General features: G+C 38.1%; 1 long non-coding RNA gene across 6 annotated transcripts; it reads left to right on the forward strand.

Moving 5' to 3' along the window:
* Positions 1-27,858: 27,858 nt before the first annotated feature.
* On the forward strand, positions 27,859-48,536 carry LOC143647882 (uncharacterized). 6 transcript variants are annotated; one of them, XR_013158240.1, is made up of 5 exons: positions 27,859-28,220; positions 33,486-33,521; positions 33,992-34,142; positions 35,721-35,796; positions 38,817-39,108. It is a non-coding gene; the product is annotated as an uncharacterized LOC143647882 (long non-coding RNA). The 6 variants fall into 6 exon arrangements; XR_013158245.1 differs by having other exon boundaries at positions 34,099-34,142; XR_013158239.1 differs by lacking the exon at positions 35,721-35,796.
* Positions 48,537-72,089: the final 23,553 nt, after the last annotated feature.

The following is a 72,089-nucleotide window of genomic DNA, read 5'->3' on the forward strand; positions in this document are numbered from 1 at the left end:
AACTTGACAACATAAATGTTGATCTAGTAAAGAAAAACTAAGAATCCACTGTTTATAATATTTGCCAGGCCAAAGGCATGGATAGGTGAAACAGAGAGAATGTGAAGGGTGGAATAGTATTGAAAATCTCTGCCTTTCCTGAAGTAGACTTAGCAGTTACACTGAAAGGCACTTTGCTTTCTTAGAGGGCAAACAGCATGGGGGATGTGGGGGGAGGGTGGGGGGGAGGGGAGTGCTGCTGTCTTTAGAAAGTTCCAGACAGTTTCTTTGTAATTTCCAGGTTGTTTACAGTAATTACAAGTACTAGCACCCTGGTGCCAACAGGGTTTACTGGGACTAATTATTTAGCTACTGTTTTAGCTTGGGAGAATTTCCTTCGTTAGTTTTTTTCCCCCCTTTTAAATAGTTTTGCCTACCCAGATTTCTGTGTGACCTTCACCAGCAGTCCTGTACATTAATTGGTAAAGGTCTAAGTAACTAGGCTCATAAGTCTGAATTGATAAGGTTGAATTTTTTGCAAAACCCACTGAGGCTTCACTAGCATTTGGAAAATCTTATCATTATAGAAGGGGAGGTAAGCTAAGCCAGAGCATAGGAAGGGGGGAAAAAGGAGAAGTTCAAACAGCACTAACAGCTCAGCTTCCCCAATATCTGGGGCTCAACTCCATCTTCCTTCTTGCTCACTGATTAGAGGTCTGTTCCCAGAACTGGGTTTTCCCTCTAACTAGGACCTGGAGTGCTGGCTGGAGCAAAGGGGATCCTGATCATCAAGTTTCTAAACAAAACGGATCTAGGTGGCCATTTAGGATTGGTGGGAAGGACCCGGACCCTGTCAGGGCTGCAGTAGCTCAGGCAGGCATCCCAAAACCATTTGTCCCATGTGGGTCACCAAATACTGACCAGGGGCTTTCTGCCCTACATGCACAGAAGTCAGTGCCATGCATCTGGATTTTTTGAAAGAAGAAAGAGTTTTAATGCAAGGTCAAGTGGCAAGGAGATGGAAGCCACCAGCTCCAATTTCTCTCCCCAAGGCAAAAGGATTAGGATTTTCATAGGGTTTAAACCAAGGGAGGTGGGGATAGCCACGTTATTTAATTTGGAATATACTGATTGGTTATGTTTGGTTATAGTAAATAGGGAGTGTGCAAGCATGGCCTTGAAAACTGACAAAAGCCAACAGGGAAAAGCATTTGGTTACAGGTTACAACAGAGTTATAAATCACTCAATTAACATAAGATAACAAGTAAGGGAATGGAAATAAGCTAAACAAACTGGCTGTAAGTGAGGGGCAAGGAAAGCATCTGGTTATAGCAATGTTATAAATTGCTCAGTTAGCATAAGAAAATAAGCAATGGGGTAGAAATAGGCTAAAATAACATTTACAATTACAAGTAAAACAGCTGTAGTCAGTGTTTACATTTGTAGCATCCACTGAACAGTTTTATACTTTTAAGGAGTATAAGTAGTTCTATTACAATAAAATATGTATTCTCAATGGTATCTATTTGTTACAGGTATGCACATGTTCGGTTTTACCAGATATTTCTAAATTGATATACAATCTCAATTTCCCCTAGCATATATGAGATTAGCTCTCTTCTCACACATTTTTGCTGAAATTTGGTATTATAATACTTTAAATTTTGTAGTACAATGGACAGGAAATTGTGTCTCAGTTTTTTTGCACTGTATTCCTTGATTACCAGTAAAACTGTTGTATTAGTTTGCTAAAGCTGCCAGAATGCAATATACCAAAAATGGAATGACTTTTATAAAGGGAATTTATTTATCTTACAAGTTTTTACAGTTCTAAGGCCAGAAAAAATGTCCAAACTAAGGCATCCATGAAAAGATATCCTGACTCAAGAAAGGCTGATGTCTGTCACTTGGGAAGGCACATGGCTGGCATCTGTTGGTCCTTCTTCCTGCTTCCATTGCTTCCAGCTTCTGATGCCAGTGGTTTCTTCTCTAAGCACCTGTGGGCTTTATTGAGCTCCTCCGGGACACAACTTTGGGTTCTATCTTGCTGAGCATTTCATGGGAAGGCACATGGCAATGTCTGCTGGGTTCTGCCCATGTCTTGGTGTCTGCTTTCTCTGTCAGCATTCCAAGCATCTCCAAACATCAGTGTCTGTCAGCTCTGAAACAACTGTTCTCCAAGTGTCTGCATCTGAGGCTTCTCCAATATGTTTCTCTTTTTAAAGGACTCTAGTAAACTAATCAAGACCCACCTGGAATGGGTAGAGTCATATCTCAATCTAATCAAAAGGCCACAGCCACAATTGGAAGTGTCACATCTCCATGGAGACAATCCAATCAAAGTTTATCATCCTCAACAATAGGTTTAGCCCCACAAGATTGAATCAGGATTAAAACATGGCTTTCCTGGGTCCATAATAGTTTCAACTTAGCACACCTACATATCTTTATATATATATGTATTTATTACCACTTGGGCTTCCTTTTCTAAATATTATTTGTTAATTTCCATGGCCAATCTTGCCAATGGGTTATTTATCTTTTCCTTGTTGGATTTTCAGGCATTCTTTGTGTCAATTATATACAATGTAATATTTATGTAGGTTTTGGCTTTTTTCACATAGTTTGTAGATTCATACGTCCTCCACACATTTTCATTTTACATGAAATTTACATACATGTTATTACTTATTATTTGAATTTTTGTCTCTTGTTTAATAAACTTTCCCTATTGTCCTAGTTTCCTGGCTGCTAAAATGAATACTATACAATGAGTTGGCTTAAACAGCAGTAATTTATTGCTTCTGGTTTTGAGGCTTGTAGAAGTTCAAAACTGAAGTGTTAGCAAGGTGATACAATCTCCTTGAAGGCTGCAGCATTCTGGGGCTGGTTGCCTGCTATCCTTGTATGGAGCTACTTGCTACAAAGGTTCATCATAAGAATACAGGTTCAGGGCACAACAGAAGCTTTCAGCAAGTGGTCCCTTTATTGTATGGAATAAAGAATCCAACAAGGGTGAATTTTCTTCTCACTTTCATAGTACAAAAATTCTCAATGAGTAGGGGAACATGTCCTATGACATCTGGTTTCTCAGAGTGGTCAAAAATTGCTCCAGGTTGGGGTTGATATATAGCAGCTCTGCATGCCTCACTTTGCACCAGAGAAGAGAGACAATGTGTACTGTTTGAGTGGGGTATTTATCTACTTGGAGAAGGAGAACATGCCACTGGGACTCCCTGTTCTGATAAGCATCTGGGGCTGCTTGTTCCTGGTTTCTGGATTTGTGGTCTGGCAGGGACTTTTCATTAGACTTAACATCTCCCTGAGGTGGTGGAATGACATACAATAGAAAAGGAGGTGGGAGTAGCAGAAGTTTAGAGAGGATGGCCACTTAGTGTGTGTTTATGACTTCCCCAGAGAAGGAGGTGGGGTTAGGTGAGGTCTGGGTGATGACCCCTTAACAGGGGTCTTTGACTTCCATAATACCTTGGTCCTTGGCATTTCCATCACATGGCAATGCACACGGTGATAGCTTTCTATTTCTCTTCCAGGCTGTGTTGACTTCTGGCTACATCCTGTGGCTTTCTCTTTATCTCTGAATTTCATACGACTCCAGTAATCTGGATTAGCCCAACTTGATTCAATCAGGCCACACCGTAACTGAAGTAACGTCTTCAAGTGATCCTATTTGCAGTGAGTCCACACCTACCACCCCTATCTTAGTCTAATAACTATATTCCCCTATACAATTTTTCTAGAATTTTGCTTTTTTTTGCATATCCACATTTATCCTACAAATTTTTGTGTGTACATGCTGTGAGGTATGAATATTAATTTTTATTCCACAGATGGCTAACCTATCCAAACTACATTTGTTTGATTGTATGTCCTTTACTAACTAAATTCAATGTCATCAAGATTCCACATAAGCATGGGACTATTTTTGGGCTTTCCATTATGTCCTACCAGTGACAGTCTATTGTACTGCTTGTTTACTTAAGTGTATTAAATGTGCTTGGCTTCTGTTTCTATACAACCCTTGTCCCACAACTCTTGTCCTCTTCATAATAAATAAAAATGAGCTCTGAGAATTTCTGGAAGCATTTCTAAATCTGATATTAGATTTCTTTCTTTAACCAAATAGAGTTTTCATTTGGAGCAGGCATCAGTTAATAATATAGTGAATACATGCTAAAAAACCAAGCACTGTGCTAAGTACTTTTGTGTATTATTTAATACTTCATATAAAATGTTTTATTGGATTGAAGATATTTCAAAATATTAAAGGACTGAAATAGAGGAAAATTTCATCTGATTATAACTAATATTTTCTTAAGTTGTGTTGGTGACATTAAGTACTGATATTAAAAGGCATTGTCTATTAATTCCCCAAGAATCTGAGACTTTTTCCTCCCTTCTGTGGCTAATTTAGGATTAGTCACAAATATATCACCAAACAACCTTCTTTTCTCCTCATTAAATAATAAGTGAGTTTATTTTCCTCTCTTCTTGTATCACAAGTGAAGATTATGGATAAATGGATATTTAAAAATGCAAACAGAGAAACAAAATTACTGACCTGTTTATATACTGGAATTCTTAAATTATATACAATTCAAATCATTATAGGAGCCTTAGGGATAATCACAAATCAAGGGAGTGAAGAATTAAAGCTGGGCCATTTTTCTTCCTCATTCATTATCCCCTCCCTTATGACTTTAATGTTCAGCCAGATTGGATTGGAGGCCCTGGCACTAATTTTGTAGTCCCAGAATGGTTTTTCATTGCACTATGAGTATTAACTGGGACCTCTTTCAAATCCTTGCCACCAAAGCTAACAAACTGTCTGTGTCTCCATCTGTTTCCCCCCTTTTTTCATTTCTTCCAATTCCCCCTCTTCAAAGTTTCATAACAAATTCACTATTTTTTTTTACCTGCAAACACTTCCACTCTACTAGCTCTTCCCATCACATTTCAAAGAGCTCAAATCTCTCCATTTTAAAGACTCTCTCTCCTGACCTTCATATTCTTTCCAATTACCACCTCCTTTTTTTACATTTAGTCACAAACTTCCTATCAGAATTTCTACAATTACCATTCCCCCTTATTAATCACTCAAGAGACTGCAATTTCACCATCCTTTCTCCGAAGAACACTTCTCTTTCAAAAGCCATCAAGGAATTCTATATTGTGAAATGATGCATTAGTTTCCCATCATTTCTAAAACAAATCACCACAAATTTAGTGGCTAATGCAATTTATTATTTTACTGTCATGGAGGTGAGAAGCCTGAATGGATTGGTAGGCTTGTGTTCATTCTGGAGACTTTAGAGGATAATTTGTTTCCTTGCCTTTTCCAACTTCTAGAGGCTACCTTCACTTTTGGTTCATGGATTGATCCATCATAGCACCTTCAAGTTTCTCTCTCTTTAACCTCTGCTTTTGTTGTCTCAGATCCTTATCCAACTGACCCTGTGCCTCCCTTTTATGAGGACACTTAAGATTACAACAGCCCTGTCTTGATAATCTAGGATAATCGTATATTTTGGGATATTTAACTTATTCGTATCTACAAAATCCCTTTTGCCATGTAAGGTAAGTTATTCATAGATTTTGGGGATTTGAATATGGACATCTTTTGGGGATTATTTTGTCTTGGATTCCATGACACTTTACCATCCTGTTTTTATTTCTTAAATTATCTGGCTATGTTGTCTAAATTTCCCTTTCAGGATGTTATTCTCTAATCTCCCCTTTATTATTGGGCTCCTGGGGCTCTCTTTTGTCCCTTTCCTCCTCCTGAGAAATCCGGATCATTCCAAGCAAATCCTTCAACACTTCTATTATATTTCTAGTTCTGATATGGATTTCCACACGGATGACCTAAAGACATCTCAAAAACAGGATGTCCCAAACTGAAATTATTTTGCACCATCGCTACAAGCCTCTTCTGTCTTTTTGCCAGTCACTTTCATGCACCCTTTGCTTGAGCCAAAGAGAAGTTATCCTCCATCACTCTCAATTACCCAAATCACTGAATTCATATATCACATTAAATTTAATTCGTCTATCATTTTCTCTCCATATGCACAGCCATTCTCCAGTTAGGCCACTTTTGCGTTTCCCTAGATTTTGGCGACAGACTCCCAAATGGTCTTGTGCTCAGGATTGCTCCCTTGTGATTCATTCTCCATATTGCAGCCAAACTAATAGTCACACAAGCAGCTGTAGTCCTCCTTTCTAAACCACAATTCTAACCATGCCACATTCTTATTTAAAACCCTACAGAGACTTTGTATTGATGTTAGGGTAAAGACCAAACTGTTCTGTGTGGTGAGAAAGCTCCTATTTGTTGACGCCCCAGGTTTCCTCTCTAGCCTCTTCTCTCATTAGATTCTTTCTCTTCATCAAATGCTCTAATCTTCCTCTCCCTCTCCTCATGACACTACTATATGCTGTTTATGCTATTCCTTCTGCCCATCAGATATTTTCCTTACCTTGTCACGTGGCTGACTGCTATCCTTTTCAGATTTCCAATTCCTCCAGGAAGGCTTTTCTTCTTGAAGGCTACTGTAACACTTACATGCTCTGTCTCAAATAACCCTCCTGGCTTTTATAATTTCCATCATAACACTAGATACTAAAATTACTGTGAGGGCAGGCATAGTGTTTTTTTTTTTTTTTTTTTTTTTTTTTTTTTTTTTTTAAAGGAAAGACAGAGAGAAGGAAGGAAGGATAGAAGGAAGAAAGGGAAACATTTTTAAACATTTTCTTGTTTTATTGTATTCTGTTTCTCCGTTTTTGTTACATGGGCTGGGGCCGGGAATCGAACCGAGGTCCTCCGGCATAGCAGGCAAGCACTTTGCCCGCTGAGCCACCGCGGCCCGCCCCATAGTGTTTTTATAATAGGTGTTCATTAATTATCTGATGAAAGAAGAAAGAAGAAATATTATGAAATAAAAATTTGGTCTGAAGAATTGTAGATTTTATTTTCTTTGAAAAATAGCAAAATTCTTTGGAGGGAGGAACTCATTTTCTTAAGAAGAAAGAATTCAGATCATCTCTAATATCTATTAATGGTGTGTGTCAATGTATACTTTATTTTTTCTTAATAGTGTAGTGATTTTTGAATGGTTCACTCTCTTTTTTAAGAATCTCCCATAAAACTGATTAAGTAAACACATAAAACTTCACATTGTTTTTAGGTTTGACAAACATCATTTGAATTGCTGACCATGTCATTATGACTATATATAAATTGCTGATTAACTTAATATTTTTTTTATTAATTAATGGAAAAAAAGAAATTAACCCAACATTTAGAAATCATACCATTCTACATATGCAATCAGTAATTCTTAACATCATCACATAGATGCATGATCATCGTTTCTTAGTACATTTGCATCGGTTTAGAAGAACTAGCAACACAACCAAAAAAGATATAGAATGTTAATATAGAGAAAAAAAATAAAAGTAATAATAGTAAGAACAAAACAAAACAAAACAAAACAAAAACCTATAGCTCGGATGAACCTTCATTCAGTGTTTTAACATGATTACTTTACAATTAGGTATTATTGTGCTGTCCATTTTTGAGTTTTTGTATCTAGTCCTGTTGCACAGTTTGTATCCCATCAGCTCCAATTACCCATTATCTTACCCTGTTTCTAACTCCTGCTGAACTCTGTTACCAATGACATATTCCAAGTTTATTCTCAAATGTCAATTCACATCATTGGGACCATACAGTATTTGTCTTTTAGTTTTTGGCTAGACTCACTCAGCATAATGTTCTCTAGGTCCATCCATGTTATTACATGCTTCATAATTTTATCCTGTCTTAAAGCTGCATGATATTCCATCGTATGTATATACCACAGTTTGTTTAGTCACTCGTCTGTTGATGGACATTTTGGCTGTTTCCATCTCTTTGCAATTGTAAATAACGCTGATATAAACATTGGTGTGCAAATGTCCGTTTGAGTTTTTGCCCTTAATTCCTTTGAGTAGATTCCCAGCAATGGTATTGCTGGGTCGTATGGCAATTCTATATTCAGCTTTTTGAGGAACCGCCAAACTGCCTTCCACAGTGGTTGCACCATTTGACATTCCCACCAACAGTGGATAAGTGTGCCTCTTTCACCGCATCCTCTCCAGCACTTGTCATTTTCTGTTTTGTTGATAATGGCCATTCTGGTGGGTATGAGATGATATCTCATTGTGGTTTTGATTTGCATTTCTCTAATGGCCAGGGACATTGAGCATCTCTTCATGTGCCTTTTGGCCATTTGTATTTCCTCCTCTGAGAGGTGTCTATTCAAGTCTTTTTCCCATTTTGTAATTGGGTTGGCTGTCTTTTTGTTGTTGAGTTGAACAATCTCTTTATAAATTCTGGATACTAGACCTTTATCTGATATGTCGTTTCCAAATATTGTTTCCCATTGTGTAGGCTGTCTTTCTACTTTCTTGATGAAGTTCTTTGATGCACAAAAGTGTTTAATTTTGAGGGTTCCCATTTATTTATTTCCTTCTTCAGTGCTCTTGCTTTAGGTTTAAGGTCCATAAAACTGCCTCCAATTGTAAGATTCATAAGATATCTCCCTACATTTTCCTCTAACTGTTTTATGGTCTTAGACCTAATGTTTAGATCTTTGATCCATTTTGAGTTAACTTTTGTGTAGGGTGTGAGATATGGGTCTTCTTTCATTCTTTTGCATATGGATATCCAGTTCTCTAGGCACCATTTATTGAAGAGACTGTTCTGTCCCAGGTGAGTTGGCTTGACTGCCTTATCAAAGATCAAATGTCCATAGATGAGAGGGTCTATATCTGAGCACTCTATTTGATTCCATTGGTCGATATATCTATCTTTATGCCAATACCATGCTGTTTTGACCACTGTGGCTTCATAATATGCCTTAAAGTCAGGCAGTGCAAGACCTCCAGCTTCATTTTTTTTCCTCAAGATGTTTTTAGCAATTCGGGGCACACTGCCCTTCCAGATAAATTTGCTTATTGGTTTTTCTATTTCTGAAAAATAAGTTGTTGGGATTTTGATTGGTATTGCATTGAATCTGTAAATCAATTTAGGTAGGATTGACATCTTAACTCTATTTAGTCTTCCAATCCATGAACACGGTATGCCCTTCCATCTATTTAGGTCTTCTGTGATTTCTTTTAGCAGTTTTTTGTAGTTTTCTTTATATAGGTTTTTTGTCTCTTTAGTTAAATTTATTCCTAGGTATTTTATTCTTTTAGTTGCAATTGTAAATGGGATTCGTTTCTTGATTTCCCCCTCCGCTTGTTCATTGCTAGTGTATAGAAATGCTACAGATTTTTGAATGTTGATCTTGTAACCTGCTACTTTGCTGTACTCATTTATTAGCTCTAGTAGTTTTGTTGTGGATTTTTCTGGGTTTTTGACGTATAGTATCATATCATCTGCAAACAGTGATAGTTTTACTTCTTCCTTTCCAATTTTGATGCCTTGTATTTCTTTTTCTTGTCTAATTGCTCTGGCTAGAACCTCCAACACAATGTTGAATAATAGTGGTGATAGTGGACATCCTTGTCTTGTTCCTGATCTTAGGGGGAAAGTTTTCAATTTTTCCCCATTGAGGATGATATTAGCTGTGGGTTTTTCATATATTCCCTCTATCATTTTAAGGAAGTTCCCTTGTATTCCTATCCTTTGAAGTGTTTTCAACAGGAAAGGATGTTGCAGAGCTGGTCTCGTGGTCACAAATTCTCTCAGTGACTTTTTGTCTGAGAATGTTTTAATTTCTCCCTCATTTTTGAAGGATAATTTTGCTGGATATAGGAGTCTTGGTTGGCAATTTTTCTCTTTTAGTAATTTAAATATATCATCCCACTGTCTTCTAGCTTCCATGGTTTCTGCTGAGAAATCTACACATAGTCTTATTGAGTTTCCCTTGTATGTGATGGATTGTTTTTCCCTTGCTGCTTTCAAGATCCTCTCTTTCTCTTTGACCTCTGACATTCTAACTAGTAAGTGTCTTGGAGAATGCCTATTTGGGTCTAATCTCTTTGGGGTGCGCTGCACTTCTTGGATCTGTAATTTTAGGTCTTTCATAAGAGTTGGGAAATTTTCAGTGATAATTTCTTCCATTAGTTTTTCTCCTCCTTTTCCCTTCTCTTCTCCTTCTGGGACACCCACTACACGTATATTTGTGCGGTTCATATTGTCCTTGAGTTCCCTGATACCCTGTTCAAATTTTTCCATTCTTTTCCCGATAGTTTCTGTTTCTTTTTGGAATTCAGATGTTCCATCCTCCAAATCACTAATTCTATCTTCTGTCTCTTTAAATCTATCATTGTAGGTATCCATTGTTTTTTCTATCTTTTCTACTTTATCCTTCACTTCCATAAGTTCTGTGATTTGTTTTTTCAGTTTTTCTATTTCTTCTTTATGTTCAGCCCATGTCTTCTTCATGTCCTCCCTCAATTTATCAATTTCATTTTTGAAGAGGTTTTCCATTTCTGTTTGTATATTCAGCATTAGTTGTCTCAGCTCTTGTATCTCATTTGAACTATTGGTTTGTTCCTTTGACTGGGCCATATTCTCAATCTTCTGAGCGTGGACCGTTATCTTCTGCTGCTGGCATCTGGGCATTTAGTCAGATTTCCCTGGGTGTCGGACCCAACAAGGTTGAAAGATTTTTCTGTGAAATCTCTGGGTTCTGTTTTTCTTATCCTGCCCAGTAGGTGGCGCTCATGGCACACGTTTGTCTCACGTGTTTGGAAGAGATCCCCCTGGTCACTGATCTCCACAGCCTGGGGATTTCCGATCCAATTCTCTCCATTGGTTCGGGGGGCCGCGCATTGTGGGGTCGTCAGCCGCCGTGGGTTGAGGGGACCCTGTGGCTGGTCGCCAGCCGCAGCGGGCCCGGGGAATTCACCACCGGACCAGGAAGTCACCTGCGGGGGAGGGGCATCGGTCACCGGCCGCCGCGGCCTGTGGAATTCCCCACCGGACCAGGAAGCCGCCCGCGGGGGAGGGTCACTGCAGCTTGGGTAGCCCTCTGATCTGAGACTCGTAGCAGGACCAGGAAGCCGCCCGCAAAAGAGGGGCACCGGCTGCCTCGGCTTGGGAAACTTGCCTCTCCGAGACTCTCAGCCGGCCCGGGAAGGAGGGAGGGAGGAGCTCCGGCCGCCACAGCTGCCACTGCTCGGGAAATCGCGCGCCGCTCGGGGATTTCACCGCAGCCGAGTCTCGCAGTCAGACTAGCCAGTCCAGACTGGGGTACGCTGTGTGTCCATTCCCTGTCGTGGCCCTGGGAGCTGTTTTGCACTGTTTCAGTTCACCTAGTAGTTGCTTTGGAGGAGGAACTAAGATGCACATACCTTACTAAGCCGCCATCTTGGCCTGATTAACTTAATCTTGATCAAGTCCCATAGAATATGGCCCATTAAAACAAAATATCATTAAATTTTTAATGACGATAATTAGAAAGGGTTTATGTTGAGATTTTGTATCTTCATTTCAATAGTATCCTTCTTCTATAGGTCTTAAATGCATCTTAAATTGAACTTTAAGTTTTATGAGCTAAATACAAGAGTACTAAATTGTCTGAAAATCATCTGTACATTCCAACTGAATGTACATCTGTGTCTTTTTGTGCCCTAGTTCCTTTTATTTGGACTATAGAGGGAAAATATTAAGTTCTTAACTCAAAACAAGAAACTACAAGAAATATGCTCCAATATAAAAACTGTTTAAAGATAGTAATCATTCTTGAAACTCCAACAAAAACTGTTTTACAGATGATTTATTCACTTGCTTTATCTAATCACAGATTTATTTTTTCTACACTGCTTTAGAGTAACACTGTTTCCTGAAGGGAAAAAGAAATGCAGAGGGCCTGATAAACCAAAGGAGAAATTGCCTTATGGAAAAGGACTACAGTAAATACTCAGACCTTCTTCCTGTTATGAGAACCTTTAAAAGTTCAAATGATATAAAAAGGCCAGAAGTGGTTTGAGTCACTGGCTTTTGGCCGTGTAATTTAAAATTCGATCTTTTATTACCTTATCATTAGAAAGATGATCCATAAATGTCAAAGGAGTGTTCTTAATAATAATACTCTACTTTTGATGAGGATTAGCCAACCTTAAAATTTGATTTATAAATATGTAACTCAGAGTTGTTGAATTTTGAAGAATTCAAGAATAATATGTAGTAACTAAAAGTGGGGGCGGGCCGCGGTGGCTCAGCGGGCAAGAGTGCTTGCCTGCCGTGCCGGAGGACCCCGGTTCGATTCCCGGCCCCAGCCCATGTAAAAAACAAACAAACAAACAAAATATAATAAAAACAAGAAAATGTTTAAAAATGTTTCCCTTTCTTCCTTCCATCCTTCCTTCCTTCTCTGTCTTTCCTTCCCTTCCTCCCTAAAAAATAAAAATAAAAATAAAAAAATAAAAGTAAAAGCAAGAAGGAGCTCTAAAGAGGAATCTAAGATGCCAAGGGAGCTTTAAAATGAAAGAGATTATGAAGAACAGCTTAGTGATAAAGAGGAAAAAAAATTTCCTTTTAATCAATATTTTGTGTTATTAATCTTAGACAAGTAGCTTCCATTTCTAAAAGTCAGTTTACTCATCTGTAAAAATATGATGCCCTATAAGTTAGTGATGATGACAATTGCCTGTTTCAGCGACAATTACATTTTTCTGACATATTCTGAATCAAAATATCAAGGCAAGAAGGAATGGGGGTGAGGTGAAGATTTCTCTGTTAGAAGCAGTAAACATTTTCTATATCCCAGTAGTGAGACTTGGGGACATAAGTTCTCAAATGTTTGTTCCTAACACCTGTGAAAAAGCAATGGAATTAGTGTTATCCCATTTATACACATCTAAATGTATAAACCCAAGTCTATCTGTAGCCCAAATTCAAAATTGAGAATACCCCTGCCCCCCCGTCTATGATTTTTGTGCACATAAAGAGTTGTTGGAATGGAAAAAAAATATTAAGAACTACTAATTTAGAGGGATAGGAAATAGAAAATAAGTGCTCAGCGGTGCTTTAGAAATGAAAAGTAGTCAATGATAAGAATATTAAAACAGGCCCCATTTGATGATATTTTAGTTAAGTATCAGAGATTTTCCATAGTTTAAAATCTTGAGGACAAATTTCTTTAAAATGTCACAGATGACAGCTTTGTAAAATGTTGGGAACCCATCATCCTCCAAAATGTTAAACAGTGATAATTTAAAGTAAGTAAATGCAATTCTCTAAGACTTAATAGGAAAATTTCAGTAGGAAATTTTTGATGCCTTAATGGAAGGCATCACTATGTAGATGTCAAAAATCCTTAAAGGGAAAGGAAATAAAAGTTATGCCACTGTACCTCTGAAAAAAGCATTAATCAATTGTCTAAAAGAGATGTAAAAATGGGTGAATGAAGAGTTAGATGCAGTTCTACAATTAAGTAATCAGAAATATTGGGAAGATGAATGAGGATCAGCCAAAAATGGATAGGTGTTGATGTTGAAAACCTCTCAGATTGTGTATTACCATTATGAAACGTGAGCAATTATGGGATCACTAGTCCAGCAGCCATGAAACCAAAAGATTTTTTAAATCTAAGAGCATAGAAGAACTAGAAAAAATTCAGATTTTTATCTTTATAATTGGGTTACTGCAGGTCAGTTTTTCTGGGTTTTTCCTACTTTTCTAATTGTGTTGGTTGCCTTTGATTTTGGACTGTGAAACATATGAAAAATTTCAATAGCCTTTTTTCTCATCTTTCTTTTCTAGAATAATATTGGATATGTTTTCCAATCACATAAATCAACTATATTGAGTAAAATCTATGTCACATCTCTTTTCTCTTGCCCTACGTCTTTGACTGCTTCTATCCAATTGAAAAAATACATGGTGTTTTTATTTTTCATTATTGCTTTTCCAGTATAACTTTTCAAGACATTGAACTAATTGTCTCTGTTTTACTGAAACGTATTTCCCACGTTCTTTCTCTTTCTCAGTTATTAAACAAACATCCCAGAGTCAATCCATTGTTTGCGGAGTGTTGATCTTAATTTGAAATATAATCTTATGAAAATGGTGAAAATCCTAAACATTTTAGGAGATGTGGAAAAAAGACTCTAATCTTGAAGGATATTGAGTTTTTCAGGGATATAACAATTTCTAACTTGTAAATATAATGTAGTTAATTAAATCATCAACTAGACATATCCTGTTTGTTACTCTTTTGGATTAAAATAAATTAAAGTAGGAAGGAAACACACTTAATTAGCCTCAAATAAGTTGTTACACGGTTACTACAACAATTCTCTTGGAATTTAGTAATCATAATTATGCAAATCTTAATTAGACAATTATTGTTGGGCAGTTTTTCTCGACTTAAGGGAGGAAATTTGTTGGAACCAGCAACTATATCATGCTGCGTCAGAAACTTTAAATCAGAAAATTTCTTAGAATAAGTTACAGAGTGCTTTATTATTTACTAGAGTACAATTCCCTAAGCAACTACAGAATTGCTAGTTCTTTTTCATTTACAGAGAAAAAGTCTGAAAATGCTCTCTGGACCAAAATTTATTCTCCTTTGTAGTTGCCCAAGTGTTGCTCTGATTTGTCAGAATAAGACTGATGGAGGGAAGACAAGTCATCATACATGGGTGATCTTTCAGCAGACACTGGAGAAAAGAGGCTCATGGATTCTTGGTTCTTTCAGTTTAGAATAAACTTATGACCTACTTTTGTTATAAAAGATCATAGAAGGAGGAGAAGCTAAGCGTTTCTATTCTAAACCTTTTATGCATTCCTGAAAATTAGCACATGGTACAAAATGCACAAGTTTGCATTTTGAGAAAAATGGAAATAAGTAAAATAAAATGTTTGTAACCAAAGTACAAACAAAAACAATAGTAGGTATTTCAGGAGATAACTTGAATAAGCCAGAAAGGCAGGCCAGCATGGCTTAAGGCTGCCTCAGGAGACAGATCAAGTAGAATGGTTTGTGCCATGTGGACCGGGCAGATGGAAGTGGAGCCCTAAGCCAGCACAGCTTTTACAACATAGGCACAGGGGAAGGACAACCTGCTCTGAGCTTAGATTCTTGCAAAAGTGGAAGGCACCACTCTTGGGAGGAAGATTTGGATTTAGGCACTCAGTTTTAGTTTACAAAAAATAGAGTTGAGGAACCAGCTGTACATTCCTCCTGGCTTCCTCTTTAATGAGTTAGATAAACTTTTCACAAGTTCATTCTAATTCACATTTTTACAAACTTTTCACAAGTTCATTCTAATTCACATTTTTACTTTTTGAAATTTGAACTTTGATAGCTTTGGAGGATCCAGCAAGATGTCCAAGTATGCCCTTTCCAGACCCTATTAGTCTGTGTAGCCTGAGAAGTAAACATCTCTTCTTGTTCCTACAGGATGTCCTAAGTGGCAATAGAGCTTTACCTTCGCTGACTATTGGTTTCTCTCTTTGACCCCTGATCCTGTGCTTTTGTTTTTGTTTCTGGTTCTAGTTTTCATATACCCCATGTTATTTGTCCATGTGTCAGCAATGATTGTGAATTTGGTTTAATGGTTTGACTTTTTAATGATCCTTTTAAGATAGAGACCTAGTCTGTTAGGTGAGAGATGACAGAGAATTTTGTTGGTTGTTTTGTTTGTTTGTTCAAGAATATGTTTGCCTTCCTCAGGAAAGAGCAGCCTTTTGAGCTCTGCTCTTGCGAGTTTTTGTTTTCTGTGTTTGTATTAATCCATGGCTAAGGTGATAGATCTAAGCTGTAAATCGTGGGCCTATGTGCCTATAATTGAAAAAAAACCTTTACCTCTCATTTGTGAGTTTGAAATATCATCCTACAATGAAGAAATACATAAATTAGATATGAAAATCTCTTAAAATAAGGAGTACTGTTTTGATTGGTTTAGAAGGTAATAAAGGTTACATAAATCTAATATAAGGTAAAACAAGAATTCCCAGAAAATAAAGAATCATCTAATACTTTTAATATGGAATCTTTACTTTTTTTTCACTGAAAATGCCAACTTACATGCAATTTTTAACATAAAAATCACAGCTTCCACAATCAAAGTGAATCCTTGGACAATTCAAAGTGGTTTGACAATTCCAGTTAAAAAACAGTTTTATGTCTTTTCCATGATTTTATCTGTGTCAGTTTTATTTAAATGTAATGAACATCTTATACTGACGTATGGCCAAAAAAGTAATACTGTTCTCATGTAACACTCAAGGTATTAAAAAAACAATAAAATGTGTTCTACTAAATTGAATAATTCTGACTTTTTTAGCTCAACTAATTATCTTCTGGGTGTGAAAGCTGAAAATATAATTTTCAGAATCTTCAATTAGTTTTAAGATCTTGCACTTCCACTAAATATGGAATTCGTGAATACTTTTTGGAAATTTGGATAATTTCAAGCAAGATAGAATATTGAAACATTGGTCACTCTGCATGGTTTTAGTACACGTACAACTTTGCTTCACATTTTTACACGGTACGGAGTTGCTATAACTTTATGTGATGGATGTTATGATCCTCCTGTAAGACTAAAGTATTTACTCCTTCAGGAACTGAGAGCACTGCTGAAGGAAGGCTCTCTTCTCTTGCTGGTTCAGGAATTGCCTCAGCTGAGGGAATCTGACTCATCCGCAGTCACACCTCCTTCCCGAGGAAGCTTGTATCCAATGACTAATCAATGTGGCCATGTGAGGGCCCCTTGTACCAACTTGGGATCACTCTGAAGGGGCATTCCAGCCCAAGGATGTGTGGTCCTCTGGGCCTACGTTGGTCCCTCATGCCAGCTCTATCATCCCCCTGTCCAATAGAGCTTCCTCTCCTTCCTTCCACAGGTCTTGATCTTAAAAGCACTCCTTGATTATTCTCCTTTATGCTCATCTCCATGTCAAAGTCTGCATCCTGGGGAACCCAACCTGCAGCATTTATATTAGGTTCATTTTTTTGCCCTTTAAGAAAGTACAAAAAGATGTGTCCATTATGTGTATTTACGAAATTTCAGATATGCTAAATAGTTGTAAATGTCAGGTAGCTCTCAATTACGTATCCTCTATTTCTCTGAAATAAAAGTTAGTTACTTCGTTAAGAGTTATAATGTGTATGGGTGATTGCAGCTCTACAAGGCGCGATAGTGGCAAAGAAATTTAACTGTATGAGAGTTAAAAAATAAAAATGAAAAATAACTGTCTATTTTTGTGTATCAAGGGGCAATATGAGCTAATTGGTATTATAGAAATGTGGACTGATGAAGAATTGTCTGTACCCTCATAAATCTTAAGTATATAATAGAAGTTTCTTGAGACACTGTAATCGGTAATGTGAGTGATACTTGGAAGAAAGTTCTGAAAACACGGTTTAGTTAGAATTCTTTAGCACTTAATCAACCATGCAGAAGACATGCCTGCTGTTACAACTAAACAAATCTTTCTTATTTCCCAGTCTCTTGTCAGTGGACGCCTACTTGAGCAGTATTTATTTTTCAAAAGACAGAAAATAAATAAAGTTGGCCAAGGTCACACAACTCCGATTTGTCCATTATCCTTTTTATGTTTCCTGCAAATCCAGAAACTTATGATTATCACTGTCTTTGTTGGAGCCATTACCAAAAGTTTTACAAGTTCCATTAACCTAGTTTCTTCATGACCTGACTACTGCTTATTATTCCTGCCTCATCTCTGCATACTTCTTCCTACGCGACCCCTGCCACCCACCCCTGCAGCTCCTACTGGTGAAACCCTGTTCCTGCTCTAGCTTTGAATCAGTCAAGTGGTTAATAGGGGGAACCCTGGACCCACTCCAGTCCCTACATTTATTCTGCCACTTCTAAACTGTGTGAACTTGAACACGTTACTTTATCTCCTTGTGCCTCAATTTCCTCATCTGTACATTGGGAATATTAGTACTGCCTGTGGAGCAAGTTGCTACAGTGGTGGGTCATAGGAACACAGGGTTAGGGGAAAACAGAAAGTTTTATCTCTTCATTGCACAGAATAATGAGTTCTAAAAGGGCAATCTCCTTTTTACTTACATAGTACAAAATCCAAAAGAACAAGAGAAGAAGTCCCCTTAGGGCCTGTTTCCAGGGGTCATCAAAAACTGCTCCCCTGGTCAGGGTTCATAGGTGACAGCTGCCCATGCCCCACTTCACACCAGAGAAGTGAGACCAATCTGTACTGTTTGAGTGTGGTATTTATGCTTATCAGAACTCCTGTTCTGATAAGCATCTGGGGCTTCCTGTTCCTAGTTTATGGGTTTGAGATCTGGTAGGGTCTTTTCATTGAATTTAACCCCTCCCCCAGGTTGTGGAATGGCACACAATAGAAAAGGAGGTAGGGGCAGAGGAAGGCAGAAGGATGGCTGTGTAGGGTGTGCTTGTGGCTTCCCCAGAGGAGAGGGTGGGGGTAGATGAGGTCTGGATGATGGTTCCTTAACAGGGGTCTGTCATTTCCCCAACACTGTTGATCTCATTTGGTTGTGAGCAGGATTAAGTGATGAGTGCCTGGTTCCTAGAAGCTCAAATTTCTTATGTTCTTTGGGAGCAGTGGCACTCTTTTAGTAACTCTGCTGTTCCATTTTGTCCTCTGAATCTATTTCTGTGTTTGGGAGTGTATTAAATGTGTGTGTTTAAACATTTCAAACTCTATTTTATGAATACACATAATGCAAAACGTTCATTTTGATGGATTACTGGTACATTTAGACTGTTGTGTAATTGTAGAACAATTAATACAAATTTTATTTAAAATATTTCCATTGCCTAGAGACAGCATGGAAGCCTGAAAGTATCTCTGCAAATTTTGTATAAGCAATCAAAGCATATATGTGGATTATTTTTATAGAAAAAATTAAATGTGTAGAAGATCCAAGAAAAGAGAAGTATATCTCTCTTTCCTTTCTCTCTCTCTCTCATCTCAAAAGACACAATATAGTACAGTTTGGGGACAACATGCATTTTCCAAAATCCTTGGTCATTGGCCCCAGGTGACTTTAAAGGAGGAGCTGTAGGCCCCCAAGGAGAAGGAAGTGCTTGTTCCCAATCAGCCAGTCCTGCTGGTTGCGATTGCTGCTAAGCCTTCTCTGTGCTTGGCACTGCTGCTTTGTGCCCGCAAGGCTCACAGACTACACAGTGGTGGCAGGGAAGCTGTAAAAGTAGGTATTTGTCTTTCCAGGGATTAATGACACCTTTCTTTGTCTAAGTAATGGGCTTTACATAATGTTATTTAAACTTCTTGAGCATTAGTTTATTGCCACCCTGCTTGACAATAATTTGATTAATGTTCATTTCCATTAGATCAATTGCCTGATTAATTGGTGACCAGTTAACCTCACTGGGTATAATTTTTCTCCTCTAAGGATTAAAAATAACATGTTTACAGAATTCTCCAAAATGCATACCAGAAGCCAGGTGCCACAGCCCGAAGTGAAATTATTTATTCTCAGCATTTTATTTGCATTTGAATGGTTGACGGTTGTGGTGAATGGCAAGAAACAAATTGGGGAAGTGTTTTGGATATGATTTTTCCTCTGTTGACACTTAATTTGCTGTCACACATTGTCTTTAAAATTCCTCAGTGTGATATGCAAAATCCCCAAACATTCCTCCTGTTTGTTTCACTTGATTCCTCAAGTTTTTCCTGCATTCCTACAGATACTGTACTCTATTCACTTTCTCTCACATTGGATGTTGTTTTCTTTATTGTCTTAATCCCTCTTGCAGGGTGGGGTGGGGATTATTAACAAACCATCAAAACAAGCTTTAGATAACTACGAGGCCAACCAAATGTAAAATATGTAATATGAAAGACTCAAGAATTTCACTTGAGTTTTTCTGCTCTCTCAAGAAGTTAGTCAATATGTCTTTCATAATCATTACTTTCTTGTCCCTTTGTTTTCTATTACCAGAATCTTTTTTTACCTTTCAAATTGACTTAAAAAATTAAAGGTAACCACAGAACTATGGTCATTTATAGTAGAAGACTCCAAAACCACAGACTTCATAGTCTCCTTTCTTCAAACCTATAGCATTTGTACCACTGATCCCCATAATTCAGCCCTAAGATATGCAATCATGTTTCTAATTCTTCTAACACTATCCCTCACAGAACCACAAAAACATGCCCACAAGCTCCCCAATCTCTGAATAAATTATTTCCCATAATCTGTCATTGAGTACAGTTCTATGGCATGAATTATATGGATCTCTTTGAAGACATATCAACCTCCTAGCAAAGACTTTACCCTCTTATTTCAATGTTTTTATGGTTATTTCTAGACTTGTTCATGTGAGCTTTTGCTTGGCTGAATGATAGAGCACAGTAATTACAGACTTAATGTTTCACTCTTGTGAAGTTCACTCATTTTTATGTAAATGGTAAATAATGCATGAAGGCTCTCCTACATTGTGTACAGACATAGAGTCTCTCTCACATGTGATTTCTCTGTCTTCTGGTAAGTCAGCATTGTGGATGAGGACTCTCCACTTTCATTACATTTATGTTCTGAGTTCTCTCATGTGGTACATCAACAGATCATCTACTAAGGGCCTTGCTACATATATGACTTTTATATAGATTCTTTCCAGTATGAATTTCCTTAGATTAATTGAAGGAGCATGAATGCATAAAGAAAGTTCCATATTGATAATAAATGTAAAGTTTCTTCAGTTTGTGATTTCTCTTGTGTGCTTCAATTTCAAAGCAGTGGCTGAAGTCTCTTCCATATTCAAAACATTTATAGTGTGATTCTCTAATTTCATTAAGGGCAGAAATTTGACTAAAACCTTTCCTACAAAGAAGACATTCATAGGGTTTCTCTCCAGTTTGAATACACTTATGTTGTATAAGGTTGCAAAAAGTTGTTTCCTGGTAAAAATGATATTCTTACGGTTTCCATTACATATGAGTTTTCTCATGTTGTCTGAGGAGAGAACTATAAGTGAAAGCTTACAGATGATATACATTGGTTTCTCTCCAGTGTGAGTTCTCTCATGTTGCCTGAGGGAAAAACTATGAGTGACAGCTTTTCCATGTATATGACATTCATAAGACTTCTTCCCAGTGTGTGTGTGTGTGTGTGTGTGTGCTCTCATGCTTTCTAAGATTAGAACATTGGCTGCAGCCTTTTCCACACAGATGGTATTCATAAGATTTCTATCCAGTGTGAGTCCTCCCATATTGTCTAAGATTAGAACATTGACTGAAGGCTTTTCCACATTGATGATATTCATATGGCTTCTCTCCAATGTGAGTTCTTTCATGTTGCCTGAGAGAAGAACTGGGAGTGAAAGCTTTTCCACATAGATGACATTCATATGGCTACTCTCTAGTGAATTCTCATGTTTCCTAAGAGCAGAAGTACAAGTGAATGCTTTCCCACACAGATGGCATTCATAAGCCTTCTCTCCATTGTGACTTCTCTCATATCTTCCGAGTTGTAATAGCTTCTTAACAGGTCTCCCTGTCATTAGTTTATCCCCTCACTGATTTCTTCTATTCACCTTGGCCAGTGAAATCCCTATTTTCAGTGTGACCATTTATTTCCTTAAAAACCAACACTGCCTATTTTATTTATCCTCAGCCCTTCCAATTAAAGTCAAGTATGACTTCTGGCCCATGGAGTATAGACAGAATTGTCATGCCCTATCAGTGTAAAATCTCCCACACCATTTGCTATTCAGCACATGCTCATTCTCTTCCCTCCTCTTCTTGATGAAGGTAGAGGACCTAGTGGAGAACTGTGAGGTGATTAGGAATTGAAGTATTAATGAATGAAAATGAATAGGTCCCCTGAATAGCTTTGTGGCCCAGAGCTTCCTGCTCCCAACTCCCACTACTGCCATTGGATTCTGATGTAAGGAAGAAATAAAATTCCATCATAAGTTATTGAGGATTTGGGGGTATTGGTTGAATCAATCAATCAGTTATGTAGTCTATGTAATCTAATATATTGTTTTGCATATAAAATAGTCTTTTGTTTTTATAATTCTCTAAGCAAATTATTTTTAATCTTGTATTGGACCATCTGAAAATAAAGCCTGTTCATCTGTTCATTCATTTATTCAAGAATTTAATCATCAAATATTTATTTAGCATCTGTTATGCCCTACATTTATACAAAGAGAAAAATAAAAAGATAATTTCAATAAAAAATAGTCTAATGGATTACATTAAAATGTGACCTTGAACCCATTTACCACCTAAGTTTTACTCAGAATAAAATATCAACAACACTGTCTCTCCTTTAAGGATCCCAAATGATTAGCATTTTATTTTCAGACCTTATCCTAGAGACCCAAATTGGTTCTGTTGTGTGATTCATTGTGGTAGGCAATCCACTTAGCCAACCATAGATATAATCAGCTATAGATGAATTTCACATGGTGATGATTTAATTCTACAGCAACAGAACAATTGGACACCATCACCTGGGCAAGATGACACCTGAACCTAACTACTAGTGTCCACCCCTTGTCACCCTGGCAACTGTACACATCACCTTAAACCATACTTAATCTCTAAATAGAAAGCAATGACAGACATATTTTTTCAATGCTTATCTATCCTGCATATGATGCACCAAATCTTTCCTTATCCAAAATACACTCATTTCATCACAATAACACAAAAGCCTTAAACCACTTCAGCAGCAATACAAATACAACACAAACTCAGAAATAGTACAAATCTCCTTAAAGACAGTTACAGGCATGGTCTTTCCTAAAGCAAAACTATTCTCTGGATGCAGACCTGCCTTAGAACATGTAACCTTGCAACTTAATAAATTCTCCTCTTTAAAAGCTGTTCCATTTCTGGTATATCACTTTCTGGAAGCTTGTAAACTAGAAAACTGACCTAAATAATTCTGAAAAACTGCAGGGCAAACTCCATTAGATTTCAAAGTCTGAGAATCATCTGTCCTTAGGAATTTAGAAAGCAGCAGTCTTACCTTTTCCAAGGGCTTATGCAGTGTCCCTGTTCTCTCCAAACACTGGAATGAGGGGTGCAGTATTGGGGAACTTTGGGGAGACCACCCTTTTTTTGGCCCCACCTTCCTCAAGCATCTGGGTGGTACATAGAATCTCTGCCATCTCTGGGACATATGCTCAACCCCTTTCAAAACAATGGGAGTGGTAGCCAGTTTACCCCCAATCCCTAAGGAATGTGCTCCACCCTCTCCAAGGCCTCAAGCACCAGAATTCTTCCTGACAATTGAGGCAGAAGGCCCACCCTCTGCCTTCAGGGTAAACTCACCCCCTCCACATGCACTGGTGAATTCACTCTCTTGGCCCCAGGTTTCTTGGCTTCAGACCTTAGTGTCCATGGTTCTGTCTCTGAGGTTACTTTTCCTTCTACCTGTCCATTTTCTGTCCCTTCCTGTCCAGACTAGCAGTAGTTCCATCTATACAGATCTTGTAAAAACTGTTGTCCTGGCATGTAGCATGTAGGGATCAAAGACATCAGACAATAGGACTTTCCACAAATCGTTTCTGGATAACTTCATCACTATTCCTTGCCTGTCTTGTAATGTCTGACTTGCTCCATGTTTGATTAAATCCTCACATGGGCATTATTCTCACATGGAACTCTCCCTTTCTGGAGGCCCAGAATCTTCCAGACCACAATTTCTGGTTTCTTTGCACCCAGAAGTTCAGACCTTAGCCTATCCCTTTCTTATCAAATTTTAGTATAGGCTTTAAGGAGAAACCAGACTGCATCCTCCACATTCAGCTTGGAAATTTCCTCAGCAAAGTATTCCAGATCAAACATTCAAATTCTCCCTTCCATCCAGCACCAGGATTCAATTTTTCCAAATTCTCTGCCACCTGAAAACAAGGGTTGCCTTCTGTTCCAGTTTGCTAGCTATCAGAATGGGATATACCAGAAACAGAATGGCTTTTTAAAGGGGGAATTTGTTAAATTGCAAGTTTACAGTTCTAAGGCCGAGAAAATGTCCCAGTTAAAACAAGTCTATAGAAATGTCCAATCAAAGGCATCCAGGGAAAGATACCTTGGTTCAATGAGGCTGATGATGTTCACGGTTTGTCTCTCAACTGGAAAGGCACATGGCAAACATGGCAACATCTGCTGGCTTTCTCTCCAAGCTTATTGTTTCATGAAGCTCCCCAGAGGAATATTCCTTCTTCAACTCCAAAGGTCTCTGGCTGTGTGGTCTCTCGTGGTTCTCTTAGCTCTCAAGCTTTCTCCAAAAAGTTTCCTCCTTTAAAAGATTCCGGTAAACTAATCAAGACCTACTCTGGAATGAGTGGAGTCACATCTCCCTGTAATCAAAGGTTAATACCCACAATTTGGCAAGTCAATATCTCCATGAAGATAATCTAATCAAGTTTCCAACCTACAGTACTGAATAGGGATTAAAAGAAAAAGCTGCCTGCGTGAGATGGACCAGTATTAAAACATGGTTATTCTAGGGCACAGAATCCTTTCAAACGGACACACCTTCCTACCAATTTGCAGCAATACATTCCTCTATGTCTTCAACAGAAGTATCTTTAGAGTCCATATTTCTATCCAAAGTCCCTTCAAAGCAATCTAGGCTTTCTCTATCAAGCTCCTCACAGTTCTTCTAGAATCCTCCTTTTAAGCATTTAAAAATCCATTCCAACATGTTTGGTACTTTCAAACCACTCCTCTGATACCAAAATCTGTCTTAGTTTGCTGCTACCAGAATGCAATACACTAAAGATGGGCTAGTTTTTAAAAAGAGGAATTATTTAGTTTCAAATTTACCATTCTTCAGAAGAAAGGCAGCTGGCTTTCCTTTGGCTTTCTCTGTCACATGGGAAGGCATGCAGTGATGTCTGCTCACCTTCCCTCCTTGCTTCTGGGTTCAAGCAGCTTTTTGCAAGGCCAAGTCCTTTCTGCTTCTCCAAACTTCTGTATCTGAGCTGCTGAGCTTTCTCCTGACCTCTCTCTTTTAAGCCTCCAGGTAATTAAATTAAATGTCACTCATTGCAGAAGGCACTCCTCTTAGCCAAACTCAGATGTTATCAGCCATAGATGGATTTCAGATGCTAATGATTTAAGTCCACAGCAACAGAACAACTGGGCACCATCCTTTGGCCAAGATGAGAGATGTACCTAACTACTACAGAGTAACTCATAACCATTTATTTCAATCATTCTTCTCTCTGTCATTTGATAAAGTCTATCTCTTACCTGAGAGCTGGAAACTGGCATTTGCCAGTTCACTGCTGTTGGCTCAGTTCCTACCATTGGCTTCAAATTTTGGCCAAAATACAGGAACTTCAAGAGAGTCTTGCCATTTTATTTCAAAATCCTATCCTGCTTCCTAATAATCCTAGTGCTTCATCCTTCATATTTCTTGAAATTGGAAAATACATATGCCAAGAGCTTTAGATTTGACTTCTAGGTTTCTTAAAATAAAATGCTGACTCACAATTTAGCACATGAGCTGTCATCCCCAGATGTGTTTAGACAGTTAAGTAATTTTTTAATAATACCCTTCATAACCTTTTGGATTGTGTAGGGGGTGGATAAGCAGTAGGGATGGGATTGAGGCATGTCATGAAAGGTCAATAGAGGGGAGAGAAGTCTGTGATCTGGTTTCTGAGCCTGGCTCTGAGAATTAGGTTTGAAAGCTCTAAAGACAAGCCCCTATAGGCTCCATACTACTAACCTTTGTTTTTCTTGTACTTTAATGGACTTTATTAAGTGATAACAATTATATTGTATTGACATTAGGTGATTATGTTTGTTTCACATGCTTGAAGGAACGGATTATTTTTGCTTACTTTTGAATCCTAAACAAAGATATTCAATACAATTTTGGTGACTACAGTAGTGAATAAATGAAGCCACCATTACATTTAGTTATGGGATAATAGGAAGACTTAAACTGAACTGTAAAAACCCTATATTCCTATCTAGACTTTTATAAAAGAAGGGAAGAAGAGGAAGAAAATTCATAGAGATACAGGGTAGTGAAAGACGGACAGTATAAATGGTTCAGGGTAGGTGAAAACTAATCATGAAGCTGAAGAGAACACAAGAGATTGGTAGTTGAGAGGAGATAGCATTTATAGGTGGAGATAAAGAACTATAAATGAGATTAAATTGTTGATGGAATCAGGCGGTAAGCATCCCAGATAGTTCCCTGACCCACAAAACATGATATTGTAAAGACATAGTGCAGTAAACCACAGAGTTTCTTAGAGGGAAGCTGCTCTGTAGATAAGCGATTCCCATTATTCCATATTATTATTTTCTCTTCATGCTGGCTGGATGTACCAGTGACAGTTGGAGTCTCCTTTCAGCCAAATAGCTCCCATATGCTACATAATGCTTGCTGCTGATTAAAATCTTATGGACGATTCAGACTGTATCTGGAACAATAGCTGTCTGAATTCAATTTATCAGTCTTCTGGGGAAGCAAAGATAATCAAATTTCCACCTGCAGCAACTTTGGGACCAAGCCACTTGCCAAGAGGACAATGGAAGTGAGTCATGCATTTTCAGTTTGTGTACCTGCTTCCTCTTAATCACAAGCTTCTGACGTTTTGTGAGGTTTATTTCCCCTATTCACATGTTTTGGGCTTTATTATTTAAAGGCAAGGGCACTTCTGTGAAAACTAGTTGCAGAAATGTGTGGAAAATGCAATCAATGCAAACTAGGGTCTATAGTCAACAGTAACATTGTAATATATTTCCACTGAATGTAACAAAGATATTATGCCCAAACTAAATGTCAACAAGTAGGGGGTATGGGGGAGGTGTATGGACTCCTCCAAGAAGAAAAGGAAATGTCTTTATATAGACTATGGTGGTGAAGGCATATCCATTTACTTAGATTGGATTATATCACATACAAATAAAACTGTTTAAAAGTAAACAGAGAAAAGCAAGTGCTAGAGAAAATGTGGAGAAAGAGATGTGCCTGTTCACTATTGGTAGAGAAGTTGAGAGGTGCTGCCCTCTGGAGGCAATATGGTGGTTCCACAGGAGGCTAGGGGTGGAGTTTGTATAAGTTCCTGCAACCTCTGGTAGTTATATACCTGGAGGAACTGAGAGTGGGGAGAGGAATGGATATTTGCACACTGGTGTTTATGGCAGCAGTGCTCATGAGCAATCGATGGAGTTGGCCTAAGGGTACAATGATGGAGGAATGGCAGTGTGGTGATACATAGAATGGACTACTGAGTGGCTGCAAGGAGGAATGACATTTTGAGGCATGCAACTAGGTGACTGCATCTTAGGAAAGTATGTTGAATGAAATGTCAGTAAAAAAAGACAAATATCATCATGCCTCAATCATATGGACTAACTACAATATACAATATAGTTATACAATATACAAACTTGGAAAGTTGAAGTCGACAGCATGGGTTATCAGGTTGGGGCCTATTATAAAGGGCCCTAGATTATAAGCTCTTACAGCAGTTTTGTGTATTCAGTAGTTGTAATGTTATGTCTAAATTCTGAGATACTGAGTTATTTGTGTATAACCTGGTCATTTGTTGAAACTTTGGGTATTATTTGATACCTAATACTCAGAGTTAGAGCACTGAAGCTATGAAAGTCAGCATTACCCACACAGCAACTGTTAAAACATTCAAAAATTTAATTTTAACAAATTGAAGTTTAAGTAGCCACATATATCTACTGGCCACCCTATTAAAGAGCACAACTCTAGATCATTCTGTTCTTGCCTCTTCTTGGCTTTATTCTTAGACAGACTGTCTCCATGAAGTTCAATATGACTCCTGGAAGCTCCAGACTTAACTGCTTCTTAAAGATTGTGATCTCACAGAAAGAGAGTGCCCATCCCTTCCTTAGCAGCCATAGCAGCCCCTAAGAAGAATTCTAATTGGCATTGCTCAGGTCAGTCATTTTGTGCAAGAGGATGGCCACTCTTAAGGTCAAGTCTGAGTCAAATCCTGTTGTAGGCCATTACATTTATAGAATTGCACTGAGTCTCAGAGGGACAATTATCATATAGCGGTTAAAGCTGAAGTCAAAGGACTTTCTGAGATAGGCCAAAAGTGACAAAGTACCACACGGAGTGAATGAACGATCGTTCTCTGTTTCCCATAGAGAAGCTTTGCCACCTGAAGGTCTGGTCAAGCAACAGCAGTGCCCATGTAATATATTGACCAGTATCTTCAAAACAGCAGTAGCAGCATCAGAGACACATTCAAGTAACATCATGTGCAGACAGCAACAAAAAGGGTAAGAGGATGAAAGATCAAAACAGAGTGGATATTGTGTGGCTCCTGTAACTGGGATTCTGCTTCATGAGCACATGACAGACACTCTCTAAGAATTCTCACAAACATTGTGAAGGATTTGGTAAGGAGCTAGAAGACATGCAGGTGAAAGTGGGTGTTAAATACAGGAAATGTGACTTTTACTATTATTACATCAGTATCTGTATTTAAAAACTGGTAATGCCTAGAGACATATGTATTTACACATTTAAGCACATGTATATCATGCATTTAAGTGCTTGAGCCTTAGATGCTCATATTTTACCTGCCATTTCCAGCACATACACACTCACGCACATGTACACACACACACACCATATTCACTTCTCTTTGAATAAGTACAAGATATTTCTGTATTCTATTGATACTAATGGTATGAAGAGACAGGATTTAGTGTATCTTTTAGAACTGTGAGGGATAATTTTATGAAATCCAAAGGGTTAGAAAAATTCATTGTTGAGAATATTGGAAACAAATCTATAGCAGTTAGACTAATATTCACTATATATATATATATATATATATATATATATATATATATATATATATATATATATTTTAACATGGGCAGGCACTGGGAATCGAACCCGGGTCCTCTGGCATCGCAGGCAAGCATTCCTGCCTGCTGAGCCACCGTGGCCCACCCTTTAGTATATATTTTAAATATAAATATTATTTTAGACTAGTTGTATATAGCAACTGTTCTGAGTCCCTCAAGTTTTCTTCTGTCCCCTGCTGTCATAGCCACTGTGCCTCTTGACATGATCCAACATTTAAAGATTTAATTCCTGACATCGTCAGGGACCTCCTGGATCACTGTACCAGTACCATGCTAAACCAGCTTATGTCCTGGTTCGTCAGTGCTCAGGCCAATCGGCTTCCCTAAAATATTAATTGCTAGGCACCGTCTTTGGCTTCTTAAGGAAACCAAAGATGGCCAGTTTTTATTCTGCCAGAATTTTATTTTGTTTGTTTCTAATCATCCACCCAAATTGTTACTGCCTGGCTGATTACATAACTTTTAAGTTCTCTTGTGACCTCTGAGACAAATAGTAATTGACTAAGATATGTTGTCTTGTTTGGGAAAGCCATAAAGCCATAGAGTCAACATAATTATAGACATTGGGTTAAATTGGTTTAGTTGGTTATGTCCTACTAAAAGTATGGATGGAGATAGTTGTGGAGGCTGAGTGATAATAATTAAAATGTCTGGAAAAAATTGTGGTTTTGATTAAAACCAAAGTGAATCAATAATTCTGAGGAGAAAACTATAACTGTTCACCTGAACACCCTTGAGAGGAGTTTGAAGATTTAGGCTATTGGGAATAGAAGTCCATTATTTTGCAGCCTACAGATGCTTTAAATTTGGGGGACCTGCTGAAATATGGAGAGGTCCAAGTTTTGACAGGTGTCAAGTTTGTTAAGAAGTTTCATGCTAGAGATGAAAAACTAAATTCAACAAAGTTTTTTTTACATTTCTTTTTTTTCAGACCATCTTCCTTTATATTCAGATATGGATCAAAACCTGTAGTGGCGACCTTTGTATTTCCTGTATCACCTTACCCTAAAACTATAACGAAAACTTTGATTGTAAATTTCAAAAGTAAAACTGTCAATTTACCTAACTGATAACTAATTAACAAGCCTATTGCATATGAGCCAGCAACTCAGTCTATGTTCTCTTACTTTGATTTGTTTACTAAAGAAAATTATCGCAATTGTTGTGACTTCTGAAAGTCTAAACTCATCATTTGAGACTATTTTGTATTTAGCCAAGTGGCAAAGCAGCAAACTCATTTTGAGTAAGATATTTCAAGAAGAAAGAAGTGCTATATGTCATCAGCTGGCATAATTTAACTTGCAAATCACATGTTCACAAGAACTAGTTGGCACCAGATAACTGAACTCTTCTATGTCTCAGACCCCAAACCTACCCTTTCCTTTTTTGTGTCAAAAATATAATTAAAAACATTTTTATCACCATTGGAATAATTATAAACAAGCCTTTTCTTCTGTTGGGAACTGACTTGTATTTAAGAAACATCAACCCCAAATATTCTATTTCCCAAGAGTTCCAAGAAGGAAATTTTTCCAAGCTGGTTTATACAAACTCAATACATCTAATATTTACCTCTGAAACACCATGAGCTACTACTTAGACCAAATATGAATTACTTATTTACCATTTAGAATATATACTGCTATTAATCTAAGAGCACTTGCTAATTTAATTTCAGTAGTTCATTGAAAATCCACTTTCTTCCAAAGAAATAAAATCCATTCCCAAACAAGGTCTTATAAAGCCTAATTTTAAAGACTTTCATCATATGGTGGTACAATTAACATCACAAGAATAGAACATATGTTTCATTAACTTGCCTGTCACTCCACTAGTTATCATGAGAGGACTGACTCTTCAAAGCCATTTGTTTATACTTAATTTAAGAGAAGCCAAACATGCCAATGGGCCAAAATTTTGACCCACAGGTACGTGCTGCATAATTCTGTAAATGTTGGTTATTTCCCACAAATAATCCTGACATTCTTAGATTTATTCTTATTGTAATATGTAAAATCAGAAAAAGCAGATGCTATGAAAATTAGAAACAAGTGATTATTTCTCAACATAAAAAGGAACTGTAGGCTCTGGTGATTAAAAACAAAGAGAGATATTTTCTAACTTCTGCTTAGGATGCACAAAGCTGGAAAGAGTGTCTTTCACACCCTTACAACAAAGAGGACAGATGATCTGTGAATTCACAGTTTTCTTTGAATTTATCTGATGGTCGCGGTTGTGGGGTAATCAACGAGCTCAAAATTTAAGGAATGATACCCACCTGAAATAAGAAACAGAATATGGGTCCTTGTTTACATGGCGTAGATGCTGGATCCCACACAAGCTCTTCAGAATGATTCAGCTAGATTTTTAACAAATTCCTAAAAGGTGACTATAGATGGGCTAACCTAAAAGTATTGAAGCCCTGAGAGTTGCAGACACAGAGGGAAATTGCACATACGTGGATGCTATTCTCTATAGACATACTGGGCACTTACAAGAAAGATAAGGAACAGAATAAGAGACTCCAGAAAGCTCCCATGTCAGGGCACCCATCAGGGAGGGGAATAGCAGCTGTTGTGGAACAGAAATGTTGCCCAACCACACCCTTTTCCCCTAACTTCCCTATGGATCAAAAGACTAAGCTAGCTCCAGGTGAGCATCCATTGCAGAGGGGGAAGGGAATAAGAGAACATGCTTCTTTCTTGTGACAGGGACAGAAAGCATCCTGACCCTATGAGATAGTCATCTTTTACTACTGGGAAATGAGTAAGACCACAGAAAAGGCTACACATCCAAGACCTTAACAGAGAGTGCTTGCCTAAGATTGAAGTTGAACTAGAAAAAAACAATGTCTTCTCAACCCCTCCTCCCCACCTCCCTCCCAATCAGGATAGCAATTGATCAATAATAAGTAAAATGGCTGCTGGGAGAAGGAAAAAATGAAAAGGAAGACCCTTTTTCAGCCACAAAAAGAGAAAACCTAAACATAAGGATGGAAGAAACATTGAAAAAACTCTCTGAAAACCTATCCCCCATTCTAAGCAAAAGTTATTGCCAGAGGATATGATGCCCAAGGAGTAATACAAAGAGGGCCAAGTGACCTTGCATACACAGAAGGGTGTGTTACCCCCTAACTGGATTCTTGGCATTTAACCCTACTCTAATAATCAACTGAGAATTAGAAATGTCTAGCAAAATGTCACTCACCTCTCTGTGGTTCCAACATTTCAATGATTTTGGCTCCTGTTGTTTCAGCAGCCTTAGTCAATCTCTAATGCCTTAATTTAAAATGTTCTTTGTCTTCACTGTATTTCACCTGAATTTTCTAATTTTACTTGGATGGACTGTTGGTTTGTTTCAAGTATCTCCATCTTAGCTATCTGCAAGATGCTTCAACTTAGTAACACTTGCAATTACATATTTGTTTCTTGCTTATTTTCCATCTTCTTTGGGAAATATATGCTCCATGAAATCATATTAACTCATTTTCCACTGGGATCATAGTGCCTTGAATAGTATATGGCAACTCATAGACATTCAAAAATATTAAAGAAATAAACACCCGTGTGTGTAATAGGTGAAAAATAATGAAACCACAATTTTTAAATTTTTATTTTCTATTTCAATGCCTTCTAACTTATACTAGTAGTTTCCAATTCTATCCATGTCTGTTTTGGTATGTAGTTTCTCAGTAAAAAATATATCCTTTCTTCAGTCCATGAGTTTGTTAAGGCACAGATATGTCTTTAACTCTCAAAAGGAGATGTATCAATGTTCTGTGACTTTGGTAATAGTACCTTCTTCTTTCAGTATTGGTTTTGGGGGTTCTTAAAAACCAACCTCTTAGCTATTTTCTTATAAACTGGCATTGAATTACAAATTTAAGATAATCATAACTTATTTTTTTATGACCTTAAAAAAGGCATAAATAAACAAAAATTATTTTATGTTCACATTCTGTTTCTTCCCTATACTAGAGTCCTTTCAGCTCTACAGCATCATGCTTGCTGCCTTCTTCCTTTGATTAAAATAAAAAATACACTCATTTTGATCCAGTTGAAAAGTCACCTTTTATAGATCTCCTGAGACTTTTGCCTGATGACTCAGTTACACTCATCCCTGTGCTTCCAGAGCTCTGTGTATGTTTTCCTGTTGAAGCACATGTTGCCTTTATTTATTTGCTTACACATCTGGTACCTACTTGATTTTGAACTCCTTACATAAATATTCTTGAATCCTTAGTAGCCAGCTTTGAGCCAGTCACAGGGAAGTATTTTTTCGAAAATGTTTGTTGGATGCTTTATGGAGCTCGAAATGTTATCTCTCCTGGGATTATGTATATTTTAAAAATATAACAACAAAATGAAACTGTCAAATTGTGGAACTTTAGTGAAATGCAGCAGAAGCTGTATATAGGAGCTACTTAGGAGGATGAATACATCTTCCCAGAGCCACAGGACTTGATTATTCTGCTTATTCCTGAAGTTACACACTTTAAATCTTTTCAGAACTGATATTCTTGTAATCAGCCTTGACTTTCAGGGGGACAGGCATCATCTAAATGGTATAATTTAAGCAAACAAGGAAGATATTCTTCCCTTTGAATTTCTTCTTTTTGCATTTGAAATTCCACATGTAGTGATCTGTTGTCTGGTTTTATTTCCACAGTCATGCTGCAGATGAACCTTAAAACAAGTCTTCCAGGTAGGGCCATATGTTAATTTATTAACCAGATAATTTCCCTTCATGATAGAAGACATCCAATTACATGAGAGGACTGCATACCTAGCGAGCGGCAGAACAGAGGGAGCAAGGAGGATAAATGGGGGGGACAAGGACCAACAACGAGTCTCTAACATCTTTGTCAAAACGTCCATCTTCCTTTGACATGCTATTTTATTTTACTGTGTTGTTCTAATTTGTTGGAATGTTATATTATAGTCCAAATGTGGGAAATGTTGGGGTTTCAAAAATTTTGAAGGCCATTTAATACAGGAACAAATTTACAGGTAGGTGAAATCACCCCAATACTTTCTATTTTCAATTTATCCAAATCAACTACGGATATTGTTTTGTATTCTTATTTTGTTCTTATGACCACACCATGATAAGAATTATAATAGCACTCATGTAAATAATCTAATTATCTGTATGGTTTTATTTGGTTTCCATAGATTGATGGCAGTCTAAATATCTTGGATTATTTGGCATGATTTTGCTCTACACTTGAAAAAGATATGTTTTTGTAAATGGACTGCTATGCCTCTTGCAATATTTAGAGGTTGTATATCCAGGTGAAAGGATGGTGGTGCTAGGCTTATTTAAGTAAGTACATTCAAAATTGAATATGCAAGCTATTTCTCCATATGTGCTTAGAATATGGAACAATGCTGATTTAATAAAATAGCCTTAAACTTCCTGGGGAAATACCTATATTATTGCGTGGAAGGGTTTAGCTAGCCAACTGTGGAAATAGCAATCTGGAGAATGTGGGTGATGACTAAACCAAGGGCCTTTTTATCAGTGCTGCTGTCCCCCATGATATCGAGCTTGAGCTCACTTCCATCCTTATCCAGACTCTTTGCTTTCCTGGTGGACCACAAGAAGTTTCACAATCCTCACTTGCAGGAGGCAAAAGGGTCTAGATATTTGAAGCACAGCCTCAGGACTCAGACTACTAACAAGTATGTAATCTTGGGCAAGATCCTAACCCCCAGATTCTCTGTGTATTCATATATACAAGAGAGATTTAATAACATCACCTACCTATAAGGTTATAGTAGGGTTGAATTAGAGCATATAGGTAAAGTACAATACTGGCAGACAGCAAACATTCAATGAACAATATTTACTATTATTAATATTGATAATGTGATCATATTTTCTTCCTCATCATATTTCCATAAAGGGGATGTAATTATTACTTCACTCTCCTGGAGAGAAAATTTTGGTCATCGAGAGAGGAGACTTCAGCCACTCCCTGTTCACTCCTATCCTTGGGGGAAAGACTGAGTAATTGTATTAGGAACATAGATTCCTGATGAGTCTAGCTAAGCCCCTTCTCATTTTTAGTGGCAGTTTGCCCACATGACATAAAATATTATGGTCTTCTTTCCACCAAGCCTGCCTCTGTGGAGAAAGCTTGCTATTGTCCAGCAATGCCAGTATAATTTAGGATGAACTCTAAGTAAGTCCATTTAACTGCAGATCCTGAGCCATATCCTTTAATCAAATGTATCTATAATAAGTGTACTAATTTTATCTCCATATGTCTAACTTTCTTCTCTCTTTCTATTGGTATTGAAGTTCATGAAGAAGGAAAAAGGGTTATTTCTTTGTGTTCTAATTCCCCAAAGTTTTGTTTTCTAAATTATTGCCATGTCCTTCAAAGTTGTTAATTGCAGTTATCACTGAGGAATCCCTTTACATCTTGAGTGATAGGTGGTTTCCCATCTGTTGGCTGCCTCTTTGCCAGGCAGTAGTCATTGCCCTGTTAGAATGCTTTCATAAATGCCTTTGGCCCTGGTCCCATCACAGCTGGCAGGCTTCTGCCGGAGATGGTGCTGCTCTAGACACTTTTCCTAGTGTTTGCTACTGCCAGTTCCAGCATTGCCATCACCCAGACATGGGTGTCTGGAGGGAACAGCACAAGGCAGCCACATGCCATGCTTCCAAGAAAGCATTTTCTCATTTCAGGCACCATGGCAGGCTCCAGGAGCTCTCTTCTGAAAACAAAGCAAGATGCTTCTCCAAATGTTCAGAACATGTGATACATCTAATCTACCCATACCACAGGAACCACAACTTTTTTGTTCTCATGTAGATATCTCCCTGATTGATTCTATAGATTCCCTCCTTAGAAGCAGTCTCATTGAATGTTCAGACTTAACCTTTCCTTTTTAGGGACCCTCTGCCTTATATTGAGAAGAACCCTCTGTCTCTATGGATTTAGCTAACAACTGCCGCAATGAATACCCAGGTCAGGGAATGGGAGCCCGGAAGCAAAAGCATATTGTTAGTCGTGCAGGAATATTTGGCCCATGTTTTGTTTCAACAGCTGCTGCATTTTCAGTTTTGAACTTGGCAGACCTTGTTTCAGATAAGCTTTGCCAAAAACTATAGCTCATTTGCTGTATTTTCCCTTCTTCCAATTGGAAAAAAAGGGAAGGGTCAAATAGAAAGCTAAGTAAGGTCTATATGGAGTTGGAACCTCTAGCAACTGACACTATTTATTTAGCAACATCAGATGTTTTGGGTGGTATTTCTGTGGCCAATTCCATTTATGTATACATGCATGTATGTATGTATGCAGGTGTGTATGTAAGAAATCAATCATAGGTTTAACAGTGTCAGCAACCAAGAAAGGTTTGTGATGTTTACTAATGCCTGGGGAGATATCTGGCCTTGAAAATTGTTATCTATATGCGCTACATTTTTTTTTTTTTTTTTTTTTTTTTTTAAGGAAAGACAGAGAGAAGGAAGGAAGGATAGAAGGAAGAAAGGGAAACAAACTTTAAACATTTTCTTGTATTTTGTTTTTCCGTTTTTTGTTACATGGGCTGGGGCCGGGAATCGAACCGAGGTCCTCCGGCATAGCAGGCAAGCACTTTGCCCGCTGAGCCACCGCGGCCCGCCCCAAGCGCTACATTTTAATCATGTACTGGTGTCTATTTTCCTTTTAAAAATTTCTGACATCAAGTATTCTGCTTAAAGTTATTCCCTATCAGCCGATTTATATATTATATTAAAAATGAAGGAAGACCTTTGCCATCCAAGAGTCCCTGTATTTTTTTAGTTACCATTCTTATCTTGGTGACTATAACTGCTGTGTACATAGTTCTAGATCTCTGGTCTATATTACTGAACACGTTCCCATGCTACAACCTTTCTTTTCCAGTAGATTTTCCACATTACCATCACTGATGGAGTTCGAGATATAAATCTGACCATGTTACACTCCCCGTGTTCAAATTCTTGCTAGTTCTTAATTACCTATAGAATAATTTTTCTGCTTTTATCTTGTTATAAAAGGAAGGCACTTCCATATCTAGTCTGAAACTCCATCCGACCTTCTATTGCTCTTTTCTCTTGCCTCTTCCTGTATTTCTTCCTTATCCATATCTTGTCTGGTACCCATAATTCTAGTTATATGCTCTTTTTGGAACATACTAGGCACTTTCATACCTTTGAGAATTTATTAATATTTGCACCAGGTATTACTCCTCAATTCTTTCCTCTCTTGTCTGCTTAGAGAATTCATACTCATCTTTCAGGAAACAACACAAACAATACTTTAGCTATGAAGTCCTCAAATTAATTACATAATATCTCTTTGCATACATATTTATCCTACCATCTAAATTGTGAGCTCCTCAAGGATGGAGATAGTAACTAATTCATCAAGTTTCTTCCCAGTGCTTATGCCCCTCATATAAGGATAGGAGGAGGGAGGAGAAAGCAGATATCTATTTTCTTATATGACTGCCTGCAGTGATATATTACTTTCCCTTTCTGTTTGTCATTCTCCATTGGCCTCAGTTGTTACCTAAGGACCCAATATGGGTGGTAACCTCAACAGGCTCACTGCTGGGGTACTCAGATTTAAGCAGTTCCTTAAGGTGTTGGTTAGTTCTTGAGAGATTCAGGTGCATTTCTGGCTGGCCCCTACTGGTCTCATGTTTGTGCTCTTTTCCTCTGGATCCTAAACTCTGTCCTGCACTATGTTGGTCCTTGAGTAGCCTAGGGGCTCAAGTCTCATTTACCCATTATGATTCAATTGTGTGGATTGAGGGCACTGTTGGTTTTATTCTGAAAAGCAGTTTCCTGCAGCAAGTTCCATGCAACTTCTTGACCCTCTCGCTCCCTGACTGCCTCCTCTGTCAGGCCCTCTCATCCCAGTGCAAATAATAAATTCAGTTTGCCCTGATAGCAGCCTTATATGTACCATTATTATTCCAAGTTTGCAGATAAGAAAACTTTTATCTTGTTTAGACAAAGTCTAAAGAGCCAGGATTCAAACCCAAGCAATCTGGCACCAAAATCCATCCTCCAATCAATGCAATGTGGGGTTTTTATATTAAACCTGATGATTAAGTTGAAAGATCAATACGTATTTTCTTATTAGCTATAACATGAAAATTAATATATATATATTGTGTTAGTTAGATTCAGTTGTCAACTTGGCCAGGTGAGCATACCTAGTCTTGTTGCTGCGGACATAAGCCAACCGTACGTGAACCTCATCTGTTGCCAATTACATCTGCAGTCAGCTAGGAGGCGTGTCTGCTGCAATGAGTGATGTTTGACTTAATTGGCTGGTGCTTAAATGAGAGATCGCAAGGTAGCACAGCCTAGCAGCTTGGCATTCCTCATCTCAGCACTTGCAGCTCAGCCCGGGTCCTTGGAGATGGAGAAAGAAATCACCCCGGGGAAAGTTGTTGGAACCCAGGGGCCTGGAGAGAAGACCAGCAGAGACCATCCTGTGCCTTCCACGTAAGAAAGAACCTCAGTGGAAAGTTAGCTGCCTTTCCTCTGAAGAACCAACAAAATAAATCCCCTTTTATTAAAAGTCAATCCGTCTCTGGTGTGTTGCATTCCGGCAGCTAGCAAACTAGAACATATATATATATATATATGTATATATATATATATATATATATATATATATATACATATATATAATTTCATTGAATTCTCACACAAACTCAATGAGATATACATAATGCTTTACTAAGGAAACTGAGGCTCAAAGACCTTAAGCACTGGGAGAAAATGGTGCTGCCTGACTTTTGACTCTAAAGTAGATGATCTTTCCACTATATATAATTGCTTTTATAGTTTAAATGACAAAAGTAGTTTTTGGAGGATTAACTTTTAAAAGGGGGACAACTATTCACTTCTTTGCAAAGCTATTCATAACAAAGGTGGCTAGGGAATGATGAATAATTTTAGGCCCTGAAAGATTTTGCTGTGAGCTGACGTTTCATCTTCTTTTTTCAGCTGATATTACTGAATGGCCTGACTTTAAAAAAAAGAAGACAAAGTGAAATTGAAACCATCAGACATTTTTTTTTAGTGTCTCAAACTTCATTGTGTGGAGAAGACCAGAATGAATAAGGCGAACTTTGCCCATTCAGCACCTCAATTATTAAAAATATTCTTCATAGAAACCAGCTCTGTCAAATTCACTGTGGAGATTGGTATTAGTACTGCGGGTGTCATCACTTATCTATCTGTGCTCTGTCACCACAACTAGTTTTTACCTTTTAATCAGGCCATCAAATTGACACAATAAAGCAAGATCACTGATTCCTTTAGAACCTTTGAAGTATGTACAGTTATGTATATTTTAATCATTTATTTCAATCATGTTTCTCACCTAATAAGCTACAATGAAAGTTAATGAAATCAAAAGGTATAGTATCAGTAGGGAGCTGCAAGCCTCCCAGGGAGGACAAGAGCTTCATCCATGCAGGACCTACCTGAAGAAGTACCTGTGACTCTGTGAAAACCCAGAGATGCATTGACACTAAACCTGTACTTCAACCAGAGTGAAAATGAACGACAGTGGAGTTCTGGATGACCAAGATGGCAGCATAAGATGCTCTGGTGTTATTCACCTGAAAAATCTGCAAACAAATGGCAGAACCATCTTCCTCAGAACTCTAGAAAACAATTCTATGAATACGTACATTCAAAAATCCCAACAAATGACAAACAGAAAAAAAGGGGTGGAGTAACTGGGAGAGTGTCAAAACAAGAAACCACAACTTAAAAAAATGGTAGCAGCTTTTAAAAAATAAGAATAGAGAAAATAATAATAATAAATGGGAGCAGCTTGTAGCACCCTTGCTTGTACCTCTCACAAGCCCTCCCTAGTGCAGGGTGGAGCCAGTCAGACCTTCCATTGTGACCCATAGTCCAGTTCCTGAAGGATCAGAGAAACCTCTATGTGCATACTGCAGAGCTATGTCAGTGCTCATCTCTGTGGTGGAAGCCTGAAAGCCTGAACCAGGAAAATTGTCTTGGGTTGCCTTCCCAGGACTTGTCCTGCAGGCAGAATCAACTTGTGGACACCTGAGGCAATGTAAGAAACAATTCAGTTACAGCGGCTAGGGGCAAGATGTTATCTGCTTTAAGTCATAAAATAGAGTACCCAGTAGGGAGAGAAAGTCTATTTCATAAGTGTTAAGGGAGTATTCAAGTTTTTGCCAGTAGGGTAATTCCTAAGGCCACCAGCAAACACAAATCAAGGAGCAGACTCGGTTTCAGAAAAGACAGAAAAGACTTAGCACTTCACATATACCTCAGGCTGGTCTTCTACATAAGAGGACTAAATTCTGAAAGAGTGCGCCAGCTCTGCAGATTTGCAGTGCCAATTTGCAAAGACTGTGAAAGGAAGTTTCTTTTGCATTGGCTTGTTGTTTTTATTAGTTCTTGGCTCTCGAGGAACTCTCTTTCATATCACTATCTGCATACACACTTAAGGAACAGATAGCTCAGGGACTAAATCCCAGAGATAACTCTTTAAAACATTAAAATGTATAATATGCAGCAAAAGATTATAAAACAAAGAAATAGGAAATGATGGCCCCTAAAAGGGAAGAAAATAAAAATCCTAAAAACATCAATGAAGAAAGACCAACTTTCTTCATTGTTGGACACACTGCACAAAAATTAAAAAAGAATCCTCAATATACTCAAGGAGATCAAGGAAAAAAAAAAGAGAAAGAACTAAGGGATTCCAGGAAAACAATGAATGGACAATATGAGAATCTCAATAAAGAGATAGAAAATTTAAAATGGAAATACACAGAAATACATTGAAGATCTCAAAACCTGAAATGAAAAATTTCCTATAGGGGTTGAACAGCTGGCAGAAGAAAGATGACAAAGCAATTGAAATAATCCAAGAAGAGAGGAGAAAGGAAAAGGAAAGAACAAAGATAACAAAAACTAAAAGATATATTGGACAGCATAAAACATGCCAATACACACATTATGAGAGTCCCAAAAGGAGAAGAGAGAAAGAGACAGAAGGGATAGTCAAAGGAATAATGCTATACATTTCCCAATTTTAATGAAAGAAATGGATATGTACATTCAAGAATCCCAACAAATGATAAACAGACAAAAAGTGAACCTTAACCAGACATTTAGTACTTAAACTGTCAAATGTCAAGGACAAGGAGAGAGCTCTGAAAGTTTCAAGAGAAAAGCAATGTGCTGTATACAAAAGGTCCCTATAATTTTAAGTGCCAATTTCTCATCAGAAACTATGGAATCAGGAAGGTACTGGGACAAAGTATTTAAGTGCTGAAAGAAAACAATTTTCAACCCATAATTTTATATCTGGTGAGACTGTTTCAAGAGTGGTAGAGAGATTAAGAAATTCCCACATTAATAAAAGCTGAAGAGTTGAACATCACTAGACCTACCTAAAAACAATACTAAAGGAAGTTCTTCTGACTGAAAAGAATGGACATTTGACAATGGATCGAAGCAGCATAAAGAAAGGCTTCTGGTAAAGGTAGCCATATGGGTAGTTAAAAAAGTGTATTATATTGTATATTTTGTATGTAACCCAATTTTTAACTTCTTACGGCTTCTAAATTATAAGTTCATAAGAAGTAATGATTTATCTATGGTTTTGGACATCAAAGTATAAATATATAGTTTGTAACTAAAAAAATGGAGTGGGGCAGAGAGACACAGAATCTATATATGTGTATGCTATTGAAGTTAAGTTGGGATAAAATCAAAAGTGACTGTTTTAGAGTCAGGGTATTAAATTTAAGCCTCAGGGTTACCATAAAGAAAATATATGAAAAATATATACAGAAAAAAAAAATGAGAAGGTGGTACAATATACAGATCAAATGAACATGAAAGTAGGCATTAATGGAAGAATTGAGGTACAAAAATGGTATAAGACTCATAGAAAGCCAATTAGCAAAATGGCAGAAAAAGAAATTCCTATCCTATTAGTAGTAAGTTTAAATGTAAATGGATTAAAATCTCCAGTCAAAAGGCAGAGACTGGTTGAATGAATAAAAGACATGACCAAATCATATGCTGTTTACAAGAGACTCACCTTAAATTCAAAGACACAAGTAGGTTGAAAGTGAAAGGATGGAAAAAATATATATGCCACGCAAATAGCAACCAAAAGAGGGCTGGGATATCTATACTAATATCATAAAAAATGGACTTTAAGTCAAAAAGTGTGATGAGTGACGAAGGAGGTAGTGATAGACTGGTTGAAGTGTCATCAACAAGAACATGTAGAAATCATGAATATTTATTTACCTAATGGCAATACCCCCAAAATATATGAAGCAAATATTGACAGATTTGAAAGGAGAATTAGACAGTTCTACATTCAAGTTGGAAACTTCATTACACCAATTTCTATAATGGGTAGAATGTCTAGACAGAAGATCAGTGAGCAAATAGATTAACTGAATGATTTTTTAAACCCATTAGACCTAATAGACATATTTTCATGTTTCACCCAACAGCAATGATGCACAATGGACCAGTGCACATGGTCCATTCTCCAGGATAGACCATACATTAGGTCCATAAACTAGTCTTAAAAAATTAAAAAAATTCACATCTTTCAATGTTTTTCTCTGACCACAATGCAATGAAGCTAAAAATCTATAATAGAGGGGACTAGAAAATTCACAAAAGGATGGATATTAACCAATGCACTTTTAAACAGCAATGTTAAAGAACAAGTCACAAGGAAAATTAAGATATAACTTGAGGCAAATTAAAATGAAAACAAAAAGTACTAAAACTAGTGGATGTGGCAAAGATAGTGCTGAAAAGAAAATTTATAGCTCCAAAGGCTTATGTTAGAGAAGAGTAAGATCTAAAATCAGATATCTAACATCACAGATGGAGGATCTAGAAAAAGAAAAGCAAACTAAACCCCAAATGACCAGAAGTTAGGAAATAATAAAGATTAGAGAAAAATGGATTTAATAGAGAACAATAAAACAGTAGTGAGACCAATAAAATCAAAAGTTGGTTCCCTTATAAATCAACAAAATTAACAGATCTTTCCTGGACTGTTATAGAGAAGAGAGAAGGGACACAAATAACTAAGACCAGAAATGAAATGGGGGATTACTATCAACTACTCAGAAATTTAAAGGATTACAAGAGGATTCTATAAACAACTATATGCCAATAAATTAGATAACCTAAATGAAATGGACAAAGTCCTAGAAACAGACAAACTATCTAGACTGACTCAAGGAGAAATAGATACCTCATCAGACCAATAACAAGAACAGAGATTGAATCAGTAAGATAAAACCTCCCAACAAAGAAAAGTCCAGGGCCAAATGGCTTCACAGGTGATTTTTACCAGACATTCCAAGAATTGACAACAATCCTATCCAAACACCTCCTAAAACTTGAAGAGCAGGGAGTACTTCTTAACTCATTCTAGGTGACTGAGATGATCCTAATACCATAGCAAGATAAAGATACTACAAGAAAAAAGAAAATTATAGTCAAATATCACCGATATATATATATATAAAAGCAAAAATTCTCAACAAAACACTAGTATATTAGTTAGGGTTCTCTAGAGAAAAGAATCAACAGGGAACACTCGCAAATATAAAATTTATTAAAGTGTCTCACGTGACTGCGGGAATGCAGATCCAAAATCCGCAGGACAGGCTGTGAAGCTGACGACTCTGATGGAGGGTCTGGATGAACTCCACAGGAGATGCTCGCCAGCCAAAGCAGGCATAGAGCCTGTCTCTTCTGAATCCTCCTTTTATAAAAGGCTTCCTGTGATTAGATTAAGCATCACTCATTGCAGAAGACACTCCCCTTTGGCTGATTACAAATGGAATCAGCTGTGGATGCAGCTGACTTGATCACGATCTAATTCTATGAAATGTCATCATTGCAACAGACAGGCCAGCACTTGCCCAACCAGACAAACAGGTACCACAACTTGGCCAAGTTGACACATGAACCTGACCATGACCACTAGTAAACCAAACCCATAGCACATTGAAGGCTTAATGTGTGTGTGAAGGTTTAAACACATGATCAAGTGGTATTTATCCTATGCAGGTAAGCATAGTCAAGCTTAATCAATTAATGTAATGCACCAATTAATAGAACAAAGGAAAAATCCCACATGATCACCTTAGGTGATGCAGAAAAAACATGTGATAAATTCCAATACCCCTTCTTGATAAAACACTCAGAAAACTAGAAATAGATGGAAACTTCTTCAATGTGATAAAGGGTTTATAGGACAATAAAAATAGCTAACATCATACTAATTGGAAAAGATTGAAGGTTATCCCTCTAAGATCAGGGATAAGACAAAGAAGGATGCCCACTGTCACCACTCTTATTCAACATTGTATTGGAAGTAAATCTTAGCTAGAACAATTAGGCAAGTGAAAGAAATAAAGAAATTAAATTGGAAAATAATTAGTAAAACTTACCCTATTATCATATGACATATTCTATATAGAGAAAATTCTATATAGTGAAAAGTACACATGAAAATTTCTAGGGCTAATAAATGAATTTACCAAAGTGTAGGAGTATAAGATTGAAATCAGTAGTGTTTCTATATACTAGTAATATTCTAAAGAGTGAATCAAGGGAAATTCCATTTACAAAAGGAGCTAAAAGAATAAAGTATCTAGGAACAAATTTAATGAACTATATAAAGGACATATACACAGAAAACTTCAAAACATTGCTAAAAGAAATCAAATATCTAAATATAAATTAAAGGACATTCTGTGTTCACAGATCGGAAGGCTAAATATTGTTAAAATGTCAATTCTGTCCAAAGAAATTTACAAATTCAATGTAATCTCACGCAAAATTCCAACGACCTTCTTTGTAGAAATAGAAAAGTTAATCATCAAATTTATGAAATGGTAATTGCCCCTCAATAGCCAAAACAATCTTGAAAAAGAAAAAGAAGGTTGAGGGTTCACAGTTCTTGATTTTAAAGCTTATTACAGCTGTACAGTAATCAAAACAGCACAGTATTTGCACAACAGCAGACATAGAGACCAACAGAATCAAATTGAGAGTTCAGAAATAAATGTTCAGATCTATAACCAATTGATTTTTGACAAGGAAGCTGTTGTAGTGTGCAAGCTGCCAGAATGCAATATACCAGAACTTCTAGAAAAGGGAATTTAATAACTTGCAATTTACAGTTCTAAGGCCATGAAAATGTGCCAACCAAGGCGTCCAAGGAAAGATACCTTAATTCAAGAAAGGTCAATGCGTTTTGGACACCTCTATCAGCTGGGAGGTCAGGAAGCTGGCATCTGCTGGTCCATTGCTCCTAGGCTACATTACTTTCAGCCTCTGTTTCTGTGGGGATTCCTCACTTTGCTTCTATAGGGCTGGCTTTCATCTCTTGGCTTCCCTTGTCTGTCTCCAGTTTCTGGCTTGCTTAACATCTCATGGGAAGGCACATGGCAAATTCTGCTGTGCTCCAAGCATCTCCATGTGTCAGTATCTGCATCAGCTCTGCTCAGTTGGCTCTGCTCTGTCAGTTCTGAGGCTTCTGTCATTTCTGAGTTTTCTCCAAGATGTTTTCCCTTTTAAAAACTCTAGTAATCTAATCAAGACCCACCTGGAATGCAAGGTGTCAAATCTCCATCTAATTAAAAGATCACACCCATACTTGTGTGTGTCACACATCTCCCTGGGGGTAATATAATCAGAAGTTTCCAGCCTACAGTGTTGAATCAGGGTTAAAAGAAATGGCTGCCCCCACGAGATCGGATCAGGATTAAAACATGGCTCTTCTGGGGTACATAACACTTTCTTTCTGTTTTTTAACCCCCTCTCCCTCCCTTTTTTTTCAATTTAAGAAAGCAAACAATATACTTAAACCAGCACAGTGGCCAAGTCTTCTCAATGGGGAAAGAATATTCTCTTCAATAATGGTGGTGGGAAAACTAGATGTCCACATGTTAAAGAAGGAAAATGGACCCTAACCTCATACGACATATGAAAATTGAGTCAATATGTGTCAAAGACCTAAATATAAGAACCAAAACTATTAAACTCCTAAAAGAAAATATAGGGAAGCATTTTAGGGCCTTGTGTTAGGCAATGGTTTCTTAGACCAAAATCATGAGCAACAAAAGATAAAATAAATAAATGTGACTTTATCAAAATTAAAAATATTTACATGTTAAAGGACTTCTTATTAAGGTAAAAAGACAATCTATTGAATGGGAGAAAATATTTGGAAACCATATATCCATTAAGTCTTCACTATCCAGCATATATAAAGAAATCCTACAAGTCAACAACAAAAAGACAAACAACCCAATAAATTGTGGGCAAAAGACTTGAATAAACATTTCTTCAGAGAATATAAAGAAATGGCTTATAAGCACATGAACATCATTAGCCATTAGGGAAGTGCAACAAAACCACAATGAGGCACCATTTCACACACTCTAGAATGGTTACTATTTTTTAAAAAGGAACATAAGTGTTAGTGAAGATATAGAGAAATAGGAACACTCTATTGTTGGTGGAAATGCAAAATGGTGTAGCCATAGTGGAAAACAGTATGGCAGTTCTCAGAAAACAATGTATAAAATTACTATTTAACATAGCAACCCCACTTCTAGGTATATACCAAAAAGAACTGAAAACATGGAATAGAACAGCTATTTGCACACTGATGTTCATAGCCACATTATTTACAGATACCAAAAGATGGAAGCAACCCAAGTGTACATCAAAAGATGACTAGATTTACAAAATGTAGTGTATATATACAATGCAATATTCTTCAGCTGTAGAAAGGAATGAATTTCTGATACATGTTGCAATATGGTTGTCTCTTGAAAATATGTCGCATGAAACAAGTCAGATGCAAAAGAACAAATATTGTATGATCTCAGTAATAGAAATTAATTAGAATAAGAAAATTCATAGCCTGAAACTAGAATACAGGTTTTCTGATGTGGGTTGGTGGTAAAGAATAGGGAGTTAATGCTTAACTGGTACAAACTTTCTGCTTTGGTTAATGGATGGTAGTGATGGTAGCTCAACTTTGTGAATGTAATTGACACCACTGAATAATATATTTTAACATCGTAAAAGGGGAGAATTTTGGGTTGTACATATACTATTGGATGAGACATTTTAAAAAACTACAGAAACATACAGCACAAAGATTGAACCCTAATTATGCAGGTTTGAAGCTATCCTTTTAATCTTAATTCTAATCAATGTTTTAATCCTAATCAATTTGTGGAAGCAATGGTTTCTTCTAATCCCTATTGAGTACTATAGGTTGGAAACTTGAATCGGTTATCTCCACGGAGATGTGACTTGATCAATTGTGGGCGTTAAACTTGATTAGATGGAGACGTGTCTCCACCCATCCTACATGAGTCTTGATTAGTTTACTGGAATCCTATAAAAGAGGAGACATTTTGGAGAGAGTGCCTTTTTGAGAATGGGGACACAACCACAGAACCACAACAGAATGACAAAAGAACCAGAGTCCACCAACCACTGACCTTTGGAGATGAAGAAGGAAAACATCTCCTGGGGAGCTTCATAAAGGAAGAGGCCTGGAGAAAAAGCTAGCAGACACCGCCATATTTGCCATGTGCCCTTCCAGCTGATAGACAAACACTGAACATGATCAGCCTTCTTGAACCAAGGTTTCTTTCCCTGGATACTTAGATTGGACATTTCCATAGACTTGTTTTAATTTGGACAATTTCACAGCCTTAAAACTATAAACTAGCAACTTATTAAATTCCGCTTTTTGGGCAGGCCACTGTGGCACAGCAGGCAGAATTTTTGCCTATGCTAGAGACCTGGGTTCAATTCCCGGTGCCTGCCCATGTAAAAAAAAAAAAAGATTCCCTTTTAAAAGCTGCTCCATTTCTGGTATATTGCATTCCAGCAGCTTGCAAACTAGAACACTAATGTAAGATATGGATTATCAGTTAATAATATAATTATAACAATATTATTTCATCAGTTGTAACAAGATATCACACTAATGTAAATTGTTAGTAATAGGAAAAATTGTTCATGTGAGTGTGAGTATATACATACCCTGTATTTTCTCCATGAATTATTTGTATTATTTTTCCAGTACTGGCTTTCCTGGGATCTCTGAGTCTGGCTACAACATGAAGATTGACTGCTTTGTTTCTTCCTATCCAGAGACTTCAGTGCTTCTTGAAGAGAGAAGAAAAGGACCTGACCTTTGCTTCATGCAGACTCAGCATGTCTGCCTTTGGACTTCTGAATGTTCCTCAAGTAATTGGAAAGCTGGTGGCAAGATGCTAGAACCACAAATGGGCTATGAGGAAAATGATTCTATTAAAAAAGCAAAATTTCTGCCAAGATTGAACACATGACATATAATCTTAACATCTGCTATGATTTGTAAATCCAAACAAGGCATTTCTTTGGAAACTTTGGCACATTTGTAACTGATAGCTTTCCTTGAATGGATACTGCAGCAACTAGATTCATTGGTTGTGCAAAAACAAACTGCTCATTTCTTATCTCTGTGCTGGAAGGTTTTCTGGCTTCTGTATCAGCTGTGACCTCTGGAATGTCAGCCAGATATCCTATGGTGCTTTCAGTCAGGTCATTGTGCCATCAGAGAAGCAATCATAGAATTCCATCTGGAAACAGGTAAAACCAGTTCATTTTCACCTTGACTTTTGTATTTTTAAAGTGTTCAAGAATAAAGAGAATTCACACTTTTTTTTTATTAGAAACGTTATGGGTTTACAGAACCATCATGCATAAAATATAAGACTCCCATATACCACTCCATTATTAATACCTTGTATTTGTGTGGAATATTTATTTCAATTGATGATGGCACGTTTTTATAATTACTGTTAACCATAGTCCATAGTTTAATTTAGGCTTCACTGTTTGTATAGTGTCATTCCATGTATTTTCTTTTAATTATTCTGTTACCTTATATACAATCTAACATTTTTTCATTTTAATCACATTCAGATAAATAGCTCAGTACTGTTAATTACATTCACATTGTACTGCCATCACCAGCATCTATTACCAAAAACAGTTCCATCATTCAAAACAGGAACCCTGCACATTTTAAGCCTTAACTTCCCATTCCCTATCCCTATCCCCATCCCATGTTTTTAAAAGATCAATCTGATATGCTTTGGACTGCTGACAAGATAATTCTGACTTTGAGTTTTTGTATCATTGTATAGGATTCAGTATTTTAGAATTACTATGCATTTGATCAAATTGACTATTCAAAGGTTTTGAGAAGAGACTTTTGTTTAGATGCAACAGGGTTTTTTCAGTCCAGTACTACAAGGGAAATTCTGACTATAAGAATATGTAAATGATTGATTCAAGATTGCATAGTTAGTTCTGGATAGACCAGGAAGAGAACCAATACCCATTGGCCTTTTGTTAGGAATCTTTCTTTTCACACTGTTTTAAGCAAGCTCAATACATTTTAAAATTTAATTGTTATTTCAATTTTGTGCTTAAGCCAGAGACTACTGATTTCCCCCTAACATCCATTATCCTATTCTTTTCTAGTAATAGAACTCCTAATTTTAACTTGTCACTTTGCGACCCAGAATAAAGTCTACATTCCCAAGCCTCCCTTTAAATTATGTGTGGCTCTGTGATAAAATAATACCCTGTGGGGTTAGGGAAAAGTGTAGAAAAGCCAGCTTTCACCCTTATAGGAAAAACGTAACATCCGTTTCCCTTTTATCCTCTCCCATTGAGTAGAGTGTGAGGTTGTAGTCATTATCCATTTTTGGATTGTACTAACAAGGATAAAATCCTAAAGATCATACAGAAGAAGATAGAGCAACTTAGATCCCTGATGCCATGGAACTGTCTTGACAGCCTTAGTTTGCTTATATCTAGATTTTCATGCAAGAGAGATAGACATTTACATAGTTTTAACCACCGCTATTTATATCTCAGAGCAAAGAATGTACTGTGCTATTTAATAATTGACAAGTTTTTCTGTCACTAGTTAGTATTTTATAACCACCAAGCTTTTTATAAATGCAACATGGGAACATTATGCTTGTATAAATGTCTGGAAGTCTTGGAATTAAACTAGTACCATCTTGTATTACTTGAAATAGGTTCCCATTTCATTGAGTCCTTATAGTAACCAAAACAATAGGATCCCTGATGTTGCCTCTTTAACCTCTTCCCATCAGTGAGCTCAGCCATCCACCCTACTTACCTCTTGACTCTTCTTCAAACATCCCAAATATGCTCCATGCTCCTTCCTCAGGGTATGATTTTGTGGTGGTGTTTAGTTTTGTTTTCCTGTGTGTCCCTTTGCAGCAAAGCCCCTTCCCTGGAAATCTGCATATGGCATTTATATTTCTACAGTTTTAGAATTTTGTTCAATTGTTATCTTTCTGTGAGGGGGATCACTTAATACTTTGTGCCCTACACTGCCTGGTACTTCACATCTCCTTTACCTGCTTGGTTTTCTCCATATCTTTTATTCTATTTTCTTTTCCCCTCATAAGAAACTGGCTCTGAGGGAAGGAACTTTGTCTGCTTTATCCATTGCTACCCATAGCCAATATCTGGCACATTCAACTAGATAAGTTGAATGAATGAATTGAATTGAATCAATCAATCAATCAGCCATTAAATGTTTGAGTATACATGAATGATATTATAATCTGCTTAAGGTTAATTATATGCAATGCAATGAAAGCATTGCATTATTTTCTGAAATAGCTATAGAAGGAATATGTTGGCTCCTCTATAGACAAATCACTTTCATGATTTGTCATGAGATGATGACTAATGGTATTTCATAGACTAATACAGAAAGCTCATTCACTCACACACATCACTGAATTTCACTCACAGATCACTAATCTGTTGTCTAGAAATAATTAGCAAACCCTAAAACTCCAAGGCTTTTAGGAGACAATTTACCAAATATATTCTTTAGTATAATTATATATCTTGCCACTGTAAATATTTCCTTTCTTTCCCCAAAGTAAGAAATTTTATGCTAAATCAGTCTTGAAAATAAAAATAAATGCAGAGCAAGCAATCGTTTCCTGTAATGCCACTAACCAAAGGGTTAACTAGTATGGTGAGAATAGATTTATTCTATTGTATTTGAGTTCTGGAAATATCACAATATCTTTTAAAGTCAAACTGAATCTGTCACTCAAATTAGACTAGATATCCGTATCAGGAATTTTTAGGATCCCTTCTTCCATCTGAGAACTCTGAGCTTACATAGGTTTGGAAAACTGGGAGTTGGCTGAGTCTTATCCTGTGGGAGTGCTTTCCATACTGCTGCATGAGTAGGCAGGGGGTTCCATGGCTGGTTTTCCACTTGATTTTGGGTTCTGCTACTCTGCATGGTGTTGCTGCTGCCTGCCACAGCCATGCTTTCTGCTGATACAGACTCAAACACAGATGCCTTTTTCCCGTAGAAAGCCTTGTTTCTACCACAGATGAAAACTCTTCAAATCCTCTCCTCTTTCTTACATATTGGAAGTCTTCTTAAACTCCTTAAATGTATGTTCTAATTGGGGCTGACAGAAACAGCTTCGGAATTCTAAGGCTATGGGTGGAGACACTTTATGGCTTCCACAAGAGTTTTTAAACTATTGCAAGAAGAAAAACAAAAATTGCTAAATAATTCAGAATCAACAATTTTTAAATTTTTTTTTAAAGCAATTTTTTTTGCCTTTTATAAGACAAATTTAGTTTTTGAATGATTAAAAGTTGGCCAAGAGACCGTTCTGAATAGGAGGCTCCCTCTTTTTGGGGATGCTGTTATTCAAGTGTCAGCAAGGGTTAAAGACTCCTGACCATCCCAGGGAGATTTTCTCCATGAAGTACGCAGGGGACAGACAGGAGTTAGCTTTCTGACCATGGCATGGAGCTCTTCCTCCTGCCCTGTCTTCCCCACACCTGAGGCATCTCGGGGAGTTCCTACTGAACTACATATGAAGCAGAGCCTGTATTTCTCATTGTGCTGCTCTGGGCTCTGGGCTCGCTCAGGCAGGGAGGTCGTGGTGGGAGGTGGGGAGCTGTTATGCCCTCGGACTCTGGAGGGGAACCACATGGGTTCCAAGTCCTGCATTGCCCCTCTGGCTCTGCAATCTCAGGCAAGTAACCTGAACTTTCTCAGCCTCAGTTTCCTCACCTGGAGAATGGGGGTGCTCTTTGCACCCACTCAGGATAGTTTTGAGTGTTCAATGAGATGGTGAATGTGCATTCCAAGCTCAGCCCAGTACAGCTCACAGTTATTACTTAATAAATTCTCACTTTTCCCATGACGCATTGTCAGAAAGAATGAAGACAACTTCCACTGCAATTTTAAATAATGCCTACCTATCTTTATAAGATATTAATACGTGTACACATACACAGGCAGATAGTGACAGGCTGTGGGTGTCCAAAAAGCCTTGACTTCAGACCCTTAAGGACTGGAGATAATGGTATGGTTTCCCAGCTGGTGTCCTCTTTTTGCTTTTGACCTACCAATGGCTTTGGGGGGCAGCTTCCTTGATGCTCTGAATGGGTCTGGAGCTCTCTTCCCAGCTTGGAAGAAGTTCTCAGCAGGCCTGGGCCTTGGAGTCCATGAGCCTGGAAAGGTATTGCTGGAGGTTGAGACCCCAGGGACTGCAGCATCACACCCTAGCTCCCCCAAATGTTGACCAAAGCAACACCTCCACCTTCCCAGCCCTTAACACCGACCGAGCCTCCCTGCCGAAGGAATCCAGGCTCAGCCTGGGGCATTTCCCTGTGGTTAAAGCCCATCTGAGGCCAGTGGATGGCAAATTGGACTTGGGGTGCAGGAGAACCATTCCACAGCTGTGGGGTTGGGTCCCTAAGAGTTAAATTCATTTTTGAAGATGATGTCTTTGTCTACAAAATGAGGACAACAATCTCCTTCTCTCCGAGGGCCGCCGTGAGGGTTTAACAGGCGGTGCATGGAAACACTCGGTGTAGAGGGCAGAACATGGTAGCCACTGGTCATAGTTTTAAGCCACACACTGCTTTACCCATTGGAAAAAAAAAAAAAAGTTGGCCAAGAGAGGTGAGAAAACTATGTTTAATCATTATGTTGATGGGGGGGGGATGTAGTTATGTTAAAAACAAGCTCAAAATAACTCTTGCCATAAGCAGCATCATTAAGAAGAGAATTTATGAATTGACAGAAATATAATTATATTAAGGTCTTCAGTTATCTATTCAGTATAACTGACTTGACTATGTTTTCAGTGCTTTAAAAATTAAAAAGCTTATTAAAACAGGCTGAAATCTGAACATTGTCATGTACATTTATAACTAGGTTTTAAAAGGGATTAATAAACTGGCAGAGCAATAAGCATAACTAAGATGCTTGAGGAATTGACTCTTTTTAGGGGAGGAATTAAAAGTAGAATAAACATAACAGAGCCAACGTTAAAGAAAAACATCCTTAACTCAGATATATGAATTTATAAGATGAGGTCATTGTTCTCAGACCACTACCTAAGTTAGATTTATTATTCTGCTACAAATATATCTTGTGAGAAAATGAGTAACAGCCAATTGGAATGAGCTATTAAAAGAATGGTTTAAATGGTTTGTATTTTCTAAGTAAACTTTTTAAAAAGTTTTTTATGTATATTAGGATATGTGCTTTAGAAAAGGTTGATTATGAACACCAATAATAAATTAATTTTGACCGTTTACTGAAGGTTTGCCCAGACACCTCCTCAAATAATTTTAACATTGCTACATCTCATTTAATCCTTCCAATATCTTTTATGAAATGGGACTGAATTCCCCAGTCTCCTTCAATTACACTAATGCGCACATTCTTCCTTAACTTCAAGGGCTTATCTGCTCTGTTATTCTTTGATTCTTCTTCCATTTCTCTCCCTCCTGCGGCTGCATATTATGCATTGCATTACAAGACTGAATAGAAGATAGTCTGACTAAACAGAAAAGTACTGTTTTCCTTTATGAAATACAAATCTGCTGCACCACACTCATAATTTATTATTTGTTGATCCCATCCTATGTGCTAGGTGCTATTCTAAGCCCTTTTCATACATGATATTATTTAAGCCTCATGACAACTCTCTGCAGTAGATGTGATTATCACCTCTAGCTTTTCTCATTGGAAAACATAGGCAATACACTTTAAGTAATTCATCTAAAACACTAAGTCAGTAGGGGGAATCCAGGATTACAGTTCTCTTTGTTTAACTTCAAAGCCTGCTTTTAAAAATTTTAATTGTGCAACATTTCCTAAGAAATTAGTGTTGTACATTAATTTAATGTCTTTATATATTTTAAAGTAAAATTTTCATACGAGAATACTGTCATGGTCAGGTTCATGTGTCAACTTGGCCAGGTGATGGTGCCTGGTTGTCTGGTTGGGCAAGTGCTGGCCTGGCTGTTGCTATGAGGACATTTCATGGACTTAAATCATGGCCATGTTGGCTGCATCCAAGTGTCTTCTGCAATGAGTGATGTTTAATCTAATCACCAGAAGGCTTTTAAGGAAGATTCAGAAGAGACAATCACACTTCCTACTTCAGCCAGCCAGCCTCTCCTGAGAATTCACTGAGGACCTTCATTGGAGCTGCCAGCTCATGGCCTGCCCTACAGACCTGGGACTCTACATCCCCATGGTTATGTGAGACACTTCTGTAAATTTTATACTTACAGATATCTCCTGCTGATTTTGTTTCTCTAGAGAACCCTAGCTAATATAGCTTGGTACTGGGAGTGGATCTTAAGAAACAAAATCTTAAAAATGGGTTTTTATGATTGGTTTTCTACTCTGACTAGATTCACAGGCACTAATGAATCTGTTTCCCATGATCAGAATGATACTACCAATCCATGGAGTGAGCTAGCAAAAGAGAGAGTCAAAATATTACCATTCAATTCTGCTAATTGCTCGCTTGTATGAAGTCAGGCTCTGGGTGATTATGTTTTTGACACCTTTATGGAGTTTTATGGAATTAAGAGGTACAGAGATGTTGGCTGGTTGTTGTTAGATACACTGTATACATTGATGAGGGAAAAGGATGAGCTGAAGGCTTCATATGAAAAACTTACAAGCCATATGACAGATATAAAAGTTTCTATGAGTGCCCTGAAGGAATATCTTATTTCCTGTAGGCACAGACATGAGGTCTTTGAAAATCAGACTGAGAATTTCATTGTTACAGAAGCAACTTTACAAAGTAAACTGAAATCTTAACCTTGTATCGTGTCTGTTGTAAAAGTGAAGGCATTGATTAGAAAGGAGTGGGACACTGAAAAATGGGAGGGCAACATATGGTATGATAATGATGGCTGTGGAGAGGTTGAAATCCTAGATCATGCTGAGTCTATTCTAGATAAACTTGTAATAGTCTGCCTTGAGGACATAGCCACCCCATCTCCAGCCTGCCCTCAGAAGTTGGCCACCCAATCTCCACCTGAAGGGATTTACCCTGTTGTGAAGTATGTAATTACCCCCATGGGGAAATGGCCCTTGCTCCTCTGCCTGGTGTGATTAATCCTGTTTCACCAGATGAAACTGATAACGAATGTCCTGAATCAATTGGCTTAGAGGAGACTTCTAATTATTTTCATGATCACCCCCACCACCTTTTTCTTCCAGACCTATAATTAGACTAAAGTTCCAACAGACCTCAAAATGTGAGGTCATGACAAAGTGTCACCCATGAGAAGGTATGCTGTACTCCAAAAGAACTGCATGAGGTTTCCAGTTTATATAGACAGAAATCAGGGGAATATGTGCAGCAATGGATAGTGGGAAGAATATAAAGCTGGATCAGGCTGAATTTATTGATATAGGCACACTAAGCAGAGATTCTGCATTCAATATTATAGCTTGAGGGGTTAGAAAAGGCATTAACAATTTGTTTGGATGATTGGCTGAAACATTAATCAAAAGGTGGTTGAAATTACCTGAGGCTGAAATACCAGAGCTGCCCTGGTATAATGTAGATGAGGGGATCCAATGGGTTAGAGAGATTGGAATGTTAGAGTGGATTTATCATGGAAAGCCTGCTCTTACACCCCAGAAATGATCAGAGGATGCACTTTTTACCAGAACTGTGAGAAATACATTTGTGAGACTAGCTCCATCATCCCTGAAGAGTTCTGTAGTCACCTTTCTCTGTAGGTCAGATATTACTGTGGGAACTGCTGTCACTGAGCTGGAATCCTTAAATAGAATGGGGATGATTGGATATGAATTGGCAGAAGCCAGGTAGCATCACTTAATCACCAAAGACAAGGTGGACGTGGCTATCATAATGAACAGCAGGCTCAAAGCAGGAGTCAAAATAATCTGACTAGCGGAGACCTATGGAATTGGCTAATGGATCATAAGGTACCTAGAAGTACAATAGATGGGCAGTCTACTAAATTCTTGTTTGAACTGTGTAAGCAAAAGAGTTCTAGGTCAAGTTAACTTGAAGTCTAACTTGAATTACAAAAACAGATGTCATGGTCCCTTAATCAATTTCCAGCTTTGAAACAGTTTACAGACCCAGAGCTCCTTGAATGAAGGGGCAGCCAGGTCCCTTTGAGGGAGGACCCTGTTACATCACCACAAATTTATGCTGTTACTCTTCCTCTAAGCCTTTCCCAAAGAGACCAACGACCTTTTATCAGGGTAACTGTGCATTGGGGAAAAGGAAATGATCAGATATTTTAGGAATTATCAGACACTGGTTCAGAAGTGACATTAATTCCAGGAGACCCAAAATATCATTCTGGCCCACCAGTCAGACTGGGGGCTTATGAAGGTAGGTGATCAATGGAGTTTCAGCTTGGGTCCATCTCACAGTGGGCCCAGTGGGTTCCTGGACCATTCTGTAGTTATTTCCCCAATTCCAGAATGCATAATTGGAATAGATTTACTGAGCAACTGGCAGAATCCCCACAATGGCTCTCTGGCTCTTGGAGCGAGGGCTATTATGGTAGGAAAGGCCAAGTAGAAGCCACTAGAACTGCCCCTACTTAGCAAAATAGTACGTCAGAAGCAATATTGGATTCCTGGAGGGATTGCAGAGATTACTGCCACTCTTAGGGACTCAAAGGATGCAGGGGTGGTGATTCCCACCACATCCCCATTCAACTCTCCTATTTGACCTGTACAAAAAACAGTTGAATCTTAGAGGATGACAGTGGATTATCATAAACTCATCTAGGTGGTGACTCTAACTGCTGCTGCTGTTCCAGATGTGGTATCATTGCTTGAACAAATCAATACATCCCCTGGTATCTGGCATGCAGCTATTGATCTGGCAACACTTTTTTTCTCAATAGCTGTTAGTAAGGACCACCAGAAACAGTTTGCTTTCAGCCTGCAAGGTCAACAATATACTTTCACTGTCCTACCTCAGGGGTATATCAAGTCTCCAGCCCCATGTCATATTCCTGTCCCCAGGGAACGTGATCATTTCTCCCTTCCACAATCCATCACACTGGTCCATTTTATTGATGATATCATGTTGATTGAACCTAGTGAGTAAGAAGTAGGAACATCTCTAGGCTTATTGGTTAGGCATTTGCATGCCAGAGGTTGGGAGATAAAGCCAACAAAAATACAGGGGCCTTTTACCTCACTGAAATTTCTGGGTGACCAGTGATGTGGGGCATGTTGAGATACCCTTCTAATGTAAAGAGTAAGTTGCTGCATCTGTCCCCTTCTATGACCAAAAAAGAGGCACAAGGACTACTTGGTCTCTTTGGATTTTGGTGACAACATGTTCCTCATTTGGGTGTGCTACTCTGGCCTATTTGTCAAGTGACCAGAAATGCAGTTATTTTTAAGTGGGGACCTGAACAAGAGGAGGGTCTGTGACAGGTCCAGGTTGCTGTACAAACTTCTCTGCCGCTTGGACCATACAATCCAGCAAATACAATTGTGTTGTAAGTGTCAGTGCTGTCTGGAGCTTTTGGCAGACCCCTATAGGAGAAACACAACACAGATCCTTACAATTATGGAGCAAAGCCTTACCATCTTCTGCAGATAACTACCTTCCTTTTAAGAAACAGCTTTTGGCCTATTACTGGGCCTTAATAGAGACTGAACACTTAACCATGGGCTACCAAGTTACCATGAGACCTGAGTTACCTATCATGAAATGCGTATTGTCTAACCCACCACACCATAAAGTTGGGCATGCACAGTAGCACTCCATCATAAAATGGAAATGGTATATATGAGATAGGGCCACAGCATGTCCTGAAAGCACAAGTAAGTTACATGAGGAAATGTCCCAAATGCCCATGGTCTGCATTCTTGCCACATTACCTTCAAAGACTAGAGCTATGGCCTCTTGGGGAGTTCCTTACAGTTGATTGACTGTAGAAGAGAGAACTTGGACCTGGTTTACAGATGGTTCTGCATGCTATGCAACACTACAATCCCTTTCCAAGATGTCCCTGAAAGGCAGTGGTAAAGGGAAATCCTCCCAGGGGGCAGAACTTTAAGTAGTACACCTGATTGTTTATTTTTCTTAGAAGGAAAACTGGCCAGAGGTGCATTTGTATACTGACTCATGGACTGCTGTTTATGGTATGACTTGGAAAGAGCATGATTGGAAAATTGGTGGCAAAGAGGTTTGGGGAAGATGTATGTGGATAAACCTTTCTGAGTGGGCTAAAAACATGAAGATATTTGTTTCCCATGTGAATACACACCAGAGGGTGACTTCAGCAGAGAAAGATTTTAATAACCAAGTGGATAAGATGACCCGTTCTATGGATACCAGTCAGCCTCTTCTCCCAGCAACTCCTGTGATTACCCAATGGGCTCATGAACAAAATGGTTGTGGTGGTAAGGATGAAGGTTATGTATGGTCTCATCAACATGGACTTCCACTCTCCAAGGCTGACCTGACTACAGCCACCTCTGAGTGCCCAATCTGCCAGAAGTAGAGACTCACACTCAGTCCCCAGTATGGCACCATTCCCCAAGGTGATCAATTGGCTACATGGTGGCAGGTGGATTACATTGGACCACTTCCATCCTGAGGAAGGGTTGTGATTTGTTCTAACTTGAATAAACACATAGTCTGGATATGGGTTTGCTTTCCTTGCATGCAACGCTTCTGCCAAAACTATAATCTTTGGACTTACAGAATGCCTTATCCATCATCACAGTATTCCACGCAGCATTGTTTCTGATCAAGGAACCCACTTCACAGCAAATGAAGCGTGGGAATGGGCACATGCTCATGGAATTCTCTGGTCTTACCGTGTTCTCCATCACCCAGAAGCAGCTGGATTGATAGAACGGTGGAATGGCCTTTTGAAAAATCAATTATGGTGCCAACTAGGTAGCAATACCTTGCTGGGCTGGGGCGATGGTCTCCAGGAGGTTGTGTATGCTCTGAATCAGCATCCACTGTGTGGTGCTGTTTCTTCCAATGCCAGAATCCATGGGTGCAGGAATCAAGGAGCGGAAATGGGACTGGCACCACTCACTATTACCCCTAATGATCCAATAGGAAAATTTTTGCTTCTTGTCCCTGTGACCTTGAGCTCTGCTGGTCTACAGGTTTTAATTCCAGAAGTGGGAGTACTTCCACCAGGAGAAACAATGATTCCATTGAACTGGAATCTAAGACTGCCACTTGGTCACTTTGGGATACTCATGCCCATGGATCAACAATCCAAGAAGGGATTACTCTACTTGATTTACCCTATTGGGGGAAATAGGACTGCAACTACACAATGGAGGTAAAGAAGAATTTTCCTGTAATATAAGAGATCCCCTAGGGCATCTTTAGTACTACCATGCACTGTGATTAAAATCAATGGAAACTGCAATGACCCAATCCAGGCAGGACTACCAATGGCTCTGAAACTTCAGGAATGAAAATTTGGGTTACCACACCAGGCAAAGAACCACAGCCAGCTGAAGTGCTTGCTAGGGGAGGGTAAAGGGAATGGGTAGTGGAAGAAGGTAGTGATAAATGTGAACTATGACCACATGATCAGTTACAGAAATAAGGACTGTAATGGTATAAACATTTCTTCCTTGCTTTGTAATTAGTATCTATGTATTTACGCATAAATCAAATATCTTTGTTTTCCTCTTTATTTTATCCCATTTATTATCATATGACATAAGCTGTTTTGTTCATGTAATAGTATTTAAATTGTAAAGTATCAAGTTGAAGGGTGAGTATTATCCAAGGACTTGCACCATATTCTGGAGCAATTTAATGCATTTCCAGTTGTACGTGGGAGAGTTAATTATCATAAGGAAAGGAAAAAAAATGTGTCTGTTATTTTTTTCTACTTAGAGATTGAGTTTGGTTTAAAATGATGTGTATAACTTCCAAGTTGACAAGGGGTGGACTGTCATGGTCAGCTTCATGTGTCAATTGGGCCATGTGGTGGTGTCTGGTTGTCTGATCAGGGAAATGCTGGCCTGTCTGTTGCTATGAGGACATTTCATGGACTTAAATCATGACCACATTGGTGCATCCATAACTGATTGCTGGGAGTGTCTTCTGCAGTAAGGGACACTTAATCTAATCACCAGAAGGCTTTTAAGGAGGATTCATAAGAGAAAATCACTGTTCCTGCTTCAGCCAGTCTGCTTCTCCTGTGAGTTCATTGAAGACCTTCATTGGAGCTGCCAGCTTGTAGCCTGCCCTACAGACCTTGGACTCTACATCCCCACAGTTATATTGGACACTTTTATAAATTTTGTATTTACAGATATCTCCTGCTGATTCTGTTTCTCTAAAGAACCTTAGCTAATACAGGTTGTGTACAATTCAATGAGTTTTGATAGATGTGTAGATCCATGTAATCACCACCAACTCAAGATTTAAAACATACAAATTATCTTAGAAAACTCCTTCTCTCCCTCCAGTCAATCCCCAGCCAAACAAGTAAACACGGTTTCAATTTTTATCACTATAGAGTAGTTTCTTGGACTTTATATAAATAGAAACATAATATATATTCTCACTTGCTCTGTTTTTTAGGATGCTTGGATCAGTTTATTGTGATTTATTTAAAACATACAGTGAGAAGCAAGGGTAAAAAGATGGGTCAAGTTAACAAATTTATAATAGAATACAAGAGAGGTGGAAGTCCTGCCTTAAGTAGTGTTCATTTCTCTCTCTTTCTACTTCACTTTCTTCCTTTCTCCTTATCTCTATCTTTCTGTCTCCCTCTCCCTCCATCATCCCCCTTATCCCTGCAGCAGAGTTGAGGTTGAACATGGAAGCTTGAGCCAGGGAAGGTGCTTGGAACTAGCACAAACACATGCTCTATTTGAAAGACTCAGGGGCAAATTGCTCCACCACAGACATGGCTATCTGATTAACCTGCTGAGGAGCTCTGGTTTGTTTGTTCATTGACTGCATACTGTCCCAAAGGTCACCGAAGGCCTGATTTGTTTCATTCAATCTTTTAATTCTCAATTCTTCAGATTGGTTGGTTTCTATTATTCTGTCTCTAATTTGATTGACTGATTTTTTTGCATCTTATCTGCTTTTATATGCAATTTTATATGCTTTTATATGCATTAAGGTATTTTTCATATCAGATATTATAATTTTTAGTTCTAGAATTCCCGTTTAGTTCATTTTTTGGTTTCCATCACTGTTAAATTTCCTACCTTTTTATTCTTTAAAAGCACATTTTTGTTTTCCACATTGAGCCTAGTTATCAGGGCTGCTTTAAATTCCTTTTTTTCTCATGCCAACATCTTAGTCATCTGATGCTTATTTATATTAGCTACTTTAAAAATGATAATAGGTCACATTTTCCAGCTTATTTGATTTGTCTGCTAATTTCTTTCCTAGAAAATTTTGATGATTATTGTAGTTTTTAAATTTTTTTTATCTTCTTCTGAAGACTCTTGATCTTATTTTCTGTTAAATTATCTGACCACTTTAAACTCATGGAAGCTTGCTTTTATCTTTGTTAGAGCAATTCTGTGGCAAACCTGAGGTGTTAATCAAGTTCTTCTAATGTGGAGGGACTCATACTTCAAACTCTTATTTTCTCTACCGTTGCCATCCCCTGAGATCTATGCTCAATTATTTTAGCCTTCCAAATGCAGTTTCCTCTAGGGTCCTTCAAGTATCCACTAGGTGTTCCCTATTCAAGATTCAGTCATGCATGGGCAGGAAATTTGTATGTTAATTTTCAGTTTTCCTCCATTGTGGCTCCCTCTTTTATGATATTTTATGGTACTTCTCCCCCTTAATTTCTACTTATTTTGGTACTCCCAGATCAGCTCCTCTGATACCTAAGCAATAAAACAAAACAAAACAAGTGTAACTTTTCACTTGAGCACTAGTTGCTGGCACCATGTAGGCTTGGGAATGCCAACAAGCGATATGTCACAAATGTGCATCTGACCCTGGTACCTCTTTCCTTCAAGCATCAAATCCAAAAACCACCTGTAGGATGTTTTTTGTTTTTTTTTTTTCTTCTTTGTGTTTTTCTTTAGTATGTTTGGATTTTTTAAATATTTTGTCAGATATTATAATTATTGTCTATAGTAAGATTAATCTGCTATGAAGAAGCCATATTAATCTATTCTAGGCTAATGGTCTAAGATTTGTACTAGTTGATTTTCTATCTAGCATGCCCTATCTTTGTTTATTGCTTTCAATCTTATTCTTCAGTCACCTACCCTAAAACACATCCTCAGGTCCACTCTTCAGCTAAAGAATCCTATCTTTAACTGCTGGCCATAAGGTTAATAACTTCACATTTCCATCACTGCTTTCTAAGTTTGGCTGACCATGGTATATAAGGGACCAGAGGATATTGGTCAACTATACATGATCCGGGCCTTGAGTAGCTTCCTGAGGTTTCCTCTTCCTTTCTTTTTCTCTTTCTCTTTCTCTCTTTACCTACAGCCCAAACTCTTGAAATTACTGAACTATTTTTCTTACTATAATGATATTAAGTCCAAGTGCCACAAAGGAGATTTATCATTTAAAACAAAAGCCACTTTCCTGCTTCTTTCTTTAAGCACTGCAAGTAGTCATGCATACTATGTAAAATTGATGGTTTGCTCCCAAATTATTTTTGTCCCAATAGAAAAATAAAATCAAGTCAGCTGAAATCTTTCAGTATTTCTATTTTACTGTCCTAGTCATTACAGAGCAGGCTGGCTTTGTATGAAATTGCTTTTTCTAAACCAATCTAACATGAAACTGCAGGTAAAAGCAAAGAATTTAGGGTGGGGGAAGGTGAGGGGCACATCTCCCAAAATAAGACTTTTTCACCCTCATCAAGTTGGAAAGTGAAAACTAACATAAACATCTAAAAGGCTTTCAAATAGCAAGTTTGACCTTGGTTGTAGGCTAACATTCTTCTCCAGAAAAATTGTTCTGTGTATTCCTACAATGGAATAAAAAATAGGAAAAAAGTTTAAAAAAGGGATAGAAGAGAGAATTTGAGACCATTGCAAATATAATATTAATATATTATGTAAATACTATAGTGAAGACATATCTACTTTACAAAAATCAATAGCAAAATGTAAGAAAAAACATCCTATTTACCCAGTGTAATATGCATTTTGTTGGATTCATTTGTTATAAATCTGCCAAAATATTTATTATATTTTAATTGAATTCCTTGTTTTCTCTGCCCATTACTAAAGATTTGAAATAAGTTTGCATATACTCTTGTGTATTCTTTATATATAATATGCCCCAACATTTTTCCTCATCACCCAATATTTTCATCACATTTTAAAGGCTAACTTTAAAAATTTTCCAAATTTTTACTGTTATATGTTGTCATCTATATAACTTTGGGCTTCATTACTCTTGCCTTTAAAAGGTAATGGTACTTATTTTATAGTGTAGTGAGGGATAAATGAATGTTCTATAATAAATGTTAGTATACTACCTGAAACATATTCAACCAAAAGAAAATGTAAGGTCCCTTATCGTTTTTCTTTTCTTTCTTTTTTTATTTTTTACATGGGCAGGCACCGAGAATCAAACCCTGGTCCTCTGGCATGGCAGGCAAGCATTCTTGCCTGCTGAGCCACAGTGGCCCATCCTTTTTTTTTTTTAGGTCACTTACCTTTTGAAACAAATTCTTAGACCACAGATGCTATGCCATAAGAGTGAACACAAAGGGATGTTGTAAACATTAAGTTGTAATTAATATAAGAAACATACATATTTTATATCAGATATTTTGCTAGTAAATGGGCTTGGGGAATATATGTATGCATATATATATATATATATATATATATATATATATATATATAAAGTTTATTTAATTTAAACCTCATTTCCCCATATCCTTATCCAGTATTTTTTCTGCTACAGTCCTGTGAAAGAAGTTAGTTGGAGTTGGAGGTTGACTACAACATTTTGCTCCCAGATGAAATTTCCATATTTTAAAAACTCAAATTGTCATTTAAAGTAAATCTCTAAATCAACAAGCACGTATCCCTGAGAAGATCTGAGAAGCAAAGTGTGACGTATTAAAGACCACTGGGTAAGGAGTCAGGAGCACAGTCTCCAAGTCTAGCACTTCACTAACAAGCTCAGAGATTAAGACTATTTACATTTAGGCTTCAGTTTCCTCATTTATAATGTGAGAAGTATTCTGTTATCTCATCCTGGAGATTCCAAGACCAGAAACAAATGTTTTAAGCATTTCATTTTAATGTAAACATCATGTAGCTGAAAAAATATGAAGACATTTTAAATAAATAGTATGGTGACCATCTAATACCTTTCATACAGAAAGACTGGTAAAATGAAATTTAAAAATTGAACTACTTTTCCAAAATAAATAAGTGGAAAATAAAATAATTTCACCTTATCTCATCAGATCTACATGTTGTTGCAGTCTTATGGCTTTCAGAGAATATATTTTTATTTTTTCATTTAAAAAAGAAAAGTTTTTATTGTGTCTAATTTCTAATTGAAAACTAAGTCCTAACCTATAAAGTATCAATCATTTAGAACCACTTCAATAAGCCACTTCTAGCCCAATGATTCTATCAGGACTTAAGCATTTTTTTGCCAGATTAATTATTAATAATATAGATATCTCTTCTAGTTTTACATAGCTAAAACAGTATAGCAATAAATAAGTGTGAATCATATTTTTCTGGAAAAAGGACAATTACAATCTAGGAACTTAGTTTTAAAATTCCCAACATCAAAGTGAGAGTAAGGGTGCCTCCATATTACGGAATGCAAGTAAATTTCACATATGCATTATCTAACACTGATGGAAGAACTAAAATCTGGGGAGTCAAATTTGCTTAGCTTAGAAAACCTTGAGAAATAGGTACATTTTCTTTCTTCATAGTTACATGAGTAAAAACCTAAATGTACTGTTTTATAGCAAATGTCTCTGCTACATAAAAAGAAACTCATAGAAATTGAAAACCTAGTTGCTGAAGTCAAGAGTTATAAGTAAAGATTGGGACATTAGTTGTGTCAAAGTGTGCAGTTGGAATGAAAAAGCAAATAAGAATGTAAGAAATATCTTACTATGCTGGACTGTTTCCTCTGAATTCCATAAGAAATAGAAGTTGACATGACATAATCCATTACCTAGAAATAAAACACATTTTTAAATCAAATAGTGATTTTTCAGAAATTCACAAAAGCTCAATCGGCAGGAAAGCCAGACAGGAATGGAACAAATGGGCTTACTCAGATCATTTTAAGCTGATTATCATTCATATCATTCTCAGTTCATTGACTAGTAGGGGGTAAAGATTGCACTAAATGATAGGAGATTTTAATAATAGATATTTGGATTAGCGAAATAAGCAATGCAAGCAGAGAGTATGTACATCAATTCCATTATCCTGGCCTACACTATAAAGTAAAAATGGAATGACAAATATTGCTAGTTGTGCTGACTATTACTTGTTTAGAAAACCCTTTTAGCTGGCTTGGTAGCAAACACTTCTTCCTACTATATTAAACATACATTTTGCCAATATTATTTGAGCATCTATACTTGGGATGTGATTAAAATCATGTCCTGAATTCTTCAAGTCAAAGTTCAAATCACCACATTTCTTCATTTTTAGTATGAGAATTTTCACTTGTCTTCATATAAATAATTGCTTTGCCCTTAAACACCATAAATAATCTTCTTTACCAAAATTCTGGGAAATAGGAAGATGTGCCAAGTAAACACAAAACTTATGGAAATAGGAAAATTGAATTAGCTATTATTTGCCCTAGAAAAGGTTTGTCTTCCAAGAATTCTCAGGTATTTTAAAAAGTAATAGTAATGTGTTACAGTTGCATAATTGTAATGGAGCAGTGTGTCATCACTGCCCTATCTCTCTTGTACATACATTTGCCTTTCACAGTTCAAATGGGGTGTTCCTCTCCCGAGTGATCAAGGCTGTTTGTTGCAGCTGTGGATAAAGGCCTTAACTCTATATCTGTAGGACAGACACCTCAGCATAGGGAACTAGTCATTCCCACCTCAGTGGTGACCCATGGTATGCAGCTGTTGGCTCAGTTTCCATGTAGATCTCTGCACTGACAAGGTATTTATCCTGACTGCTTCTTTCTTTATGCCCCTGCCTAGTGAGTGCAGATGCTCTGTCACTCTAAGAACTCACTCACTTTTTTGTATCCTCCCTATCCCTGTTTCCTCCCCAGGCTAACTTTACATAGTCTCCAGAGATAAACCAAACCTACTCACTACTCCTGGAGAATTCTCTCTCTGGATGTTCTTATGAGGTGGAGAGACCCACTGAGTGTGATGAATGGTGCTAGACCAACACTTCCAGGATTTTTGAGGCTGAAACCCTCATTTTGAAGGTCAAGGTAATTTTAAGAAACCATACCATAGGGTGGTGCAATGATGGCTCAGTGGCAGAATTCTCGCCTGTCATGCCAGAGACCCAGGTTTGGTTCCTGGTGCCTGCCCATGCAAAAAAAAAAAAAAGAAACCACACCATAAAAGTAGTGATATTGGCTGTTAGGGATTAGTCACTTTTTTCTTGAATTTGGATTATACTAACCATTGCAACATTTACATAAATTGGGAAAATACTTGTCAGTATAAGAAAAGTTCTCTGACATTAGGAATGTAGACTGTGGAACTGTCATGCCTGAGTTTAAATGTAACTCTGCCACTTAGTTGTGTGGCTTTGGGCAAGTTACCCAAGATTTCCAGGCTTCAGTTTCCTTGTCCTCAAAATGAGGATGATAATAGTACTTAATTTGTATTTTGTAAAGTGGTTATAAGTATTAAATGAATTAATACATGTAAAGGGCTTGGAATAGAATAGGTGCTCAATAAATGCTAGAGATTATTATTATAATTATATATGAGGCATATTAGTCATTGAGCTTACAAAGCTTGTTCATAGTACAGCCTCTCTAAGTAACTTAAGGAGAAGTCTTTTTGAATTTTTATTAAATAACCTAATGGATCTAGTTACACATGGCTTCTACATCTCTACTAAAATATAGTTGGTCTTATAAATTATGGTGGAACAATTAGTAAATTGGCCCTTGTCTGTATTCAAAGACCAGATATTTTAAACCTAACTGCTTAGGAGGAGGCAAGGTATAATTCAGGGAGCCATGAAAGATCAGTATTAATTTATGGATCTACATTCAGGAAATATCCATTGCCTCTAGCCAGGTTAATCCTTCCTGGATTCCACACTTAACCATTAACAAATTAGTTCACTGTCTCTTCCGGGCTTATAGGCAATTTTAGTGTTAAATAAAGTTGAAGATGTGCAAAGTAAAGTTTGAATTGCTTTGCATATATTTACACATGTAAACAAAGAAACGTGACAATTTAGGCTTTGTCAGGATAAAAGACACTTAATAAATTTATCACCACCTAGTTGGTCCAGAGGCAAACACTAATTTTGAAGCAATTAATCTAAGTATTCAAAGAGTAAATTAATGAATATAGAAATAACTCACTAGGGCCTACTCCTGTCTTTGAAGTTCTATCCACTCGTATTGAAATCTCTTTCTTTCATTTAATTTTTCCCCACTTCTTCTAGATGCAAGAACCCAAACAAGCAAATAGTTAAAGAAAGAGATGGAAAAATGAATTTCTCACTCTTCTAAATGCAAATATGCACAAACAAGAAGAAGAGAAAGTTTTGATGGTGGCATATTATTTATAATCTATCTGATGCTTAGTAGAAGAATAATAAATCACTTTCATGAATCAGACATTAAGAAAAAAGATTTCTGCTTCTAACTCTGTACACTTCAGGATGGTCAATAGAAAGTATGGATAAGAACATTCTGGGATAAGGGAATGATGGGAAGAAGGCAATAGTATGGCACAGCTTTCTTAACAGATTGTACCTGGGATGCTTCCTCTGCCTTGTCTGCCAGTAAATCCATAAATGTTCCCAGCTATAAGTAGAGATTGTTAGGAGAGTTATAGGAGAGCTAAGTTATAAAAAGAGAGGACAGCAGGTGCAAGGGTAGTTCAGTGGTAGAGTTTTCACCTGCCATGTGGGAGACCCAGGTTCGATTCTTGGTTCATGCACTTCCCAAAAAACAAACTGAAAGGTTTAGGAGGCAAAAGGGTGAGAAAAGAGAAATGTAGACAAGGAAATTTAAAGTGGGCGGTTTTATCTCTGTGCTCCTGGGAAGAGATCACGGAACCCAAGGTGGAGAAAGGTGAGTCCGCGCCTGGGTCTTGGCATGGGCGATTTTTTAAGCAAGGGGGTCAGGTGACATCTGGAAGGGGTGACACAGTAGTTCAGGAAGTCATGTCATCTGGAAGCAGCGGTTCATTAGTTCCGGAAGTCATGTTGGGAGGGACAACACAGCCTCCACAGCTCAAGTTGCAGTGCCCTTCCCTGTTCCCCTGACCTAATATTCCAGCCTTTTTATGATAATAGGGCATCGAGATTCTTCTGGCTACTTCCTGCTGTACTGGGGTGACGTGGGGTGATAGGCTGGGGTTGTCATGGTCAGGAGAGGGAGGAGGTTAGCTATAGGAACCTGGTGAGGAGGGTAGGTGGTGGGAATGAAGCGGGAGCATTTGGTTGACTGCTACTCGTGATAGTTCCTTCATGTGTCCCTGAAGGAAGTTGAGGAGACAGGAAGCTAGGAGAAAAAAGAGACAGATTAGGACAACTGGTCCTAGTAGCAGGAGGAGCCATGTCCCAGAAGAAGAAAACCAGTCTAAGGCAGAGTTGGTTCCTTGTTTCTTGTTGGAGAGATCTTCTTTTAGTTTGTTTATGGTATGAATATTTTGTTCCATACATAGGATGTGCCCTCAGTGGGGGTTAGGAGAATGAATAGCATGAGTGGTGTGGACATGAGTGGGCCCCAGGGGGTGACAAGTGTAGGGGTCCTCATCCTGTTTGTACAGTTTGACCCATGATAGGTGATGCCAAGAGGAGTCACCCAGTAGCTTTACCACCTTAGGAGTGGTGAGAATCGCCGTGTGTGGGCTAGTCCACCGCAGTTGGAGTGGTCTGGGCTGAAGCTGTTTAAGGAGTATTTCGTCTCCTAGCCAGAGACCATGGGGAGGATCAGAGGGATTAGTTTCTCCAGGTTGTGGCAGGTATTGATCAGTGTGTTCCCGCAGCAAATTCCTGATTAAGGAGAGATATGTTAATGAAGAGCCCAAGGGGGAGGCTGCACTGGCAGATGGGGTTTAAGTAGGAATGGGTGGCCATACATGAGCTCAAAAGGATTTAAAAAAGTAGGTGTCCATGGAGTAGTGTGTAGTTGGGCAAGGGCTAGAAGAAGGAGGTCGACCCAGGATTGTCATAGTTCAATGGCTAAGTTGGTTAGTTGCATTTTGATAAGATCATTAGCTCGTTCTACTTTACCAGAGGATTAGGGTCAGTAAGGAACATGTAGTTTCCATTCTATTCCCAAGGCCGACGAGGTCTACTGGACCACCTGAGAAATAAAGCCTGGGCCATTATCAGATAGGATGGAGGTGGGTAGTCCAAAGCGGGGAATGATTTGTTTCAGGAGGATGTCAGCCACCACATCAGCAATCTCCCGTGTAGTAAGGAAAGCTTTTATTCAGCCTGTTAAGGTGTCAATTATAGTTAGTAGGCATCAGAATTTTTTGTGAGTGGGCATGTGTGTGAAATCAATTTGCCAGTCCTGCCATGGAAGGTGGCCCCTCAGTTGATGGGTTGGGAAAGTGGGGTGCAACCCTCCTTGTGGGTTTATTTGGCAAGTGGGACAGGAGGAGCAGATCGACATTATGAGGTGAGTTAGGGATGGGTGATGGAATAGGGGGTAGAGGAACCATGTGAGGGCCCTGGGTCTTATATGAAATGACGAATGTACTTGAGAAAGAATATCGGGGGCCTGTTTGGTTGGAAGAGCCACCTTGTTACTGAGGAAGATCCAGCCCTCCCGTAGTAGAGCCTCCCTGTGCAAGGAGGTTTTCACGTTTCCTACAAGAGTAGGCAGGTTGGAGGGAAGGAAGAAGAAAGAAAAGAATTGGTGCTGGAGGATTTAAAGGTGAGGGCTTTTTGGTCAGTCCTCATGCGACAGCATCGGCCCAGTTATTTCCGCTGTTGATATTGGAGTTATCTGTTTGGTGCCCTTTGCAATGGATGATGGCCACCTGTGAGAGCAATAGAAGTGCTTGAAGCAAGTGTTGGGTAAGCTTAGCATTAATTACAGGTGAGCCCTTGGTGGTAAGGAATCCTCGCTCCTTCCAGATGACTGAGTGGCAGTGTGCAGTAGGAAAACATATTTGGAGTCTGTGTAGATATTGGCGGATTTGTCTTTGGCTTGGTGTAAGGTTCTAGTGAGAGCAATTAGTCCAGCTTTTTGGGATGTGGTTCCCTCTGGGAGCTGTACAGCTTCAAGTATTTTGGTGGAAGAAACTATAGCATATGAAGCCCTGCACCATTCCTGTTGGTCTATAATTGAGCTGCCATCTATAAAAAAGGTAAGATCTGCTCATGACTGTGGCATGTCTGAGGGGCCCTGGCATGGGGAGGTGAGCTCGTCCATGATTTCGGTGCAAAGGTGAGTGGGCTGTGGAGAGGGGCTTGATAGGGGACCGTGAGGGAGGAGAGTAGCAGGGTTGAGCTAGGCGAGACAGAGAGTGTGACATCCAAGTTTTCCAGGAACAGCAAATGAAATTCCTCAAGACAAGAAGGGGTGAGCAGAGAGAGATATTTATGGGATAAGAGGTCTTATAGACGATGTGTCGACAGGACTTGGAGAGGCCTACTCAGACTAAGTTTAAGAGCTTCATGCATTCGGGTAGCAGCCAAAGCCAGCGCTCAGAGACGGGGCAGCCATCCATGGCTGGTGGGGCCCATCTGTTTAGAGAGATAAGCTACTGGATTATAAGATGGTCCCAGAGGTTGGGTTAAGGTTACCACCACTATTCCTTGCTTTTCATCAGTGAAAAGGAAGAAGGGTTTGTTAGAATTTGGGAGAGCGAGTGGAGGTGATCGAAGTAAGGCATCACAGAGAACTGAGAAAGTTTTGGCTACAGTAGAGTGGTCATCTAGGGGTCCCATAGGCATCGTCTTGGCTGCATCATAAAGAGGCTTCATTGGGCGGGCCGCGGTGGCTCAGCGGGCAAGAGTGCTTGCCTGCCGTGCCGGAGGACCCCGGTTCGATTCCCGGCCCCAGCCCATGTAACAAACAAACAAACAAACAAAATATAATAAAACAAGAAAATGTTTAAAAATGTTTCCCTTTCTTCCTCCCTTCCTTCCTTCTCTGTCTTTCCTTCCTTTCCTCCCTCTCTAAAAAAAAAAAAAAAAAAAAAAAAAAAAGAGGCTTCACTAAGAGGGAAAAGCTGGATAGCCAGTGTCAGAAGAACCCACAAAACCTAGGAAGGACAAAATTTGTCCAGCATTTTCTGAAGGTTGGAGTTCTGGAGGGCTTGCTCTCTGTCTACTGTTAGGTGTCGGGATGTGGGAGTGAGGCAGAGCCCCAGGTAGGTGACAGTGGAGGAAGAGAGTTGAGCTTCGGTGGGTGAGACTTGATATCCTTTGTCAGCTAAAAAATTCAATAGGGTGACGGTAGCCTTTGTGGAAGTTTTTTCAGAAGGGCTGCAAATTAACAGGTCATCTACATACTGGAGAATGATACTGGGAGTTAGATTGCACTATGTTAGGTCCCTGGCTAGGGCTTGGCCAAAGATATGGGGGCTATTGCGAACCCCCTGAGGTAATACCATCCATGTAAGTTGTTGGGCCACCAAAGAGTACGGGTCTTCCCAGGTAAAGGCAAATAAATTGTA

This window comes from Tamandua tetradactyla, chromosome 10 (genome assembly GCF_023851605.1).
Source record: "Tamandua tetradactyla isolate mTamTet1 chromosome 10, mTamTet1.pri, whole genome shotgun sequence".
Lineage (NCBI taxonomy): Eukaryota > Metazoa > Chordata > Mammalia > Pilosa > Myrmecophagidae > Tamandua > Tamandua tetradactyla.